Source organism: Triticum urartu, chromosome 7A, assembly GCF_056163025.1.
Source record: "Triticum urartu cultivar PI428250 chromosome 7A, HENAU_Tu73, whole genome shotgun sequence".
Classification (NCBI taxonomy): Eukaryota; Viridiplantae; Streptophyta; class Magnoliopsida; order Poales; family Poaceae; genus Triticum; species Triticum urartu.
In genome coordinates this window covers 410,878,229-410,950,317 of record NC_141879.1, presented here as the reverse complement: position 1 = coordinate 410,950,317, position 72,089 = coordinate 410,878,229, and the positions used below count along the sequence as shown (strand labels likewise).

The 72,089-nt window shown below is 47.5% G+C and overlaps 1 protein-coding gene and 2 pseudogenes across 3 annotated transcripts; 2 read left to right on the top strand and 1 right to left on the bottom strand.

Annotated features, from left to right (window-relative positions):
• Positions 1-30,578: 30,578 nt before the first annotated feature.
• LOC125519536 (diacylglycerol kinase 4-like) lies at positions 30,579-65,885 on the bottom strand. 3 transcript variants are annotated; one of them, XM_048684319.2, is made up of 12 exons: positions 65,263-65,882; positions 59,295-59,417; positions 58,858-58,995; positions 58,691-58,776; positions 52,787-52,883; positions 52,615-52,690; positions 49,567-49,649; positions 43,092-43,162; positions 34,020-34,097; positions 33,650-33,737; positions 33,402-33,518; positions 30,579-31,120 (listed from the first exon to the last, which is right to left on the bottom strand). In XM_048684319.2, the coding sequence occupies exons 1-12, from the start codon at positions 65,719-65,721 to the stop codon at positions 30,956-30,958; spliced, it is 1,581 nt and encodes a 526-aa protein (XP_048540276.2). In that variant the 5' UTR covers positions 65,722-65,882; the 3' UTR covers positions 30,579-30,955. The 3 variants fall into 3 exon arrangements, with proteins under 3 accessions (XP_048540276.2, XP_048540277.2, XP_087394273.1); XM_048684320.2 differs by lacking the exon at positions 33,402-33,518 and having other exon boundaries at positions 65,263-65,884; XM_087538147.1 differs by lacking the exons at positions 30,579-31,120; positions 33,402-33,518; positions 33,650-33,737 and adding an exon at positions 34,370-34,549 and having other exon boundaries at positions 43,092-43,149; positions 65,263-65,885.
• On the top strand, positions 34,560-36,506 carry LOC147959774 (uncharacterized; annotated as a pseudogene).
• On the top strand, positions 57,652-58,237 carry LOC147959773 (uncharacterized; annotated as a pseudogene).
• Positions 65,886-72,089: the final 6,204 nt, after the last annotated feature.

The window sequence follows — 72,089 nt, the reverse complement described above, 5'->3', positions numbered from 1 at the left end:
TGGCAAATGGTAAAACCAAGGTTGGGCATTGCTGGAAAAGCTTTAATCAAGGCGAACTATCAAGGGGTTCCCATTATAACCCAACCGCGTAAGGAACGCAAAAATCCGGGAACATAACACCGATATGACGGAAACTAGGGCGGCAAGAGTGGAACAAAACACTAGGCGAGAGGCCGAGCCTTCCACCCTTTACCAAGTATATAGATGCATTAAGATAACATGGCAATATAGTGATATCCCAACAAGTAAATAAATGTTCCAACAAGGAACGGCCTCCAATCTTCACCTGCAACTAGCAACGCTATAAGAGGGGCTGAGCAAAGCGGTAACATAGCCAATCAACGGTTTTCTAGGACACGGTGGGTTAGAGGTTTGACATGGCAATTTGGGAGGCTTGAAAGCAAGTGGTAGGCATCGTAGCATTGGCATAGCAAAATAGCGAGCATCTAGCAAAGCAAAGATAGTAGTGATTTCGAGGGTATGATCATCTTGCCTGCAAAGTTGTCAGAGTTGACTGGATCCTTGAAAGCAAGATCAAAGGGCTCCTCGTTAGCGAACTCGTCTCCCGCCTCTACCCAAACAAGACAAACAAGCAACAAGGACACAATCAACCACGTGCAAGGATCAAACAATATGATGCAAGGATGGTATGCTATGCGGGATGCGATGCGGGATGCATATGCAAGATTTGACAAGGGATGCATGAACCTGGCCTCAACTTGGGAATCCAAGTGTTCCAATGGAAAGATGAGATGAAATCGCTTGAAAACGATATAAAGAACGCCGGAATCGGAGTTACGGTTTGGAAATGGCAAGCAATTCAAATATGACACCGGTCTGCGATTTACAGCAAGTAGCCATCTAAATGCAAAGAGATGAACAAGCTACAGCACACAAACATGACAACAAAATACATGGCAGAGATGCATTCATGATTCTTAACAAAAGTCTAGCACTGAGCTACGGCCAATTCATCCATTAACAGGTTCAAACAAGCATGGCAAAAATGCATATGGCAAACAGATTTCAGACTTAGTGAAATTAACACTTGTCCGAAATTTCAGATCAGATAGCACTCTTCGGAGCAACAAAACTACATGCTACTGGACCTGAACATGGCAAAGTAAAGCATGGCATGGAGCTACTCAAAGAGCTTAACGAAATTCCCTTAGTGACCTTGAGCCAAAAGGGATCAGAAAATACAATTGCAAGCATGTGAACATGGCAAAAACATAATCAGATCACAGACTTAGTGAAACTGGAGCATGCTGAAACAGATATCAAGTAGGCATGTTTACGAGCTCAATGCACTCACTACGGAGCAAGTCATGACCAAATAATCATACACCCATCAAGAATACACAAAATGCAAGCTAGACATGGCAAGAACAATAGCATAGCATGCACGGATCAACTACAACATCCTCGGCAAAATCGCTAACAAGTAGACAATCTGCCCAGATTTACGAAGTAGCAAAAGTAGAGCTCGATTGACTCAAGCTAGGGTGCTCCATAATTGCAAACAAAGACATGGATGGATAGAGAACTACAAGATTAACAAAACATCCTTACTGATCATCCTCAAAAGAGGCACGGATCACTAGGAAACAACATGAACATATGGACATATGAGATAAACAGATCAAGGACTTGGTGGAAATGCTAAGTCCCTGAAATCAGCATTACCAAGTGCCTCACTTGGCAAGCTTGTGCTAGTCACCACACACATCACAAAAATACATGGGTTGCACCTCTGGAAAGATGGCAAAACCCTTAACAAAACATATGTAGAGCTCATTGGCATATCATGCACACAATAATCATGGCAAAAATGACAAATATCTAAATGAAGTAGCAGATCTGACAATTATCTCAAGTAGCACTCTTCTAACAGCATTTCGGGCATCAATATGAACTCAAATGAAAATGATGCAATGGAATGAAATGATGTACTCTCTGAGACGAACATTTTGATATGCTATATGCCCAAAACGGAGTTACGGATGAGGAGTTACGATGCGATGAACAGGAGCATATGAGCTAGGGTTTCGGGCAAAAAGTCAACCCTCGAGATTTTAGATCTCAGATCTGGCACGTTTTACGAGGATGGCCGGATTTCTTGGAGCTCGCCGGAGACGTCGCCAGACTTGCCAAGAAGAGGAGGGGGAGGCCGGCCGGACGGAGGCGGTTGGCGGTGGGGTGGCGCGCTCGCCAGCGCGGGACGGCGGCTCGAGCTCGCCGGCTCGGCCGGGGAAGGAGGCGGACGGCGGCGGAGCTCGCCGGGCAGCGGGGTCGAGCGAGCGCGGGCAGCACGCGGGAGGCGGGGCGCGGCCCGGTGGCGCGAGTGGAGAGGGCCCACCCTGGGCCGGGACGGGCCGGCGGCGGCGGTGGTGGCCGGGGCCACGTGGCGCACGCGGATTGGCGCGGGTGGCGACGGCAGTTTGTCCGGCCGGGGACGGACGTTGTCCGGCGTGGAGTTGGGAGTTTTAGGGTTTCGGGGAAGAGGAGACCCGAGATTTCGGAAGGGGATCTATTTATAGGCATAGAGGGAGCTAGGAGAGTCCAAATGAGGTGCGGTTTTCGGCCACACGATCGTGATCGAACGCTCTAGATGATGGAGCAGGTTTTGGTGGGTTTTGGGCCAAATTGGAGGGATGTTGGGCTGCAACACACACGAGGCCTTTTCGGTCCCTCGGTTAACCGTTGGAGTATCAAACGAAGTCCAAATGATACGAAACTTGACAGGCGGTCTACTGGTAGTAAGCCAAGGCCGCTTGGCAAGTCTCGGTACAATCCGGAAATGTTTAATACCCACACACGAAAGAAAGGTAGAAATGACCACCGGAGGAGAACGAAGTGCCGGAATGCAAAACGGACAACGGGGAAAATGCTCGAATGCATGAGATGAACACGTATGCAAATGCAATGCACATGATGACATGATATGAGATGCATGACAACAGCAACAACACACGGAGACAAAAACCCGAACCCGAGAAAATAAAATAACTTAACGCCGGAAACGGCAAGAGTTGGAGTACAAATTGGGAAAGTCATATCCGGGGTGTTACAATCTTCAAGACATCGGACCCAATTCCGTGTCGAACATTTGTAAATTTCAAGTGTTCTGTGAAGTATATATTCAAGAGGAGCCCAGCATTGATCTCTTTAGAGAGTATTTCTATTTGGACCGCCAAAATGAATTCACCAACGGACCCAGTTTGGAACTTGGCGGAATATTAATTCAACGTAGAAGAGATGCCATTTTCCCTTATGCACTCCTGCCGAGTCACCCGAAGGATTGGAATCAAACGTGGTTTTTCTGCAAAGATACCTCTCCGGCTAACGAGAATCCACTATTGGGTTACTATGTCGAGCGCCTGGACTCAAAGCGCAATCTTCCTGAGAAGCTTACCACCGCTGAACAGGCAAAAATTGCTCCTACCATCGCAAAGGTTACAGCTCTGCTAGGGAATGGTTTAACTGGTGTTGACCTAGTTAGGTGATGGGTTTCTTGGCGGATCATCCCTTTAAGTCGCCGCTCCGGCTTAATGTGCACTTACACTGGAGATGTAAAGGATCCACTGTGCCACAGCTCTGCACCATTAGCTGATGAGGCAGTAAATGAAATGGTTAAGTCCCTTCTGAATAAAGATCCAAAAGATTGCATAAAGATGGGTCTGGCCCCTTTTTGCAAGCTTAACCCGCCACCGGATGTGAGTCTTTAAACTTATTTACCTTTACCTCATTATTCAAGCATTTTACTCAACCTTTGATAACTTCTACAGGCTGAGTATGATTTGTGGAAAAAGGCATATGATCATGAAGCTGCCAAGAAGGCCAAGGCTGCCAAGAAAGCCGCCAAAAAAACCGTCAAGAAGACCACCAAGAAGAAGAAGAAACCAAGCGCCTCTGATCTGCTTAAGCTGGATGACACCTCTGACTCGGAGGTAGCCCTTGACTGTCTTGGCTTGTTTTTCAACCATCTTATTGACACTGACTATTATCAGGATGACATAGGGAGCCAGCCAAACAATTGAAGAAGAGGTAACTATTATTTCCTCCGACTCAGAACCTTTGCCAAGACAGAAACTTCAGCGAGTAACCCGGAAAGTAAGGTTTTCACACCCCTTGGCTTATTTAGATCCTCACTTTCTTTTGAAACGACAGAAACATGAGAATCAACGTCAGATCCGGACCAGCTGAGGTGAAGAATTATCCTCCGGCTTACCAAACACTCCCCCTCCTCGAAAACGCAAAAATGAGGTTCTTTTTAACCTTAACTCTTTTATTTACTAGCGGGTCTCTTTCGCCAGCCACTCAATTCCTTTGACTCAAACTTGCAGGAGGTTTCTCGTTCTTCCTCTGGCGATTCATCTCAAACTCAGCTGCCGGCTTTTAAGACTACAACCGGGTAAGAACAATTAGCTTTATTCTGTACTTTTATATCCTCACCATTATACTGATTTGTCCTAACTCTTTCAATGGGCAAGCAAAACCTAACAAGAGAGCAAAGGTGTCCAAGCCAGTTGAAGACCCTAAAGTTCCTGAGCCGGACTAGCAAGCTTCTGCACCAGAAGCCTCTAAAAAACAATCAGAAGATCCTGCTTCGAACACTCAAGCTGAAATGCCTGAACTTTCTGTTGATCAAACCAACATTGATCCTTTAAATACTGAACCGTCAAGCTCCCGTAAACCGCCAGAGACTTATGTTGATGACATTCTGATCACTGGCACTGGTTTTACTGAACTGGGGAATCCAATTGTGTTAGCCAGACATTCTGCCAAGCAAGAAGTCATGGAGAGACGGAAAGTGAGGTTTGATATCTCCCATTATGCTCAATTGAGCAGCAGTGAAATATTGTCTGGTAATCTCAATCAAGTACACTCCAGTCGTGATTTGGAAATTGAGATGGTGAAACAGATGCTAGCCCCCAAGTCATTCGGCTTACATAAGTTATGTCATCCGGCTTACATAAGTTATGTATACCCTGCTAGCCCCCTAGTCTTCTGATTATGATAAGAATGAATAATCTGTAGACTTGGAAGAATCATAAGCTTCTGTCCTAGACTCATTCCATGTCCGGTTTAAAACTAAACTGGATGCTGAAATAGCGTCATTTTACATTCGTAGTCCCCAAGGGCCGGTTTAATCAGTATGAATGAGTCGGTCCTATTTATCACTGTGTAAGAAAGTAGAGCTTAACTGCATAGCCCCCATGAGTCGGCTGAGACTGTTTACAGTACATTCGGCTCATTATTATGAAGATACAAGCAATACGCATTAGCCCCCAAGTGCCAAGTAGTGTTGCTTGCAAAGTGCTCGGGACTTTACTTATAAGAGCCGTTTCTTTGAAAAATTGTTTTGATAGACATTAGCCCCCAAGTGCCAAGTGTTGTCTCTTGCAAAGGACTTGGGACTTTATTTGTTGTAATCCTCCATGAAATGTGTTTGATAAATTTGTGCTGCATGCAGGCTACTACTGCTGAATTGGAATCTCAACTGAACGATGCCAAGACCGGGATGGCGGCTCAAGAAAATGAGACCCGGAAAGCTGAGTCGAAATTCCAGTTTAGTGTGGCTGAGTCAAAAAAGTTGAAGACCGGCTTTAAGGCGGAGAAAACGACTTGGGTTGAAGAAAAGACTGCTTTAACGCAGCGGGCCGAGAAAGCAAAAGCAACTCTTCAAGAGGTGACCACTGAGCTCTCCGGCTTAAAACACCGTGTGTCTCAGATGGTTTCTGCTATCTTCGGTGAGTCGCCTTGTTATTCATCCAAAGTGAGTATTTGTCGCCATAATGTAAGCCGCCATTTAACCAATCTATAACTTACTCAGGTCCTAGGAGCAGCAACCTTAGCCAAGACACACTTGTGAAGGTCAAGGCGGTCTATACTCTTGTCGAGCAATTATATACTGGAGCTCAATGAACATTGGCTAGCATCTCCCCGGCTAATCAAGGACCCAATCTGTTAAGCGATGTGCTGAAGAAATTATCAGTCTTGCCCACCAGGATTCAAGAGATAAAACGGTCGTGTGTGAGAGCCGGTGCTGTGAAGGCCTTGAGCCGTGCTAAGGCGTGGGTACCGGAGTTAGAACCGGCTGATGTAGCCAGTGGATATCAAAGCCTGAAGGAGGACGGTACTTCTTTTGATCAACAGGACTTCGCTGCTTGTGTTAAAGCAATCCATCCCCATGCGACAGTCATTGCCGAAGAAACAAACCTCTCCAAATATCAGTCGGCTTACGACAGAGAGAATCAAAAGATGCATACCCCCGCATACAAAGTGATGGACTTACTTCCACCGACTCATAAGCAAACTTTCGCTCCTGAAATTGACCCATCCAATCTGATTGACGACGAAGTTGAATTCTTCGCCTTGCGTGGCTTTGATTGGTCAAAACCAATCTTCCAGACGGCGGAGGAGGAAGAAAAATCGGCAAGGGATGAACCGGAGGCCTCCCATTAGCAAGGTCAAGAAGATTGAACCGCCAGGCGGTTTAAAGACATCATCTTTGAAAAACACTTGATCTCATTTTGGCTCATGGAGCCATGTAATAGGGTAGTTAAAACTTGACTTTGTCGTGCCATCGTGTATGTTTCTGTTTTGCATAATATTGCTGATTCAACGGTTTAAAAAACCATTATGGGTATGATAGTCTTTGATATATGCAGATTTGAATGACCATTATCCTGCATACAAAGAAAAAACACAAATGCCCTAGTGGCTTACCGCCAGGCAGGTCATGATACCAATTGAATCCGCTGGGGACAAACAGTCCATAACCAGAACTGGTATGATACTTGCTTAATAAAATGACATACCTGTGGTATATACTTAACTACCGGCTTATTAGCTTCGTGCAATTTAGAGGTGTTAGAGTTATAACTCCGACCATAGGATTCATTTCGCTCTGGCAACTTAAAGTCTGCCCTCCTAACGGGTTGTATAAACCCAAATTATGCTTCAAAGATGAGCCATAAACAGGGCAGCTGGACCCGACTTAAAAACCAGAAGACAATGAAAGAACCAAATACGAATAAAAAATCAAAAGAGATTCGAGGCTTTTGTAGGCCGCCAAGCCCAAGTGTCTTCTTCAATGAAACTAACCGGGGCCACTAGATTGTTCGTGTTGCCGTGAGCCTGACTCACAGTGTGCCCAATCGACATTTGAACCCTGGATAAAGTTTGGTCTTGCTCAAAGACTTATCAGGAGTATGAGGGGCCAGAGTAACAGCATACTCACAGGCCGATTTATCCAAGTTCCAAGGAAGGCGGCTTATGAAGCCTGGATCTATCCCGACTATCTGTAAACCGTGCTCTCGCATGACAAGCCGCCGTTTGAACCTTAATCGAGCTCAGATCTTGTTCGAATACACCGTAAAGACTGATCGTTAAGAGTTCGGCGGGTCAATCAGGATGACCTGATGGAGTTGAAGCAGCTGGTGTACAGGTAGGATGACCCGGTCAGAGTTTGTTCTCTTTGGTCGAATACGCCTATGTTTGAAAAAACCAGGTCAAGAGGGTAGTAACGCTATGTTCTCTTTGGTCGAAAATGCCTATGTTTGAACAGGAAGCCCCCAAGTGACATACTTACACGTGCGGCGTTGAGTCGATCAAGAGGGTACCGACAGCTATGTTCTCTTTGGTGAGTACACCTATGTTTGAATAGGAAGCCCCCAAGTGACCATATAATTTTTTGGCATTGCGCTGATCAAGAGGGTACCGACAGCTATGCTCGATGAGCAGGAAGCCCCCAAATGATCATATAATTTTTTTTGTTCATTGCGCCGATCAAGAGGGTGTCGACAGCTATGCTCGATGAGCAGGAAGCCCCCAAATGATCATCAGGGACCTATGTTTGAGTTGTGTTGTGCATCCAACTCTCTTTGGTCCCTGAGGTTGTGGGCGTTGAGCCTCTTAAATGATGATAAAGACTCGGCTTCAAAGAAGTGAAACGACAGAGGCCCTAAATTGTCAGGGATGCCGGCTTTATTGTACTGCTTATAATATATACATCAGATAACTATGTACATTATGAGAGCCGCAGGCTCAAGTATAGTAGGGTCGAAGATGAGCAATGTTCCACGGTCGATGGGTCTCCTCCTCTAATGTGCGTGAGTCCTTGTTTTCTCGAACGTCGATGAGGTAGTATGACCCATTATGTAAATTCTTGCTGACCACAAAAGGTCCTTCCCAAGGTGGTGATAACTTGTGCATATCTGTTTGATCTTGGATGAGCCGGAGTACTAAGTCGCCTTCTTGAAAGGTTCTGGTTTTGACCCGGCGGCTGTGATAATGATGTAGATCTTGTTGGTAAATCGCCGAATGAGCCACTGCAAGATCACGCTCTTCATCCAATAGGTCAAGTGCATCTTGAGGCGCCTTTTCATTGTCAGCTTCAACAGAAGCCGCCACCCGGGGTGAGTCATGACGGATGTCACTAGGGAGAACCGCCTCTGCCCCATAAACCATGAAGAAAGGTGTGACCCGTAGACCTGTTGGGGGTTGTGTTGATGCTCCATAACACTAAGGGTAATTCCTCTACCCAACAACCTGGCGTTCTATGCAAAGGAACCATAAGCCGGGGCTTGATACCTCGCAGAATCTCCTGATTTGCTTGTTCTACTTGACCATTGGACTGAGGGTGAGCTACGAAGGAGACATCAAGCCGGATGTGCTCACGTTGACAAAAATCTTCCATGGCGCCTTTAGATAAATTAGTGCCATCATCTGTGATAATGCTGTGTGGAAAACCAAAACAAAAGATCACCTTCTTCATGAATTGAACCGCCGTTGCCGCATCACATTTACTAATCGGCTCTACTTCAACCCATTTAGTAAACTTATCAACTACCACCAAGAGGTGGGTCTTCTTATCCTTGGACCTTCTAAAAGGCCCAACCATATCAAGCCCCCAAGTTGCAAACGGCCAAGTAATTGGAATCATTCTCAATTCCTGAGCCGGCACATGAGCTCGTCGTGAAAATTTCTGACAGCCGTCACATCTTCTTACCAAATCCTCAGCGTCAGCGCGAGCCATCAACCAATAGAACCCGTGATGGAAGGCCTTGGCTATAAAAGATTTAGAACCGGCATGATGACCACAATCTCCTTCGTGGATCTCTCGTAAAATCTCACAACCTTCTTCAGGAGAGACGCAACATTAAAATGCCCCTGTGATACTGCGATGGTTCAACTCCCCATTGACAATCGTTATCGACTTAGACCGTCGGGTTATCTGTCTGGCCAAGACTTCATCCTCTGACAACTCACTCTGGGTCATGTAAGCCAAATACGGAACCGTCCAATCAGGGATAACATGAAGAGCCGCCACCAATTGTGCCTCCGGATCAATAACAGCAAGATCCTCCTCTGTAGGTAATTTAACAGACGGGTTAAGCAAAATGTCCAGAAACGTGTTAGGTGGCACCGGCTTACGCTGAGACCCTAGCCTGCTTAAAGTATGAGCTGCCTCGTTCTTCCAGCGATCAATATGCTCAACTTGGTAACCCTTGAAGTGACATGAAATGGCATCAACCTCTCGTCGATAAGCCGCCATAAGCGGATCTTTGGAGTCCCAAGTACCAGAAACTTGCTGAGCCACCAGATCTAAATCCCCAAAGCACCTCACCCGGCTTAAGCTCATCTCCTTAGCCATCCGAAGACCATGGAGTAAGGCCTCATACTCAAACTCGTTGTTAGTACAGGGGAACATTAGCCGAAGAACATAAGAAAACTTGTCACCTCGTGGGGAAGTCGAAACAACTCCAGCCCTCCAGTTGTCTGGATTCATCAAAGTGAATAGTCCAATATGTGTTATCCGGCTTTTCCTCAGGTGCCTGCAACTCTGTCCAATCATTGATGAAATCCACAAGTTATTGGGACTTGATAGCTGTGCGTGGTACATACTTTAAACCGTGAGGACCAAGCTCAATGGCCCATTTAGCAACCCGGCCTGTGGCTTCCCTATTTTGGATGATATCTCCTAAAGGAGCAGAACTAACCATAGTGATGGGATGACCCTGAAAATATTGCTTAAGCTTTCGGCTTGCCATGAAAACCCCATACACAAGCTTCTGCCAGTGTGGGTATCTCTGTTTGGACTCGATAAGCACCTCACTGATGTAATAAACCGGCCGTTGGACCGGGTACTCCTTGCCTGCCTCCTTTCATTCCACCATGATGGCTACACTGACAGCCCGGCTATTAGTGGCCACATATAACCGAGGTGGGTTATGGTGGAGGGGGGCACCGCACACGGCTAAGGAATCAATGATCAACTTGTGTCTCTATGGGGTGCCCCCTGGCCACGTATATAAAGGATGGAGGGAGGAGGAGGCCGACCCTCATAGGGGCGTGCCCAAAGTGTGGAGTCCTACTAGGACTCCCTAGTCCTAGTAGGATTCCACCTCCCACATGAAATAGGAAAAAGGAAATGGAGAAGGAGAAGGAAGGAAGGGGGTGCCCCCTTTCCCTAGTCCAATTTGGACCAGTCCATGGGGAAGGGGCGCGACCACCCTTGAGGCCTTTCTCTCCTTTCCCGTATGGCCCATTAAGGCTCAATATGAATTCCCATAACTCTCCGGTACTCCGAAAAATACCTGAATCACTCGGAACCTTTCCGATGTCCGAATATAGCCTTCCAATATATCGATCTTTACGTCTCGACCATTTCGAGACTCCTCGTCGTGTCCCCGATCTCATCCGAGACTCCGAACAAACTTCGGTCATCAAATCACATAACTCATAATACAAATCATCACAAAACGTTAAGCGTGCGGGCCCTATGGGTTCGAGAACTATGTAGACATGACCGAGACTCATCTCCGGTCAATAACCAATAGCGGAACCTGGATGCTCATATTGGTTCCTACATATTCTACGAAGATCTTTATCGGTCAAACCGCATAACAACATACATTGTTCCTTTGTCATCGGTATGTTACTTGCCCAAGATTCGATCGTCGGTATCATCATACCTAGTTCAATCTCGTTACCGGCAAGTCTCTTTATTCGTTTTGTAATGCATCATCCTGCAACTAACTCATTAGTCACATTGCTTGCAAGGCTCATAGTGATGTACATTACCGAGAGGGCCCAGAGATACCTCTCTAATAGACGGAGTGAAAAATCCTAATCTCGATCTATGCCAACTCAACAAACACCATCGGAGACACCTGTAGAGCATCTTTATAATCACCCAGTTACGTTGTGATGTTTGTTAGCACACAAGGTGTTCCTCCGGTATTCGGGAGTTGCATAATCTCATAGTCAGAGGAACATGTATAAGTCATGAAGAAAGCGGTAGCAATAAAACTGAACGATCATTATGCTAAGCTAATGGATGTGTCTTGTCCATCACATCATTCTCTAATGATGTGATCCTGTTCATCAAATGACAACACATGTCCATGGCTAGGAAACTTAACCATCTTTGATTAATGAGCTAGTCAAGTAGAGGCATACTAGGGACACTCTGTTTGTCTATGTATTCATACATGTACTAAGTTTCCGGTTAATACAATTTTATCATGAATAATAAACATTTATCATGATATAAGGAAATATAAATAACAACTTTATTATTGCCTCTAGGGCATATTTCCTTCAGTAGCTAGATGGCTTCCTCTCTCTCTCCCTCTCTCTCTCTCTCTCTCTCTTGATTCTCAATACAATGGTCTCTTGGAGATCCATATGATGTAACTCTTTTGCGGTGTGTTTATTGGGATCGATGAACTTTGAGTTTATGATCAGATCTATCTTTTTATATCCATGAAAGTATTTGAGTTTCTTTGATCTCTTTTATGCATGATTGCTTATAGCCTCGTATTTCTTCTCTGATATTTGGGTTTTGTTTGGCCAACTTGATCTATTTATCTTGCAATGGGAAGAGGTGCTTTGTAGTGGGTTCGATCTTACGGTGCTTGATCCCAGTGACAGAAGGGGAACCGACACATATGTATCGTTGCTACTAAGGATAAAACGATGGGGTCTATCTCTACATAGATAGATCTTGTCTACATCATGTCATCGTTCTTATTGCATTACTCTGTTTCTCCATCAACTTAATACACTAGATGCATGCTGGATAGCTGTCGATGTGTGGAGTAATAGTAGTAGATGCAGGCGGGAGTCGGTATACTCATCTTGGACATGATGCCAATGTAATGATCATTGCCTGGATATCGTCATGAGTATTTGAAGTTCTATCAATTGCCCAACAGTAATTTGTTCACCCACCATTTGCTATTTTTCTCGAGAGAAGCCACTAGTGAAACCTACGCCCCCTGGGTCTCTTTCTCATATTATTTGCCTTTGCGATATACTTTTATTTGCTTTTATTTTCAGCTCTATTAATCCAAAAACCCAAAAAATACTTTGCTGCACTTTATTTTATTTGCGATGTATTTATTCAATCTATTATAACTTTCTCCTATCACGCACCAATTTCTCGCACCGTTACCCGAAAGGGATCGACAACACCTTTAACACGTCGGGTTGCGAGGATTTGTTATCTGTGTGCAGGGGCTGTTTACGTTGTGTTGCTTGGTTCTCCTACTGGTTCGATAATCTTGGTTTCATATCTGAGGGAAATACCTACCACCGATGTGCTGCATCATCCCTTCCTCTTTGGGGAAATATCAACTTAGCTTCAAGCGGCATCAATGAGTTGTGCTCCCCTCGGAGCACCCTCCAGGCGCTGCCTTGGCCCACTGGGTGTCTTCTGGTCCATAAAATATCTTCATAAAGTTTTGTTGCATTTGGACTCCGTTTGGTATTGATTTTCTGGTCCATAAAAAACATGCAGAAAACAGCAACTGGCACTTGGCACTATGTCAATAGGTTAGTATCAAAAAATGATATAAAATGACTATCAAATGATTGTAAATGTAACATCCCAAATTTTCAATTTGGAATAGTATACATCGATCATTCTTGCATATCATATTTTATTGCATTTCGTCTTGTGATCCTCGAAATCCTAAGCAACTCAAGGACCCTCGAAGAGACTTGGGGATTTCCCCAGTTTTCAAATTTGATTTTTTTTTCAAATTTTGAAAACGAGGGTTTTGGTTTTAATTATTTTTATCTCCGAAAATATTTCATATTAAAATATATGAGAGGAGATAATATGACTTCTCCAAAATAAATGAAATATTGGAGGAAAAATATGAAAATCAATTTTTGCTTTTATTTGGATTTTATTGCAATTTTGTTTGCATTAGAAAAATTGCACGTTTTTCAAAATTGCATTTCAGGGCCAAGAAAATGTTCATCTCGTTCTAAATATTTTATTTAGATGGGGAAATTTTGTTTTGGCATTTTAGAATTTTATTTTATTTTCTAGGATTTTCTGAGTTTCAGCGGAATTATTTTAAAAAAAACGCGCCAAGGCCTAGCTCGGCCGAAGCCCAGCCGCCGACCCACCTCCCCGCCGCCGTCACTCGCGCGGAGACCGCGCCGCCACCGCCGATGACTCGGACACGAGTCCGAGCCGGACTCCTCCGCCGCCGCCTTGCCCCTCCCCCAAGGCACCACCCCCCTCCTTATATACCCACCCCGCCCCCGCCACCACCACCACCACCACCCGCCGCCCGTAGCCCCGCCCGCTGCCGCGCCTCGCCGCTGCCTCGCCCGGCCATCGCCGCCGCGTCTCGCCGGACCGACGAGGTAGCCGTCGGGTTTTTTAATAAAAGAAAACCGATCCTGTTTTTTTAAGAAAACCCTAGTTTGTTTTTTTTCTTCGGTTTCCCGATTTTCTTTTTAGCGGACGTTCGTCCGTACGTTCGTTTTAACGAACAGTTTTCGCTCGTTAGTTACAGACAACGAACGCTCGTTCGTTAGCCTGTTCGTCAGTTTTCTTTTATCGGATTAATCCGCGATTATTTCTGATCACGATTTCTGATAGGATTTTCATTCTAGTTTATCTTTTCGCTCGTTAGTCGGAATCAGGCGATTCAAACGCCTAGATCTTCGTCTCGAGGCCCTCTTTCCGCTTAACCAACTTGCACAAGTTTTTGCTACTGTAAAATTTCACCTAGGTCCAGATTAGTAAACAGATGTTGTTTCTTTCGCCGTTTGAGTTTCGTTGCTCCGTTCGATTTGATTCTTTTTGCAAACCGGAGTTCTTAAGTTGAACTTTCTGGTTAAATCCTTTTATTTGAGTTTTACCCGTGTTTCTTAGCTTGATTTCTTATGTATGCTATTGTTTGTTTGCGATAGAATTCCCGGAGTGCGAAGTGTGTTATTTGGAGTCTCTAGGTTACGCGGATCGTCAGCAAGGCAAGTAACACTTTGATCATACCCCTTTATCACCCAGTTTTTATGCATTAGTTTCAATCCTCAAACATTGCATGGTTAGGATGTCATTAACATGTGGGTTGGGAAGTAGTTGATGAGATAGAACCTATTACCCTGTTATATTCAAACCCTTGGGAGTTACTTCTAGGCGTTGCTTATATTGCTATGCTATGCTCGTAGACGTGGTTTGGGTGAGTGAAATCCATGACAGATGTGAGATTGTTAATTAATGGTTCAACTTAAGGTGGCAACTTAAATACACATCTGGATGGATTGAGGCACCTGGAGTACCCAGTGTTGCTTGTATTTTTGGAAATCCCGGAGTACCCGTGTGATCTTCCTATGGACCGCCACCCAGGCTCAAAGGGACCTGAGATTATTCATGCTAGAAACTTCCGTGTGCAGCCACAAGCTATTATGGGCTCTAGCATAGTTGAGTAAGTTACGTGAAGCTCTTGAAGAGGTGGATCAACAGGTAGTGGGATTGTAGGTTTGGTATGGTCTGCTCGGAGTAGAGAGTTAATGTTTTTGAAAGACTGTGTCTCGGTCATTCGTTTCTCAAACACCATGTAGTGCGAGAAATTCAACGAAGGAGATCGAGTCTTGTGGGGAAAAGTGTGCAAACCTCTGCAGAGTGTAAAAACTAATCATGGTTAGCCGTGTCCCTGGTTATGGACAAATCTTGAGTATCTAGTACTTGGAGTATCTTATGTATCTCATCACTCTAAATTAATATTGTTGGGTTGATAATTACATTAATTGGGATTGAGTTGGAGGAACCTTCTCAATGATGTTTCAACTACCATGATAGTTAAAATAAATTATATTCCTTTGTTGTAGGGAAAAATTGGCTTTTCGCAAAAACTATAACCATAGAGCTTTCCACCAGCCAAATATGCATGTAGTGATAGCATTATTCTGTTCTTGCTCTACTGTGTTATTTTGCCAGCATATTCCATGTGCTGACCCGTTTCGGGCTGCAACGTATTATGTTGCAGACTTTTTAGACGAGGAGTAAGGTTCATTAGGTCGTTGTCGTGCAGCTCAGTTATGCCGTTGGAGTTGATGGACTCACTTTATCTTCCAAGCCTTCTGCTGTTATCGTATTAGATGGCCTTAAGCCATATTTATTGTAATAAGTTTTCTTTGGAGACATTTGATGTAATAAGTGTGTGATTGCTACTCTGTTATAAATCCTCGAGTACTGTGTGTGTCAGCATTACCGATCCAGGGATGACACTGAAGCAGAGAGACTTGAACGTTTGAGGTCGGGTCGCTACAAGATGGTATCAGAGCACACACTGAGTGTAGGACACGATCACTAAGCTACAGCCATAGATTACTATTCTCTTCTCATTTCTGACCCCTCTCCATTTTCTACTCTTTAGGATGGCGGATGCAAGGAACAAGTTTGCACAACCGAAGGAAGAATCACCTTTTGGACGACACCTGAAGGAAGTCACTAGGTACCTGAACATAGGAATACCAAGCTTCACCGGGACTTACAATGCCACTTTACCAGAAGAGGAGCGATGGATGATTCAAGTTCATGTTCCAGGAAGGACCTTCGCGCCAGTCACTAAACCCATAGAGTTTTCCTTCGATGCACCAACCTGGAGTCTAGGAAAGAGTATGGCAGCTCACATCACCATGGGACGCATTGGAGAAGTTTATCAAAAGGAGCTTGAAGACACTATCTACCAGATCTGTGGGCGCCGAGATGAGCAATGGGAGATGATCAGCACCAGGAAGGATAGATCAATTGCAGCTTTCATCCAGGAACTAAACCAGCACAGTCGATGCCAGGAGAATCAGATGTGCGCAGGCATGATAGATCTGAAGAAGACAATGACTAGGATCATGGAACTGGAGGAAGAACTCAAGGCTACACATGAAGATTATGAAGAGGAAATCACCGTACTAGTGGAGAAGAATGACGACCTGATTAAGAAGATCAGAATATTCATGGGAGACCCCACACCAGTAGAAGAAGACGAAGAACCCAGGGAGATTCGCCCGGAGAACTACATCATCATCGACGGCACCGACTCGGACCTAAGCAATGATGACTTTGAAGACGAAGCTAGAGCAGATATCATGGAGTCTGCATCCGAGGAATATTTTTAGTAGACCACCACATCAGTAGTAGCATTCCACCATGTAAATAGTATAGTCCGAGAACTTTTACGACAGTTAGACCGATTATATGCCTTGCTTGATTGATTGAGTGAAATGTTCGTGTTTGTCTCATGTGCATATGGGTAGTGCTTTCTCATTAGACCTTATTCTATTCTAATCTCTTCCCTCTAAACCCATCAGATGCCTATGAGACGTGACCCCGGATTTGCATTCCCACCAGAGCTCACTCGGTTGATCCAGCAGCAGAATACCCTGATGCAGTTGTTAGTTCAGAACCAAGGCAACAACAACAACAACAACAATCCACGACCACCACCACAAGTTGACAACTTAGCCTGTTTTCTGAGGTTGCAGCCGCCGGTGTTTTCCAGTAGCACCGAGCCTATAGTCGCAGATGATTGGCTCCGCAGGATTGGAAGGGAGTTAACCACTGCAGGATGTACTGATGCTGAGAAGGTGCATTTTTCCGCACATCAGTTGGATGGACCAGCAGCATCATGGTGGGAGAATTACACTGTCACCTACCCTATAGCCACAGTGACATGGGACCAATTTCAGCAAGCCTTCCGTACAACCCATGTCTCAACTGGAGCCATGAATTTGAAGAAGCGTGAGTTTCGCAACTTACGCCAGGGGAACCGTACTGTGGCTCAGTAAGCGAATGAGTTTAGCAAGTTATCCCGCTATGCCCCTGATGATGTGGCCATAGATGTCGCAAAGCAGGAGAAGTTTATGGAAGGGCTGAATGATGAGATGAGTATGCAATTGATGGTGGCAACATTCACCAACTACTAGGAGTTGGTAGATAAAGCTCTTATGATTGAAGGGAAGCAACAGCAGATTGAGAGCCGTAAGAGGATGTATGGACAAGGGAGGTATAACTCAGGAGCTCAGCAGAAGCTTCGCCTAACCCCGAACTCGGGAGGACTTGTTCATAACCATGGAGGCCACACCCATAATGGAGGGAGTAACCATAATCATACTGGCCCTAGGAATGGGAATGGATCAAGCAACAATCAGAACCGCCCAAATCCAGCCACACCCACCAAGAGGGACCTAAGCCACATTACATGTTTCAAGTGCGGGAAGACTGGACACTATGCCACGGAGTGCCCTGAAGGGAAGAATGGTAACGGAAACGGGAGCGCTGGGAAGAAGCCCAATCCATTCAACAAAGGACAAGTGAACCACGTTAACGTGGAGGAGGTTGAAGAGCAGCCAGACGCGGTTATAGGTAAGTTTTTGGTTAAGTCATTTACCGCTCTTGTTCTTTTGATATTGGTGCATCGCATTCATACATATCAAGGGAAGTCGTGGATAAGTTTAAACTACCGACCCAAACCCTTAGGACCCCTCTGTTAGTAAGTTCACCTGGAGCAGAGTATATGGCTAGTCGATGGTGCGACCAGATACCCTTAACCATTGGTAGCCATGTTTTTCCGTCCGACCTAATTATCTTGGAGTCACAAGGATTGGATGTGATATTAGGAATGGACTAGATGTCAAAGTACGGAGGAAACATTGACTGTGTTAGTAAGTCAATTTATCTCACCACCCCGGAGGGAAAAAGGATCAAGTATATATCTAGGCATGCGCCACGAAGTAGCCAAGTAAATACCCTCACGGGAGTTGTTCAGGAAGAAGTGCCTGTAGTAAAGGATTACCCGGATGTTTTCCCAGAGGAGTTACCAGGCATACCACCGGACCGAGATATTGAGTTTTTGATAGAGCTATTGCCAGGCATAGGGCCAATGTCCAAGAGACCCTATAGGATGCCCGCGAATGATCTGGAGGAGATTAAGACAAAGATCAAGGAGTTATTAGAGAAAGGTTACATTCGACGGAGTTCATCACCATGGGGAGCCCCAGTGCTATTGGTTGAAAAGAAGGATAAATTCCTAAGAATGGTTGTTGACTATCGGGCATCGAATGAAGTGACGATTAAGAACAAGTACCCATTGCCGATGATCAATGATCTGTTTGACCAGCTGCAAGGAGCTAAGGTGTTTTCGAAGATCGATCTGCGATCAGGATATCATCAGTTGAAGATACGAGAGAAGGATATACCAAAGACAGCCTTCACCACACGGTACGGGCTATACGAATATATAGTCATGTCATTTGGACTGACTAACGCCCCTGCCTATTTCATGAGCATGATGAACAAGCTGTTCATGGAATATTTGGATAAGTTTGTTGTGGTGTTTATTGATGATATAATGGTATACTCGAAGAATGAAGAAGAGCACAAGGAGCATTTGCGTTTAGTTCTCGAGAAACTCAGGGAACACCGGTTGTATGCCAAGTTCAGCAAATGCGAGTTTTGGTTGAAGGAAGTCGGATTCCTTGGACATGTTATATTAGGAGAAGGTATAACAGTAGACCCCACCAAGGTTCAGTCAGTCACTGAATGGTTGGCACCCACTTCAGTTAGCGAGATCCGCAGTTTTCTTGGACTCGCAGGATACTACTGTAGATTCATTGAGAATTTTTCAAAGACTGCAAAGCCCATGACAGAATTATTGAAGAAGGATACCAAGTTTAAATGGACGGAAGATTGCGAGGCAAGTTTCCAGGAGCTAAAGAAACGTTTGACTACAGCCCCAGTGCTGACACTGCCAGATATACGTAAGGATTTTCAAGTGTATTGCGACGCCTCTCGCCTAGGACTTGGAAGTGTGCTTATGTAGGACGGAAGAGTTGTTTCGTATGCCTCACGGCAACTAAAACCACACAAGTTGAATTATGCCACGCATGATCTGGAGTTAGCAGCCGTAGTGCATGCGTTGAAGACTTGGAGACATTGCCTTATTGGAAACCATTGCGATGTGTACACGGATCATAAGAGTTTGAAGTACATTTTCACCCAGAAGGAGCTGAACCTTAGGCAGAGGAGATGGTTGGAGCTTATAAAGGATTATGACATGAAGCTTCACTATCATCCAGGAAAGGCCAATGTCGTAGCCGACGCTTTGCGCCGAAAGAGCTATGCTAATACCCTAATAAGCACGGGATTGCCGAAGGAGTTAGAAGAGGATCTCCGGGAACTTCGATTGGAGATTGTTCCTAGAGGTTTTGTTGCAACAATGGAGGTGCAGTCTACATTGTTGGGAAAAATTCGAGAAGCTCAGAAGGATGACAAAGAGATTGTCGAGATAAAGGAGAAAATGAACGAAGGAAAGGCCAAAGGTTTTCGTGAGGATGAGCACGACACCCTGTGGTTTGAGGATCATGTTTATGTGCCCAATAACACAGAGATCAGGAAGTTAATACTTCAGGAGGCACATGACTCACCATACTCGATACACCCCGGAAACACCAAGATGTACTTGGATTTGAAGGAACATTTCTGGTGGACAGGGATGAAGAAGGATATCGCCGAGTATGTGGCCATATGTGATGTATGTCAGAGAGTGAAGGCAGAGCATCAAAAGCCAGCAGGATTGTTACAGCCTATGCCGATACCCGAATGGAAGTGGGATAAACTTGGCATGGATTTTATCACCGGATTGCCCAGGACCAAATCAGGATATGATTCTATATGGGTAGTAGTTGACCATTTGACCAAAGTGGCACACTTTATCCCAGTGAAAATAACTTATACTAGTGCAAAGTTGGCCAAGATATATATGACCAGGATCGTATGCCTGCATGGAGTTCCGAGGACCATCGTATCGGATAGAGGAACATAGTTTACTTCAAAGTTTTGGCATCAGCTGCACCAGACTTTGGGAACAAGATTGGAGTTCAGTACAATATTTCACCAGCAGACGGATGGACAGACCAAGAGAGTCAATCAGATTCTGGAGGACATGTTGAGAGCATGTGCGCTAGATTACGGATCTAGTTGGGATGACAATCTGCCATACGCAGAGTTCTCATACAATAATAGTTACCAAGCCAGTTTGAAGATGGCACCGTTCGAAGCCCTGTATGGACGAAGGTGCAGAACACCGTTGATGTGGGATGAAGTTGTAGACCGACAGTTGTTTGGACCAGACTTGATCAAAGAGTCCAAGGAGAAGGTTAAACTGATTCGTGATAGACTGAAGATAGCTCAGTCCAGGCAGAAGAGTTATGCAGATTCGAAACGCAAGGAGGTAACCTATGAAATTGGAGATCGAGCATATCTGTGAGTATCGCCTTTGCGAGGAGTGAAATGTTTTGGAGTTAAGGGAAAGTTAGCCCCGAGATTTGTAGGACAGTATCATGTTTTGGAACGGATGGGAGAAGTTGCCTACAAGTTGGAGTTACCTGAAGGACTGTCAGGAGTTCACGATGTGTTTCACATTTCCCAGTTGAAGAAGTGCCATGCTGAGATGGCCGACATACCAATAAGAGATACCATACCCTTGGAGGCGATTCAGTTGGACAATGACTTGACTTATGAGGAGAAGCCAGTCAAGATTTTGGAGTTTGCTAGTCGAGTCACCCGCAGCAAGGTCATCAAGTTTTGCAAGGTTCGGTGGAGCCACCATACCGATGACGAAGCCACATGGGAACGAGAGGATATCTTCGCAAAGACCACCCACACCTATTTTCTAGCCAACCCGAATCTCGAGGGCGAGATTCAATTTGGAATGTTATACATCGATCATTCTTGCATATCATATTTTATTGCATTTCGTCTCATGGTCCTCAAAATCCTAAGCAACTCAAGGACCCTCGGAGAGAGTTGGGGATTTCCCAGGTTTTCAAATTTGATTTTATCAAATTTTGAAATCGAGGATTTTGGTTTTAATTATTTTTCTCTCCAAAAATATTTCATATTAAAATATATGAGAGGAGATAATATGAATTCTCCAAAATAAATGAAATATTGGAGGAAAAATATGAAAATCAATTTTTGCTTTTATTTGGATTTTATTGCAATTTTGTTTGCATTAGAAAAATTGCACGTTTTTTCAAAATTGCATTTTAGGGCCAAGAAAATGCTCATCTCGTTCTAAATATTTTATTTAGACAGGGAAATTTTGTTTTGGCATTTTTAGAATTTTATTTTATTTTATAGGATTTTTCTGAGTTTCGGCGGAATTATTTAAAAAAACGCGCCAAGGCCTAGCTGGGCCGAAGCCCAGCCGCCGGCCCACTCCCCGCCGCCTTTTCCCGCACGGAGACCGCGCCGCCGCCGCCGCCGACTCGGACATGAGTCCGAGCCGGACTCCTCCGCCGCCGCCTTGCCCTTCCCCCAAGGCACCACCCCCCTCCTTATATACCCACCCCGCCCCCGCCACCACCGCCACCACCACCCGGCGCCCGCAGCCCCGCCCGCTGCCGCGCCTCGCTGCTGCCTCGCCCGGCCATCGCCGCCGCGTCTCGCCGGACCGATGAGGTAGCCGCCGGTTTTTTTAATAAAAGAAAACTGATCCTGTTTTTCTTTAAGAAAACCCTAGTTTGTTTTTTTTCTTCGGTTTGCCGGTTTTTCTTTTTAGCGGACGTTCGTCCGTATGTTCGTTTTAATGAACGGTTTTCGCTCGTTAGTTACAGACAACGAACGCTCGTTCGTTAGCCTGTTCGTCAGTTTTCTTTTATCGGATTAATCCGTGATTATTTCTGATCGCGATTTCTGATAGGATTTTCGTTCTAGTTTATTTTTTCGCTCGTTAGTCGGAACCAGGCGATTCAAACGCCTAGATCTTCGTCTCAATGCCCTCTTTCCGCTTCACCAACTTGCACAAGTTTTTGCTACTGTAAAAATTTCACCTAGGTCCAGATTAGTAAACGGATCTTGTTTCTTTCGCCGTTTGAGTTTCGTTGCTCCGTTCGATTTGATTCTTTTTGCAAACCGGAGTTCTTAAGTTGAACTTTCTGATTAAATCCTTTTATTTGAGTTTTACCCGTGTTTCTTAGCTTGATTTCTTATGTATGCTATTGTTTGTTTGCGATAGAATTCCCGGAGTGCGAAGCGTGTTATTTGGAGACTCTAGGTTACGCGGATCGTCAACAATGCAAGTAACACTTTGATCATACCCCTTTATCACCCAGTTTTTATGCATTAGTTCCAATCCTCAAACATTGCATGGTTAGGATGTCATTAACGTGTGGGTTGGGAAGTAGTTGATGAGATAGAACCTATTACCCTGTTATATTCAAACCCTTGGGAGTTACTTCTAGGCGTTGCTTATATTGCTATGCTATGCTCGTAGACGTGGTTTGGGTGAGTGAAATCCATGACAGATGTGAGATTGTTAATTAATGGTTCAACTTAAGGTGGCAACTTAAATAAACATCTGGATGGATTGAGGCACCTGGAGTACCCAGTGTTGCTTGTATTTTTGGAAATCCCAGAGTACCCGTGTGATCTTCCTATGGACCGCCACCCAGGCTCAAAGGGAACTGAGATTATTCATGCTAGAAACTTCCGTGTGCAGCCACAAGCTATTATGGGCTCTAGCATAGTTGAGTAAGTTACGTGAAGCTCTTGAAGAGGTGGATCAACAGGTAGTGGGATTGTAGGTTTGGTATGGTCTGCCCGGAGTAGAGAGTTAATGTTTCGGAAAGACTCTGTCTCGGTCATTCGTTTCTCAAACACCATGTAGTGCGAGAAATGCAATGAAGGAGATCGAGTCTTGTGGGGAAAAGTGTGCAAACCTCTGCAGAGTGTAAAAACTAATCATGGTTAGCCGTGTCCCCGGTTATGGACAAATCTTGAGTATCTAGTACTTGGAGTATCTTATGTATCTCATCACTCTAAATTAATAATGTTGGTTTGATAATTACATTAATTGGGATTGAGTTGGAGGAACCTTCTCAATGATGTTTCAACTACCATGATAGTTAAAATAAATTCTATTCCTTTGTTGTAGGGAAAAATTGGCTTTTCGCAAAAACTATAACCATAGAGCTTTCCGCCAGCCAAATATGCATGTAGTGATAGCATTATTCTGTTCTTGCTCTACTGTGTTATTTTGCCAGCATATTCCATGTGCTGACCCGTTTCGGGCTGCAACGTATTATGTTGCAGACTTTTCAGACGAGGAGTAAGGTTCGTTAGGTCGTTGCCGTGCAGCTTAGCTATGCCGTTGGAGTTGATGGACTCACTTTATCTTCCAAGCCTTCCGCTGTTATCGTATTAGATGGCCTTAAGCCATATTTATTGTAATAAGTTCTCTTTGGAGACATTCGATGTAATAAGTGTGTGATTGCTACTCTGTTATAAATCCTCGAGTACTGTGTGTGTCAGCATTACCGATCCAGGGATGACACTGAAGCACAGAGACTTGACCGTTTGAGGTCGGGTCGCTACAATAAAACATCCAAGATTGATAATTTAACATCATGGAACAATAAAAAACTATAGATACATTGGAGACGTATCAGGAGTGCGTCAACCAGTGCCTCGAGATGTACCTGAGGTGCGCGGTGCACGACACGCCGCTACAATGGCGCAAGTGGCTTCCCGCGGTAGAGTTCTGGTACAACTCCGCCCACCACTCTTCGCTCAACTGCTCCCTGTTCAAGGCGTTATACGGCAAGGAACCAAATCTGGGTGGCCTACCGCAGCTGAGCTCCTCCCTGCAAGACAACGCGACACCGCCAGTGTAACGCCCAGTATGTGACTTGCCATATTTGTACTCCAACTATTGCCATTTTCGGCTCTAAGTTATGATATTTCCTCGTGGTTGGGTTTTGTCTTCATTTTACATTTTTCCATGTCATACATCTCATATCATGTCATCATGTGCATCGCATTTTGCATACGTGTTCATCTCATGCATCCGAGCATTTTCTTCGTTGTCCGTTTTGCGATCCGACACTCCTATGTCCTCCGGCGCCCCTTTTGCCTCTTTTCGTGTGCAGGTGTTAAATGTTCTCAGATTGGACCAAGATTTGCCAAGCGGCCTTGGTACACCACCGGTAGACCGCCTGTCAAGTTTCGTGCCATTTGGAGTCTGTTTGATACTCCAACGATTAACCGGAGAACCGTAAAGGCCTCGTGTGTGTTGCAGCCCAACACTCCTCCAAAGTGGCCTAGAACCCATCCAAACCCCCTCCATCCTCTCGGTCGTTCGATCACGATCGCGTGGCTGAAAACCGCACCTCATTTGGACACTCCTAGCTCCCTCTACCTATAAATATATGCACCCCTCCGAAATTTTCGGGTGAAACCCTAGTCTTCTCCCCCTCTCGCCCGGCGGACATGTCCGCGCGCCGCTGGACGAAACCCGCCGCCGCACCGCACCAGTGAGACGACGCCACGTGGCACCGCGCCTGCTCCGCCACCGCGCGGCCCGCGAGCCCGCAGCCGGCCCCCGCGGGCCCAGCCGCCGTCGCCCCGCGCGCTCCTCCGCGCCACCCGAGCGGCGCCGCCGCGTCCCCGCCCACCGGCGGGCCACCGCCACCGCGCCCGACCGCCGCCTCGCCGCCAACCCCGTCTCCGGCCGGATCCGACGACTTCTCCGGCCGGATCCTCGCCGGATCCACTCCGGCGACCGCCGCCTTCTCCCAAAGCTCCGGCCACCGCAGAAGACCCCGGCCATCCTCGTTACATGCGCCAGATTTGGATCTGTGCAAACCCTAGGGTTGACTTCCTTTTTCCACTATGTCTTTTATGTTTACATCCTGGAGCACATTTCATCATGCCATAACTCCGCATCTGTTGCTCCGTTTTGAGCATGCAATATATCAAAATGTTCATTAGGATGTCCTCTTCATTTTGTTCCATTGCACCATGTTTGTTTGAGTCCATCTTGATGCCCAAATGTCTGTTGCAAAAGTGCTATAAAATGTTAGTTCCTGATTCTTATTAGATCTTGAGCATTTGTCATTTTTGCCATGATTATTGTGTGTTGTATATGAACTTGAGCTCTACATGTGTTTTGGGCTATGCCATGCCATCTTTACAGGGGTCTATTCCATGGATTTTTGTGATCAATGTGGTGACTAGCACATGCATGCAAAGTAGCTCTCGTGATGTTGCTGATTTCAGGGACTTAGAATTTCACTAAGTCATTTCCCTGTTGTCATTTTTATGTCATGTATTCATGTTGCTACAGAGTGATCCATGCTTCTTTTGAATATATTCAGTAAGGATGATTTTGACATATGGTTATGCTCTATCCATCCATGCCCTTGTTTGAATTTATGAAGTGCCCTAGCATGACTCAATCTTGCTCTACTTTTGCTATAAAATGTTCCTGACAGATTGTTTACGTGTTAATCAATTTTGCCAAGGTTGTTGTAGTTGATTCATGCATGCTATGAACTTGTTCTTGCTTTGCTTGGCTTCATGATCATGTCTTCTTGCTGGGAGTATGCTTAGCTTGTCATGAAATGCCTTGTGTTGAGTGCATCGAGCTCGCAAACATGCCTACGTAACTTTGTTTTTGCCATGTCCAGTTTTCTGCCAAGTCTGAATCTGTTAGCGAAACTTGCTATGTTTACATGGGTGCTATCATATCTTCTGATCCTTTTTGGCTTATGGTCAGTAAGGGACTTTTGTTATATGCTTTGAGTAGATTCATGCCATGCCTTGCTTTGCTATGTCCTGTTCCTGTAGCATGTTGTTATCTTGCTCTAAACTTTGCTTCCTGATATTAATTCCTGACATGTTAGTCTTTTCACTAAGTCTGTGAAGCTGATATCTTTTGCACTTTTGCCATGCTTGTTTGAACCTGCTATTGTGTGATTTAGCCATAGCTCAGTGTTCATATTTTGTCAAGCATCTTGAGTAGATCACTGCCATGTGCTTTGTTGCTATGTTAGAGTGCAGTATCTTAGTTTCTTGTGGCATTTTAGATGGCATCGTGCTGTTAATCGCAGAATAGTGTCATATTGTTTTGCTTGCCATTTGCAAACCGTGCATCCGGTTCCGGTGATCTTTATATCGATTTCGACCGAAATCAACTCATCTTTCCAGTGGCGCACTTGGTTTTCCAAGTTGAGGCCCGGTTCAATCTTTTCCTTCCGGAGCACGCATTTGCATTGCATAGCACATCCCGCATATCATGCCATGTTTTGCATCATGTTGCTTGCGCATTGCACCGTGGTTGATTGTGGTTTCTTTTGCTTGTGATCTTGCCTTGGGTAGAGCCGGGAGACGAGTACGTGATCAAGGAACCCATTGAGTACGCTTACGAGGATCAAGCTTACGTCAACTTGGAGAACTTTGCAGGCAAGATGACCATACCCCCGAAATCACTTCTATCTTTGCTTGCTAGTTGCTCGCTCTATTGTTATGCCGCGATACCTACCACTTGATATATCATGCCTCCCATGTTGCCATGTCAAGCCTCTAACCCACCTTGTCCTAGCAAACCGTTGTTTGGCTATGTTACCGCTTTGCTCAGCCCCTCTTATAGCATTGCTAGTTGCAGGTGAAGATGGAATTTGTTCCTTGTTGGAACATGTTTATTGTTGGGATATCATTATTATATCTTGTTTACCTTAATGCATCTAGGCTCAGCCTTATGCCTGGTGTTTTGTTCCACTCTTGCCGCCCTAGTTTCCGTCATACCGGTGTTATGTTCCTTGATTTTGCGTTCCTTACGCGGTTGGGTTATAATGGGAACCCCTTGACAGTTCGCCTTGAATAAAACTCATCTAGCAAGGCCCAACCTTGGTTTTACATTTGCCTAACAACCTATAACCTTCCCTTGGGTTTTCGCGAGCCCGAGGGTCATCTTTATTTTAAACCCCCCTCCCCCCCTGGGCGAGTGCTCCTCTGAGTGTTGGTCCGAAACGGGCAGCCTGTGGGGCCACCTCGGAGCAACTAGAGGGTTGGTTTGACTCATAGCTTGACCTATCCGGTGTGCCCTGAGAACGAGATACGTGCAACTCCTATCGGGATTTGTCGGCACATCGGGCGGCTTTGCTGGTCTTGTTTTACCTTTGTCGAAATGTCTTGTAACCGGGATTCTGAGTCTGATCGGGTCGTCCTGGGAGAAGGAATATCCTTCGTTGACCGTGAGAGCTTGTGATGGGCTAAGTTGGGACACCTCTGCAGGGTTTTGAACTTTTGAAAGCCGTGACCGCGGTTATGGGCAGATGGGAATTTGTTAATATCCGGTTGTAGAAAACCTGACACTTAACTTAATTAAAATGAATCAACAGCATGTGTAGCCATGACGGTCTCTTTCCGGCGGAGTCCAGGAAGTGAACACGGTTTTGGTGTTATGCATGAACGTTAGTAGTTCAGGATCACTTCTTGATCATGATAGCTTATCGACCGTGCCTTGCTTCTCTTCTCGCTCTCATTTGCGTAAGATAGCCACCATATATGCTAGTGCTTGCTGCAGCTCCACCTCACTACCTCTTCCTACCTATAGATTAAATAGTCTTGATCGCGAGGGTGTTAGATTGCTGAGTCCCCGTGACTCACAGATTACTTCCAAAACCAGATGCAGGTGCCGATGATGCCAGTCCAGGGGATGCAATCGAACTCAAGTGGGAGTTCGACGAGGATTCAGGACGTTACTATGTTTCCTTTCCAGACGATCAGTACTGGAGCCCAGTTGGGGCGACCGGGGATCTTATGCATTTGGGGTTGTCTTTATTTTGGTTCCGTAGTCGGACCTTAATTGTATTCTGGATGATGTAATGCTATCTTTATGTATTGTGTGAAGTGGCGATTGTAAGCCAACTTTTTATCTCTATCTTATTCAGTACATGGGATGTGTAAAGATTACCCCTCTTGCGACATGCCTACTATGCGGTTATGCCTCTAAGTCGTGCTCCGACACGTGGGAGATATAGCCGCATCGTGGGTGTTACAGCCAGAGCTAGACTAGACCGCGCACACAGAGATGTTGCGCGCCCAGCTCATGCGCGCCCAAGCCCGCTTCAAGAAGCAAGCCGACCGTCACCGCGCCGAACGTGCCTTCGACATCGGCAAACAAGTTCTCCTCAAGCTACAGCCGTACGCGCAATCGTCCGTCGCCAATCGCCCGTGCCGCAAGCTCTCCTACAAGTTCTTCGGCCCTTTCGAAGTGACGGAGCGGATCGGATCACTGTCTTATCGCCTATAGGTGCCTCCAGATAGCCGCATCCACCCGGTATTCCATGTCTCCCAGCTCAAGCCTTTCACCCAGGATTACACTCCAGTCTTCGCAGAGTTGCCTCGAGTGCCTGACCTCACTGGTAGAGAAACGGAACCCATGGCCATCCTGGAGCGGAGGATGATGAAGAAAGGAGATGCACCTGTCGTGCAACTGCGTGTTCAATGGGCCAACATGCCGCCATTAGCCACCACTTGGGAAGACTACGACGTCCTTCGCCAGCGCTACCCATCAGCCTGCATCTAGGAAGGAGCTCCATCTCAAGGGAAGGGCAATGTCGCGCCTGCTGATGCTGATACAACACCAGCATCGGATTGAAAAAGTGCAGTTCAATTATTCAGCTAACTAAACTGCAACGGAGTGTGATTCGGCCTTGGGCCAGTGTGTGCGTGTGTGGGTCGGAGGCCATGTAAGGGTAGCCCATGAGGGGTCAACTACTTATGTACAAGACACCGATCAGATCAGGGCAGCGAGTGATGAATGATTATTTCCTTTCCCTTCCTCCAAGTCTCTCCTCCTCACCTACTCTGGTTCTCTCTTCCTCACCCAATTCCCCGATCGAGATCCAGGGCATTACATGTTTTTGGTATTAATTTTGGCAGTACATTGGTATGCTTTTCTGCAAAATAAAAAAATTGTGTTGGTTGCTTTTTTATGAATAGAAAAATACAAGGGCGAAATTTTGGAAGTACATTGATTTGCTTTTCTGTAAAATAAAAAAATTGCGTTGGTTGAGTTTTTCATGAATAGAAAAATACAAGGGCGTTTTCCGCAAAGATATCTTCGGTTGGGTACCATTACTCACTAACAAATGGGGTCATACACATGAATGCGTCTACATATACATTTTGTGACCATATGCGCACCTTGAGTCAAAGTTAGGTGACTGAAAATCCTTATTTTCAAAGTCTAGCATCAAACTGAATATCGAGCGCAAGTTTTGTGACTTCCGGTGATATTACCTAAAAAACACACATGGCATTTTGAGTAAAACAAAATAAAACTCGGTCATAGTATGTACATTTCTATGTCATGGATGCGTCGCTGAATTACTTCTATGACTGTATATTATGATAGAAAATCAAAAAATTGTCCTTGGCAGGCCGGCGGCGCACTTGGTTGACGTTCTTTTGGCCTTCAATGAAAAAAGTCATGATACAAGTGACAGCCAGATTTTTTCACCAATTCCTCACGTGACTACCGCCTCACTTGCAACAAAATCTGCTTTTTAATGGACTACCCACAGGAGTAGTCCGACAATCCACATGATGTTACAGACAACATATGAACAACGTGGGTAACTCTTATGGTATCAAATGATAACTTTCGACCCAAAAAAAAATACTGAAACGTTTTCAACCAAGTTTTCATGTCGTGTAACTAATGACTCACATATATAGTTTAGTACTACCTCTATAACTAACTATTTAGTTACAAACGTAGTAACTTTTAGTAACTCCACAAAAATAGTGAACAAAACGTACCAACATGAGATCTCTAGTCTAGTGCATGAGTATGCACGAGGATATGAGCTTCCTCGTAGCTGCTGAGATCGTGGAAAGTGATGGCGGCAACATGATGACTTCGATTTGATGGTGCTTCTCGAGTACCCGGTCTCGAATTCCGGAGTGAAAACCCTAGGTCTGGCTTGAATTGGTTATACCTGACGATGGCGATGTTTTTGATGAAGCATTGCTCGGATGTGCTCGGACTTGTTCTTCAGGGTGAAAACCTAAAGTCTGTCCTTTGTTGATCGGGTCCAGTGACGGCGACGTTTAAGCGTTGTTTCCTTCCTGAAGGAAGGCGTTGCTGTTGAAGAAACTTTCTCGATGCGCTTGTTCTGTCAAGAGATGGTTGGTGCGGATATGGTCGTTGATGTAGTTTATCGACCGTTGTTTTGATCGTTTCAGAGTTTTTTTTCTTTCTTTTCCCTCACTTAGGCATAGCTTGAGTATGACTTTATTCTTTGTTGGCGTTTTTTGTGTGTATGACTTTATTCTTTGTTGGTGTTTTTTGTGTGTATGTTGATGTTGACTGTGTGCATCCTGGTTATGCAGAGGCTAGGTGTATGCTCAATGTGTTTGTATCCCGGATGCTTCATTTTGAGTGAATAAAATCCACCCTTTGTCGAAAATGAGCTTCCTCGTAGTAATGTTGGTTATATATATCACATCGCCTAATAGTTTCCATAAAGTTTCCTACTTAGCAAAAAAATTAGTTTGTCTCAAGCCTCACTTTTACTACAACAAAATTGTCGGTATCACCCTCGAATTACTAAACAATTTGCAAGAGCAACTTCATCCAGTACGCATGATATTAAGTTCATAACTCAGATCAAAGCGGTGGCATGACTACATTCTGTCGTTGCTATACAAATTCTATGTATCCACAGCTTCATATATTGTTACGGCTTTGCACAAGGATGATCAGGATTGAGCTTGTAATTCATCGGGCTGGAAGCTGAAAACTGCTCTTTGCAGGTCCAGCTAGGCGAGCGCATAAAATCGTCGGCTCTCTTAGCGATCTGCACCGCTGATGATCATTGATGGGTAAGGCACCCTCTTGATATCAACGAATGTCGAATACTCGGTGCTCAGTGGTTGCTTCCATGGCTCCCCATCCATTTGCATATATGCATCCCTCCATTGGCCACCTTTGATCTCTAGCCGGATTGCTGCTGCCTGAAACAACTGGAACAGTTATAACATGACGTGGACACTACAATGTTGACATTGACACCTTACGTTTCTTGCTTCAGTTTTACAGAATATTTATTTAATCTTTTCTTCCCTTTCTTTTTATTTTCCTCATTTGCTTACCAGAGTAGCACACCAACGTGATCTCATATTTCCAGTTAATGGACTTGGAATTGATTTGTCCTTCAAAGTTAACCATTTTATATTATCTGTTTTGTGGTCAGTCCCATTGGTCGTCTCTTATAAGTATGCCATCTCACTTAGATACCCACCAATCCAATTGGTTGTATCTTAAATATACCAAGTATTTAATGCAATGGTCCACACTCTTATTAAGACAATGTAAGTCAAATTGGATGTTTTTTTTCAAAAAGGAGGATAACCCCCGGCCTCTGCATCGAGCGATGCGCACAACCATTTTTATTATATTATTCAATAGAATCTGACAAAATCAAATACATGGATCAACCCAAAGCCTCCTTCCTGGCGATCTATGTCGCTACACCTACTAGGTCGATGAAGTGCCCTGACCACGCATCAACGCACACCATCTAATCCGGTGGCCTCACTAAGCCGCCCGCCGGCGAGCCGAGATCCCCGGCCGGTCTAGCAGATCCTCAACACGAATCGCATGTGCACGCTCCAGAATCCGCCACCGCCATCTTCCGCTGTTCCAACTTCAGGAGAGATCCATGCATTGACCTTGCCAGGCCCAACTACCGTCGACGCCCCCAACTGCCGTCGACGCCCCCATGAGCCAGACAATGCCACCACCCTGCGCACGTCCATCGCTGAGACCCCGCTGCGCCATGCCGCCGAGACCCGCCATCGCCGACGCGGTAAATGCCACACCGCCACCACCTCCGACACCAGGAACCATCCGCGCTCGCCGCACACACCCTCCATCTAAATGCCCAAGACAACGCCACCAAGGAGGTGACGACGCCATGGCGCCGCCGCCGCCCATTCACGAGGAACTAGGGTTTTCACCCGACATAGAGGGAGAAGGGAGCAGGGGAGTTGACCTTGCTATCGCCACCAAGGAGGCGAATGACACATGAGCGCCATCGACGACGTGGCCGCCGCCGTCGGCCAGAGGTTTCCCCCGGAGAAGCTCCCATCCCGGCACCCACCAAGCCCGCCACCAACACCTCCGAGCACAAATGCCGGAGATCTGGACCAGCTGATAGGGAGAGCCGCTCGCTAGGATGGTCTGCCCCAGATCTGACGAGAGGGGCACGGGGAACCACCTCACGCCAGGACGTCCACCGGGACCCCGCTACCCAAGCAGTCAAGGAAGTCCGGCCAACTGCGCTGACGAACGCCCACCGCCGGCGGACGGACACCACCCACACCAGTCGAAGCCACCGCCTCATATCCAGGCCCTCGCCCGAGGCAGGGGAGCAGCCGAAGGCCTTGCCGCCCCCTTCACCGGCGGCTGCACGATGAGCCGGCGGCCCCCTCCAGAGGCAACGAGGGAGAGAAAGAGGGAAGAGAGAGCCGCCGGACGGCAAGGTTTCAGTACCGCCCGAGTCACCCGTGTGGAGCGACGCGGGGGCGATCCGTCAAATTAGATGATGAGTTCAAGTTTTAACGATTTCTTTGTTGGATTGCGTTAAAGATGGTATCTAGAATATAAGACGGTTTCCTACTCTTACCTCATTAATTCTATGCCATAGAGACAAAAATATGATATGGAGTACTGAGAGGCGACACCACATTGGAGCATAGGGAGAGGCATGAGGGTTCTATGTTGCAATGAATTACTTCCTCCATTCCAAACTAATTGAAGTTTAAGGTTTGTCCTAGATCAAACTCCTTTTAGTTTGATGACCAAGTCTATAGAAAAATATACCTTACTCACTCCATTCCAAATTAATTGAAGTTCGAGGTTTATCTTTGTCAAACTTGTTGAAGTTTGACCAAGTCAAGAAATATATACATTGACCAAGTTTATAAGAAAATATTTCAACACACATATTTTTCTATAGAGTTGGTCAAACTTCTTTGACTAGGGAAAAACCTCTAATTTGGACTGGAGAGAGTATGAAAGGTCGGTGCGCAAGTTTTATAGTTATGTTCCATGCATTAACCTGTCACCAATACACCTAAAGGTTATTTTTTCCTCAACTGTCCCACTAAGTAATATACATGCCATAAAACTGTATTCTTCTATGGCGATTAACAAAAGGTAGTAAACAGCTACCACAATAGATATTCTTCATTTCATATGACTACCCAACCTAATTATTGTGTACACAAATACCTGTGCTATGTGTTTGGCAGATATAAGTTCAACCATCACAAGGGATGCATGCCACCCTTGCTTCAACCCAAATATTTCAAGAAGGCCATCATCTGATTGGGCTTCGACAAATCCTTTCTAGACATAAACAAATATATAAAGAGTAATTATATTATTCTCAATGAATAGACAGTGCTCCAGCTTCCTTGGGATGAAATGTTTGTAAACAGGAAAAACAATAAATAATCACATCAATGTATTCATAGCACCTTTTCCAAGTATTCAGGCTTCAAATTTCCCCATGGGTTCCTTCCACTCGCATAGTTGTGAAGGTTTAACGCAACAATAGCCCTTACACTGCATCACAGCATTTTTCTGTTTAGTAATTACATGATGTATATTTGTGCGGAGAGTGATATCTAGCTACCCTGACACTGCATTATTTAGTATGTGTCCATAGTAGTCTCAGATATCCCACATCAATTCATGACACAATCATGTTTAAAAAAAAAAGGAGAAGAGGAACTTATGTTATCTTTTGATGTGATGGACCCAATGCTTCCAATAACTAAATGCTACGTCAATTTCAAATGTGCAGATCAGAACTATTCCACTAATACCAAGAATTTGCCAACTTGCCTTGATGGTACAGGGATGTGCTCCCACTCAGAACTGTCCATCTTCTTTATTGATAAACGGATAATGTTTGTCAGTCCCCTGATATAACAAAGAACATACAGAATGAGAGGCCTCCCGCACAGTATTTCTCTAGTCTGAGCATTAATTATATGGACCCCTATTTACTTCTATATTCTAGCTTAGAGAAAATTTCGTAGTTAAGAATGAGTAACATAGACATATCAAACTCAATAATAACAGTACACAAAATCAGAGCAGTGGGAACTGATAAACCTATGGTTCTGGGCATCTAAACTCTAAACTCAACCGATCAGTTACTGCTGGTTTGGGCGCGACATCGAAGCCTCAACCTTTGAGCTTGTCCTATTTCAAGCCTCCACTTCAACAGAACTTGGCCCAGTCGTGCCGGTTTTGGTCTAACTGTTGGCTCAGCGGTTGTGATGTGGCTGAGATCACATCTGACATCCTCGCCAGGTCCCTAAGCATCGATGCAAAGTCCGCACTGTGGTCCAGGGGCTTGAGAACGGAGCCTGGATCGACAAAATCCTCGTTGGCTTTTTGAAATTGCATCCTTTGCCCAGACCTGTTTAAACCCGCTCCCAGTGAGAGTGGATTTAAACAGGTCTGGGCAAAAATTTCTGGAATAAAAGAATGTAGGGCTGTTGATCTACAGTAAATAGTAAAAAAAATGATATATGACAACTTGATTAAAGGGCCTATTGTTTACACCTGTTTTTCATGATAGTCTCAAAAGATGCAAGTTGGAAGATAGTTGTTGACCCCAAAAAATTTCAAGATCAAGTGTTGGCAAGGTTAAGGATGTTAAACTTCACGCACTAGCCAATGCAAACAAAAGTCCGAACTGATGGAAAGGGCTAGGCAATCCACATATACACTTCAGCACCCCCTCTCACCTGCACGACATGTGGATAGACTCAAAGCCAGGATCTGAACTCAAGACCTTGGGCTCTGAGAGCATCTCCAGCCGCGGCCCCAACAGGCCCTCCCCAGGCGTTTTTGCCACGCCGGCGCCCATAATTCGGCCCAGTCGCGCCCCCAATAGCCCGTTCTTCGCCGGCTCGGGCCGAAACTGGTGCCGGCGGACCCAGGCCGAACCCGGCGCGCTGGGGCACACCTGGGGGCGCCGGCACAAGCGAAAAGGGGCGTGGGGCCGCTCCGTCGGCGAGACGAGAGCCTCTTCCCGCCGTTTCTTCCCGCCCTCGCCCCCCACTTCCCTCCTTTCCTCCCGCCAATCTCCCTCCCGCTCGCCTCCCAGCCGCCGCCATGCCGCCGAAGAAGTACGTGATCCCCCGCTCTGCGACCACTGCGACCGCCTCCATCGCCCAGCCGAAGCAGAGGAAGCCGAGGGCGCCGCTGTCCAAGCCACCGGGCATGACAAGCGCCGAGTGGAGGGCGGAAGTTCAGCGACGGGAGGCCGTCACCGCCGACAGGCGGAACAGGGCGATCGCCAAGAAGGCCCGTGACAACGCGGCGCGTGCCGCGGCGGCTGCGGCGGACCAAGCCAAGGCCGAGGCGACTCGCTTGGGGATGATGAATCCACCAGGCGGCCACACCCAGTATGTACCCTGGAGCCAGCAAAGCGTCGGCTCTCCGTCCGGCTTCTCGTCGTCACCGCAACCATGGGGATGCACGCCGTCGCCGGGCTACGCCGACGGGGATGCGCACGGTGGGTTCAACCCCAACGTCACCTTCCCCCATGGACACCCAACCCAGCGTACGCCCTCGCCCGCCTTCGCCGGCGTGCAGTACCCTCCATACAACTACTTGCCGCCGGCTTACGCGTGCTCCCCGACGCCCCCTCTCCGCCGTGGTGCGCTGCCCTTCTCACAAGCTTCCACGTCGCACCTCGGCGACACCGACGAGACCGACGCCGACATGGACGACATCATCGCGGCAGGCTCGGCCGCGGCCGCCGCGTCCTCCGGGTTCACTACCTAGGACGACACGGTGGACCTCAGCGGCGGCATGGACGGCGAGCTCGAGTACGGCGAGGAGGAGCACGAGGAGGAGGAGCCAGCGACTGTCCCGGCGAGGAGGCACAAGAAGAAGGGGGCGACCAGGACCGGCGAGCCGCGCATTAAGTGGACGTCCAAGGAACAGGAATGCCTCGCCGAAGCATGGAAAGTCGTCTGCCTCAACCCGACCACCGGCACGAACCAGAGCATCGAGACGTACTGGGAGCGCATCAAGGCCGAGTTCGACGAGCGCAAGCTCGTCGACCCCTACTTTAAAGGTGTCTACATGCAGCGAGGGGCGAAGGCAATGGCGAACCATTGGGGGCTCATCCAGGCGGCGTGCAACAAATGGCATGGGATCGTCGAGGAGATCACGGCTCACCCGGAGAGCGGCGCCAACGTCGAGGATCAGGTACGGCACGCCGGTCTCCCGCTTCTATTCGCCGTTCGCGCCCGCCAACTGTTTGTTCCTCCGCGCAGCTGGTGCACATGTTCGCCTTGTATCGCCTAGGCAACCGCGACCAAGAGTTCAAGTACCTCCACGTTTACAAGCGCATTGATAAGTGCAAGAAGTGGACGGAAGTCTGGCGTACCCTCGATAAGGCCAAGGAGACCTACAAGCCGAACGCGCCGACCCCGGACGCATCAGAGGGCCGACCGGATGGTAACAAAGGGGCCAAGAAGGCGGAACACGTCGACGCGGCTACCGCGCGTATGTAGGAGTCCATCGAGCATTGCCTCGCCGACGCACAGGCCCGGGCCGTCCTGCGTGAAGAGAAGACCAAGGCGCGGTGGTCGGCGTTGATGACGAGCAGCGCCGTCAAGCTCGACCTACTCCGGACCAACGTCGCCGCGAAGAAGAGGAACACCGACCTGGCTTTCCTGTTGGGCGGGGTGGACATGCTCCAGAGCAACGACGAGGCGGTCAAGACGTGGTACTTGGCGGAGCATGGTCTCATCCTGAACCAGCTGCCGTCGACGGCGCCGCCAGCTCCAACGCCGACGCCGACGCGGCCAAGCCCGAGCGATGATGCCTCCACGACTCCCCGCGGCACAGAAGCCACGCCGATGCCGTCCAGCACAGAAGCCACGCCGACGCCGCCCAGCGCAGAAGAAGCTCCGATCCCGCCAAGCCCGTGCACGCCGACTCCGCCTACGCCGGAGACCGACCTCGTCGTCTGATGCGTTGCACACGCCTCCTTTCTTTTTGAACGCCAAACTTTTTATTCGATTGCCGAACTGTGGCCGCATGATCGGCTGATTTGTGGCGTCTATTTTGTGAGCGGGAATACTACGTTTGAATTTGCTGTGGGTTGGGGGCGCCTGGGGGCGTGGCTGGGAGCTAGGTCGCCCCCAGGGGCCGATCTAGCGCCGGTTCGCCCCCAGGGCGCTCTTTTTCAGCGGCCTGGGGGGCTGAACGGCTGGAGATGCTCTGATACCATGTTAAGCTTCATTCGCTAGCCAACGCAACCAAAAGCCTAAACTGATGAAAAGGGCTAGGCAATCCACATATACACTTCAACAAAGGACATCCTTTATACTCCCTCTGTAAACAAATATAAGACGATTTAGGTCACTAGTGATCTAAAACGTCATATATTTGTTTAGAGGGAGTAGCTTTTAGTGATACAAGATCACATTGACTCCATAGGTACGTTGATACTATCGAAAGGGGACCATGTTTGTGTGCTGATACTTTTTCTTGCTAAGTGCTTAGAGATCAAACTCCAGAACCAGTCAAACACCTCAACTACTTCCCTACTATCTCTCACATTTTGACATTGTTCACAGCATCCATTCGAAGCCTCCAACTCCTTCGAGAGAGATAGCCATCGTAACCAAGTGCCATCCGGAGCCTCCAACACATTGGTGTTGTCAACCTCTAACTGCTGGGAGGACCTCCGACCCCCCCCCCCCTGGTCAAATATTCCTAACGGTATCCAAAAGTGAGTGCACCAGTGCCGGTGCTGATTGGAGCCTTCTGGTGAATTTAGGTTGAACCCTCCGAGCTATTCAAAAGAAACCACTCTGTAGTTCACTCTGTGCGTCTGAGCTGATCATTCAGTGGGTTCAGCCTATATATACCACCACCAATCCTACAATTCCACTCCACCTCCATAGTCTGTGCTGAGTTCAAAGGGCAATCTTCAAACATTCATGCCATACCTTTGATATCTTCTCCCCTCACGTGATTTCAAGTCTACCATTCAAACACCCGACCTCTCCAAATCCAAAGATCTGTCCTATGAGAGTTTGAGTGTGGAGGAAATTATCTTTCAAAGCACAAGCAAAGGTATTCATCACCAAGCAACCTTATCTTGTTACTTTTGGAGGGTGTGTGCCGCCTAGATCAGCTAGGTGTGCTTGGAAGCCTTCAAGGTGTGAAAGAGCCAAGAAGTCTATGAGGCCTTGGAGATCACCTACCTCGTGAAGATCTACCGCGAGTGAGGCTTGACCTTTGTGGTCGACTAGCCATGGTGGTATAGGTGGGGCATGCGTTTTGTTGGCCTTTTGTGGGCGACACTACCAAGACCTTTGTGCTTCGCACCTCCACCAACAAGGAGTAGGATAGCGCCAACTATCTCAACCTCAGGAGAAATCAATGCTTGTGACCTCTCTCCCAAACTTTTTACCTTCGTTGCGAATTTTGCTTCCACGCTTGTTTTTGCATAGACCCCTTGTTTCAATAGTATATTCACCCCCCCTCCCCCTCTAGCCTCCAATGGATCCTGCACGTGCTCTGGCTTGGCTAAACTGAACGAATTGAAGTGGGTCATCCTTGCCTCAGTGACGATCTTCGGCGTAAGACTACATCTCATATTGTTAAGCAACTCATAGCTTCTCAATACACACCATATGTGTCGACTTAGTAGACTTCTTATGGTTCAAACTATGCATCTGCATCCTTATCCATTGTGATTGCACCTATTGCTACACCCTTTCATGTCACGTCCTCAAATGTGCATGTTTCTATTGATTCTCCTAACTCTCCTCGTAGCCAAGTTACACTTGAGCAAGAAAATGCTTTACCGAAGTAAATCTTGGAAAAAAGTATTTTCAAAAGCATCCCAGAAGCAAGAAGTTCAATGAAATATGGAGTAAGCAAGGGTAAAATTGTCAAAATGAAGGTGTTAGATTTGTATGCCGATACAATTCCAATTGTACCCATTCCGAACTTGAGCAATACCCCGAGACATAATTCATTCCTCAAAAGGTAGTTGGTTACGAGATATGCCTTAGTTGTAACTAAGCGGAGATAACTTGGTTACGGTGGTTATTTTAGGACTTTGGTGTTTACAACTATAGCAATATCCACCCTTAGTTGTAACCAAGTGTCGTTAGGAGCCTCTAGCGCATTTCGAGTCGGAGCCACCAATCATTTTGTGCAAGCCTCTAACTATAGGTCAAAACCTTCAAACTCCCCTTGGTCAGATATTTTGAACGATATCCAGAAGCGAGTGCGCCAGTGACAATGCTGATCAGAGCCTCTGAATGAATTCAGGCCGAACTGTTTGAGCTATTCAAAAGCGACAGTTCAGTCGGTGCCTCTGCGATGTTTCCGAGGTGTGTGCATAAGTGTGCAACGGTCACATTTCCGGTCCAACCTATATATACCTCCACTCATCCCACCATTCTACTCAAACCTCCATAGTTTTCTGATGAGTTCAAAGGGCATTCTTCACCAACATTCACGCCATACCTTTGATTCAGTCTGTCCTCCCTTGATTTCAAGCTGATCATTCAAACACCCAATCTCCCCCAATACAAAGATCGACCCTATGACAGTTTGAGTGTAGAGGAGATTATCTTATCTTGTTACTTTTTGAGGGTGCGTGCCTCCTTTCATTCATGGTATGAAGGAGCCAAGATGTTTGTGAGGGCTTGGAGATCGCTTAATTCGTGAAGATCTACCCCAAGTGAGGCTTGGCCTTTCCAGTCGATAAGCCATCGTGGCATTGGTTGATATGCATTTTGCGGGCTATTTGTGGGCGATCTTGCTGAGTCATTTGTGGTCTTCGAATCTTTGTGGTTCGAACCTTCACCAATGAGTAGGATATGAACTACTCAAACCTCAGGAAAAATCAGCATTTGTGATCTCTCTCTCTCTCTCTCTCTCTAACTCTTGAACTCTTTACTTTGCAAATTTTGCTTCCGAGCTTTACTCTTTCGCATACTTGCATGTGTCCTCTAGCTAAGCAGCCAACCTTTCGAATAAGCTAGATTGCCTTGTTTGGAGATGGACGAAGTCCGGGGTATACGTTGTCTATTCAATGCTATAAGGCGACCTTCCATAGTTATATCAAATGCAACGCATGGAAACTTGGAAGGCATGGGCTCCGCGAAAGTTCAAGTTTCTCTTCTGCCAGTCTAGATCGGTGTTTCGCAGGTGCAGTGCCTAGCTCACAGAGAGCTGCCACACAATCCCTCTTGCATGTCTAGTGGCCAAACCTCGGAGACCATGCAACACCTTCTTGTTGACTGCCCATTTACCAGGGACATTTGGCGCGAGGTGCTCTCTTGGCTACTTGCACTTTGTGTAAACTAGCAAACTTTTCGAAGCCATGAACCCAAATCACATATGTAACTATTTCAACATGTTGCTCTTTGGACAACTCATTGTTTAATTTTCTAGAAGGACAGTAGAAGTACGAAAATAATCACTTAATCAACGGTGACTCCAAATTTCTAGATTTTGTTTTTTTCAATGACCTCCTGGACATATTCCATTATCATTCCAATAACGGAATAACAAAGTACCAAGCGTTGGCACAAAAGTGAAAGGAACTATGGTAGGAGTTTGGCCGCAAAATGGTAGCCACAAAGGTAAACAAACTATACAACCATTCCAATAGGATCAGAAGGATCTACAGACAGTATTTAGGATGAAAGAAGTGCATATCCCCCCTGTGAAAGGAACTATGGTAGGAGTTCGGCCGCAAAATGGTAGCCACAGAGGTAAACGAACTATACAACCAGTCCCAATAGGATCAAAAGGATCTACACACAGTATTTAGGACGAAAGAAGTGCATCCCCCCCCCCCCCCCCCCAAAAAAAAAACTTTCACGTTTCGACCACATCACTCAACTCTAAAAAGGGTACATAACCCCCTCAACCTTTCAAAACCAGACAAAACACCCCCAACGCTGGTTTTGAAGGTGGCTTCACCCATGTGGCATGTTGACCATGTTCAGTGCTCGACTTATATTGGCAGCTCATCCTGGGACCCATATGTCGGTGTAACGTAACCAACTATTTTCTCTCCCGACCATCTCTCCCTCGCTCGCATCGGCCTCGTACGAGCAGCAACATCAGTCGCTGTTCGACTGCGGTAGCGTCTTGCTTGTAGATGACAGATGAGGCATGCGTGTAGGTCGTCCACGGTGAGCGTCATCGTCCCGTGAATCAGCAGCTGGCGGAATTACTCCTCAAGGCGCACCATCACGACTTGCGACACCGCTTGCACGCTTGGGTAGGCCTCATCCAAGTGGTAGGTGGCTGCGGCATCCTCTGACGAATCGAACACCAGCCTGTGGCATGATACTGCTCTGCCACACACATCACATCCTCTACCGCCATGTCCCTCTCGTCCTCCAGGTCGTCGTTCACGCAAGGACCTGGCAGCCCCTCCCGCTCGTAGTAGAAGCCGATGTCGAGTGCGATGCCACAACACACACAACCCATGTTCTGCTCCAGGCTCCCCGGGCTCGTTCCGCATCACCCACGATCGCAACACCTTCCTAGAAGCCGACGTTGGTGCCGCCCCGTAGTCATCGCACTTGTCCGCGGCGTTGACAAACTACCGATGCACACAGCGGTACTCGAGGCGCTATTTCTTTGTGGTGTTCGTGTTGCACAACACGAAGGTGGTCAGCTCGAAGAGGTTGTCAACGTTGATGTCGATGCGCAGCACCGTGGGGTCACCGAGGAGGCTCCTCGTGGCGTCTCTGTTGGGTGTCGGCCAGGGAATTGCTAGCCGACAACAAAGAAGGTGGACAAGGGCAGCGATGACCTCAGGCTTCTCAAGTTTAGTTGTTTCCACGGAGCACGTCCGTGGCAGAGGACCCGCGATGTCCTCTGACAAGATGAGTGTCGGGCATGGCGTCTACCCCTGCTAGTGGGTCGGCGTCTCGTGTGCGCTGGCGCTCGACGGCCGGTCGTTGCTACCAACCTTAGAAATGTGGACCTCGCCGACGAGCTTCGGCTCTGTAAGAGGATTAGAGGGGAGAGAATTGGCATGATGCGGTGCACATTGTATTAGGCCTCTCGGGTAGTTTATATAGAGTGCAAGGCTTGTTGGGCAAGAAGCTCTCCTAGAGATAAGGCAGGAGATGAATTACAAATCCTATTCTACCAAATACAGAGAGATGCCTATATACTCTAACAGGCTTGGCGCGCTCCACGCATTCCACGGCGTGCTGCGATTTCTAAACCTGTCGAGGCATGTCCTCGCAAAAGAAGGGCGATGTCAGCATCTCAGCCGGTGCTGTGTGACGCGGTCCTAACCAGAGCTGGGCATGCCAACATCCGTACCAAGATGCGAAGCACCTCCGCGTAGCACGACAATGGCTTTAGCTGCCGTGGCTCCGTCTCATGGATCCAACAAATGAGGACACACATTCCACTGGCCTAGCTCATGACCATCATGTGACTGATTGATATGTACGCGGGTGTCGGCCTCCTATGGGCGCACAGTGCATGGCACACTTGAAGTGTTCAATAAAATGGCAGAGCTGGTGATGGATGGGTATGTCAGCTTGTCGAGGGTGACGTGGCGGGGCTTCAACACCTGGCCTCGCTGCCACGTTGGCAAAACCATTGTCTAAAACCACTTACCAGAGTGTCAGGGAGTGTTCCGTCAGGTTTTGGAAAGCTGAGAGGATTATGTAGCCGGTTCTAGAGTTGAGGGGGTGATGTAGCCGAAACGTGAAAGTCTAGGGGTTATATACACTTCTTTCTATTCAGGACTGACATCACATGATCAAACATGATTCTATAACAGGCGCTTCGGTAAGCAAGTTCAGCCTTCCAAAGGAAAGCAATCACTATCCTATTGTAAAAGTACTCATGTTAATCTTTAAAAAGGAAATATCATACCGTAGTTCAGGGTCACTAATACACTGTGTAAAGAACCACCCTTGCTTGCAGGTGTATCCTGCGTAAATTAACTGTCATAAAATCAGCCAATCAGTAATTTAATTATCAGATGTCACTCCAAAAGCTTATTATAGGAACTATAGGTAAGATTATTTGTTGAAAGCCACAAATGCTATAATTAAAATTTACAAAGTTGAAACTACACAAAAGGAGAACTATACGCTAGTAGAAAGTATCCATCAACCTATTCAACCAAAATAAAATTACGGTGTACCCTTTGTATTTCCCCGTTGTATAAGAGACTTTGTGCACATGCACGCGCATATATACTAGTCTATGATCATTTTGAAATACGAGTTGTTATTTCCTAACATGGTATTAGAGCTCAAGGTTTACCTCTTATTCCTAGACGTCGCAACTTGTCATTGATATTTTTTTTCTCTCGATCTCCCCGATGTCGCCTCACCATCTCCTCATCCCAGGACATCACTGCCTGCCAAAAGGATCCAGCCCCGTCTCCGCCGTCCACCTCTGTCAGCCGCCGCTGCAGCTCTCCTCAGTCTGCACGCCCGCACACCCTCCAGCCTCCAGCCACTGCTTCCTAGCCGCTTGGATCAGGCCGCCCAAGTTACCGCTGCAGTTTTGACATGTTTTTCTAACTAGAGGTCAGGGCACAAGTCACCGAGATCAATCGATCCGATCTGTAGCCGGCCAAAGCATGGTTCACAGACGTACTTCTAGGCGGCTACACCCGCACGTACTGCTCTCATGAAACCAAGAATACACATGTTGCCAAAATATCATGACCTTTTGGTTCATGCCTACAACCCACGCTTTGTGGCCAACAACGCATCCTGAAATGTAGTTTTATTAACGTTTCCTCATCGACTGCAAGAGTTTATGGTGTCACCGAGTACCCCACTATCGTGCTTGCTTCATGTTAAGAAGGTCAAAAATATTCTCACTGACATTAGGCCGAACACGTGCCGAGCATGGTGTCTGCCATGGATGGCACGGCAGAGGCAGACGATACCTAGGTTACAGACAGATCCGACAGTGCAACGGAAACAAAGTAGAGGGCGCCTCGGTGGAGCAGCAGTGGTCTGGCAAGAACTCAGCGGCTGCCAGAGGGGTGTAAAGGCGGCGGCGGTCTTGGTGGGTACAGATATAAAGCAAGAGGGCAAGGACGGAGTGGGGAAAAAGGGCTCTGAGGGGGGGGGGGGCCGGGTGTGTCGGAGTCTGGTGTGGAGGGCGTCCGGACTCCCCCAAATCTCCCCCAACTTTGGTTGCGGTTTGGCGGAATTCGGACGTGTAGACCGATCCGCGGACATTGGATGGCACAAATTGTCTAGACCGTGTTGTCCGAATGTTTCACGGCATTTTGATGCACGGAGTTGGAGATGCCCTTACGCTGTGGCTCTCCTGCTGCTACTTTTGTTTTCCAGCTAAGTGCATTTTCGGGCAGCCACAGGCTAATTCAATCTGTTGTAAAAAAAATGTGCAATGTCCATGTCCTCGGGTACGCCTCATCCTCGCTGTCCACTACCTTTTTGCCGGTGTTTCTACACTAATGCCGTCACGTGCATGCATCTTTCTTCGGTACTTGGAGCTCATCCACATGTGACGTTGCCTGCTCTATAGCAACACCTCTAGCGATCTCCACGGACAATGATGGTTGCTCTACATCCGCAGATCGTGGTGGCCGCTCTACAACAACTCCTCTCGCGACTTTCATCGGTAGTCCATCGACTACGTTTGTGTCTGTGACCTTGTCTTCTCCATCAACTTCTAGAGACAGGATCAACCTTCCTTTGCTCTGCATGGTGGCATTTTTCTCTTAAGCACCTTTTGGGTCTTTCTCCTGAGTACTCATCGCTTCATTTGTTTGGTTGCATTTGTTACATTCTCCTCCCCCCCTCCCATTACATTCTTCTCCCCCCCCCCCATTAACACACCAAACTGGCTGCTAAATAAGTTGTGTGTGTTTTCTTAGGTTACAGTGATGAGCACAAGGGCTATCGGTGTTGCTTCCTGTCTGCTATAGGATGAGCATTTCTCGGAATGTGAATTTTGATGAGTCTCGTCTTTTCTATCCACGTCTATCCTCTTCTTCGGCCTCCTCCATTGAGGACATTTGTTTTATCACTTTTACCACACACCTATCACCCATGTACTACTGCTGTAGACTCATGTAACAGTCCAGGAGCAACACTTTCTTTAGAAATTGGTTTTGCATCATGATCATCTCATTAGCATCTCATGAGTATCATTTTAATTTAATTTAACTTCAGATGAGGATTAATTCAACCCTCAAGGTTTTTCCTAAAAGGCTAAAACCTTAAATTTTGTCAAATGTCAAAAATGCCTTCTCAAACCCTAGACAATTTGGATAGAGTCCCATTTTATAATGTTGTCCCTCACAAAAATTTAAGGTTTAAAAATATTTAATTTGGATACTGAATTAAAACCTAAACCCTAGATTATTTTTCCATTTTATTAAATGGCAGATAACTAAACCCATTCCCCTTTGCATGTTTTACCCCAAGACTCACTCTGAAACTTTGCACCTAGGCTTCATATATTATTTGGGAGCTACCCTAATTATTACATGATTTTACCCCAAGTCTATCACCTAACTATAGTTCAAACCTCCAAATGTATTATTCTGCCTTCTATTTTCAAAACAAAAATTAGACCTTGCCTAAATACCCTGGTTATTTTTGTGTGGCCTTGATAAATACTCTCTCCGTCCCGAATTACTTGTCACATAAATGGATAAGAATGGATGTATCTAGAACTATAAATACATCTAGATACATCCATTTCTGCGACAAGTAATTTAGGACGAAGGGAGTACCAAAGAGACCACATTTGAATTTTTAGACCATTTAGAATTCATTTGAGACCCCCTAACTATTTTCCAAAGAACAACTTTCTTATTTTCTGTATTAAACCCAACCATTTTCACTCTGGCACAACCCAACTGGGCACTGCGGAGCTAGCCATCGCCCATGTGCGCAGCTAACCAATAGTCACGACACAACCTTTTCCCTCTTCCTCAGCCCAAGGCGTAGCCCTGCCCACCCCACCAAACTTGTTAATTGGACCCTGTTCGCATGAGCCCCCTCGAGGACGTAAGCCACCAGCCACCCCGCTGCACCTCCTCAACCCATAAAGCCACTCCGCGCTCCCAAACCCTAACCCTTCTTCCTCCCTTTTGCCACTGCCAGGTAACTCTCCTCCCTCCAACCTCTTCCCCATGCCCATGGCCCCACCCGTCAGTCACTGCGGCTAACCATGTGAATAAAACTTCAATTAATAATGAATAAAACTTGTCAACCGTGTGAGTGCCTTGGGATTGCTTCCTCGTGTGTGATTGCGCTCTCTTTCCTTATCTTTGGTAGATGCAAGTTGTAGCGTACCTCTACAGAATGCTAGTGCTTTTTGCCACTCAAACCACATATACCCCTTTCCTTGAGAATGTTGCATACTTAGTATAGATCTGATGTAAGTCTTGCGGGTACAGTTTAGTACTCACCTTGCTATATTAATTCTTTTGATTCGGATGCTACAAATCAGATGGCAACATTAGGAGCAAGCAGTCCCTTTGGTGAAGGACAGCGTTAGATATGGTTACTCCTCAGACAGTGGGATGACAGGATATGGACGCCATTAGCTTTTCTTTAGCCTTCTTAAGGCATTTGCTAAAATCACAAAATTGGGATATCTTTGGTGAAGGATGGTTTCATTTGCATTCCCATGCTGCAAATCAGATATGGACGCCCATGTGAGTGCCATGGGATCTCTTTGGTGAAGAACGACTCCATTTGCATTTGTTAATTTTGCCTCATTGTAGCTGTTGTATACTGTTGCAGACCTGTTGAACAATTGTGTTGTGATACTGACCGTTCCACCCACATAGTGTGCACGTTGGCACGTGTACATTGTGTTTCGTGGCTATCTTGGGGTTGATACTATGCGGATACTAGCGGAGGTGCTCTGGATAGGGCCGTTCCCGGGGCGTCACACCCCACGCCGTATTCACTTGCAACTTCCCCACCTCGTTTGTTACCTGAGGCTACCTCGTCTCACTCGCCCCTTAAGGCTTCCCCAGTGATCCTCGTCCTCTTCTTTACTACTCCCTCCGTTCCGAATTACTCGTCGCAGAAATGGATGTATCTAGAGTTCTAGATACATCCATTTCTGCGACGAGTAATTCAGAACGGAGGGAGTATGCTCGTCGTCCACGTCTTGTGGATTCTTCTAATGTGCCATCCTCTTCTGATGAGCCATCTCCCTCAACTACACTGTCTCTTTCTGCTGGCGACGCACCACCTCCAGCTCAACCTACTTATGTTTTCTACACTCGCCCGCTTTCACCTATTGATTGTTGTGGTTTTTCTGGCACAACTCTTCTTGAGCATATCGTGACGTTGTTGTTCATCCCGAATGGTAGCATGCGATAGCAGAGGATATTGCTGCTCTTGGGGATCTCATCTCCCATCCTGTGTTCGTGCCATCACATGTAAGTGGGTCTATAGGGATAAGACTCATTCTGATGGTTCTCTTGAGCTCTAGAAAGCTCGCATTGTGGTCTGTGAGAAAAGGCATGGTCATGAATACGATGAGACATCTGCTCACATGGCCTGCATGACCACTGTTCGCACACTTCTCGTTACGGCTTATGTTTGTCACTGGTCTTGTCTCTTAGCTTGATGGCAAGAATGCATTTCTTAATGGTGAGTTACGTAAGGAGGTATACATGCAGCCGCCACCTAGGTATTATGTTCCTAGTGGTATGACATGTCATCTTCGTTGCTCTCTATATGGTTCTAAGCAAGTCCCTCATGCCTGGTTTGAGCATTTCTACTCAGTGGTGACTGCGGCTGGTTTTTCAGCGAGTGCTCATGATCCTGCGCTTTTTGTCCACCTTTCAACTCATGGCCGAACTCTTTTTCTGTATGTTGATGGCATGATCATCACTGGCGACGACTCTGAGTGCATTGCCTTTGTGAAGGCATGTCTTAGTGAGCATTTTCTTCTGTATGATCTTGGTCCTCTTTGCTATTTTCTTGGGATTGAGGTTTCTTCTATCTCTGATGACTTCTTTATTTCCCAAAAGAATTATATCCATGATCTTCTTGCTCGTGTTGCCCTTACTGATGAGCACACAACACACTGTTGAGACTCAGATGGAGCACAATGTCCACCTTTGGGCTTCTGACGGTCAGTCTTTGTATGATCCGACACGCTACTGTCAACTTGTTGGGAGTCCTGTCTATCTAGTTGTCACTCGTCTAAACCTTTCCTATCTCGTTTACATTCTGAGTCGGTTCATTTATGCTCCCACTTCAGCCAACTACTGTCACCTCCTTCGTCTTCTATGATATCATCATGGGACTATCTCTCGCCATCTCTTCTTCCCATGCTTCAGTTCGTTCCAGTTTCAGGCCTATTCACATGCCACTTGGGCTAGCAATCATTCAGATCGTCGGTCCCTTTCTGCTAACTGTGTTTTTCTTAGTGGTTCTCTCATTGCCTTGAAGACAGAAGAAACATACTGCAGTTTCTCGTTCGATTTCAAATCCCGAGTTGTGAGCTATGGCTCTTTTAACAGCAGAGATGACTGTTATTATGTCTGCTTGTGGATTTTGGTGTTTCTGTCACTACAACTACTCTCTTGTCAGACAGTGGATGTGCTATCAGTATTGCGTGTGACCATATGAAGCATGAGCTCACCAAATCATATTGGTGTTGATGCTTCCTTCGAGCACTCCAGTGTGCAGGATCAGACTATTGCTTTTCAGCATATGCCTTCCGAGTTACAGTTGTTATATTTCTTCCTGAAGACCTAGACTAGACTCTTTGGTTCGCACTGGAAAACTACACTGCCAATACTGGATATCACATGAAACAAACACTATCATGGATGGGAAAGTATCCAGTGCTCCCAGCCTTGGGGTACTCCCAGTGCTCCAATGTCAAAAAGCATTTTTAAATGTTTCAAAAAATTCCGGAAAAAAATGAGAATGTTCACAAGGAATGTCACTACATCCCATAAAATATTTAGGTCCAACATCGAAATGCACATTGAGAAACAAAAAAGAAAAATACAGATCTGAATAGTATCAATGTTGCTTTTGTCTCTTCTTTACACTATTCATCCTAGATTTCACATTTTTGTTTCTCAATGTGTGATCCGAGTTTGGACCTGAAACTTTTAGGGCTTGTAGTCACATTCATTATGAACATTCATAATTTTTTTCGGAATTTTTTGAAATATTAAAAAAAATGTTTATTGACATTGGAGTACCGGGAGTACTCCAAGGCTGGGAGCACCGGATACTTTCCCGTATATATAGAACCTAAAAGGACATAAAACTTGAACATGCAATGTTATATCAGAAAGTTTAGGCCGAGGAGCTGTGGAATTCCCATTATTTAGTGAAGGCAGGGGCTTCACTAAGTTGCATACCTTATTAGATAAAGGACCACTGGCAAGGAATGGCTTTTCATCACGTAGTTGGTGAAATCCGTAAGCCACTTGAGCATCCATCCCTGCGTTTTCAAATAAAGTGCACAGTGAATGCATGTTTTCGTTCTGAAAGATTCCTACGCCATAGACAAATTAGATACAACAAACATCATATGGTAACAACAAAACAAGCTCCACGTATGTATAACACAAGAAGATTATTCATCTCATTATTTCGAGGATAGTACTAAAAATTGTGTTATTACTTTCACTTATTATGAAACAGCATAAACATGTACAAACGTATCACGCAAGAACAATATAAATATATATGATCGACTATTTTAGAAGATAATGAGCCAAGGGCAAAGCCCCAAGGCGGACGGACGCGGCGAGGACGCTCGCGGCTCGGGTCCGTGCTCTTTTTCTCCCTCTCTCAGCTCCAATCAGCCAGATCCAGATCCACAGCCCCAACCTCGACGCGTCCCCGTGCGGCGCTCCACTTCATGCTCGCCCCTCTCCCTCCGGTCTCGAAGCGCCCCCGTGCGCGTCCAGCGTCGTCCACCTCCGCTTCTTCCGCTCCAGCTCTGCTCGCTGCTCTCCACCTCCCGCTCGCCCACTCACTACGCCTCCATCGCGCGCCCGTGTGCGTCCAGTCTCGACCACCTCCGCTTCCTGGCGCCCCCGTGCGGCGCTCGCGCTGGTGGTTGCGCCCCCGGGCCTGCTCATTGGAGCTGGCCGCCCTCTTCGCGTAGCCTGCACTTTATGCGCCTCTCGGCGCCTGATGCTTTGCGGGTTGGCTGCGCCCCCACCTCTCCATCGTGCAGCCTCGAGCACCCATCCACCTCTCCTCTTCATTACCACGGTGCCGCCCAGCATGCCCACGTCGACCCCCACCGCCCTCTCTGGATGGCTCGTGTCCACCAACGGCATCATCCCTCGGATCCAAATTTGCCAAATGCTCTGCTCCTGATCCGTCCACTGGTGCTGCTTCTCTGCGCGTTGCTCGGTGGGGTTGAGTCGTTTGGTTGATGTGGAGGCTGGAGCAATCCTTGCCGGCGGACAACGACGACGTCTGCAGACGCCGCGTCCACCTTGGTGGCGTTCTCCTGCCTTCTACATCTCGGTGGTCAGCTTGCTGACTCAGCAATTCCATGCCGACTCACCTCCAGCTCTCCTCAGTTGATGTTTTTCATTCTCGGCAACCCGGTAATCTCCTCTTTCTCGCATGGGGGGAATTGACGATAACCCCCTTTGTTTGCGGATCCTGGCTAAGAGGCCCCTTTTCGCTGCCACTGACATGTGGGGTTTAAGTGAGCTGGGGGCTGTATGTTTTTTGGGTCCGGTTTTCCTTATAAACTGGATCAAGGTTTTCGATCCGGTCTTCCTCGTAAACCGGATCACGGTTTTTGACCTGGTTTCCCTCATAAAATGGATCATTTTCTTTGAATAGAGATCATATTCAGGTGGGGATCCCCACCACCACCCGCCGTGACATGTTAAAAAAAAGTTTCCTCAACCTTAGAATGATTTGCAACAGATTTGTTGATACATATGAATAAATATATGAAGGTGGATATCAAACGCGTTTCTTTTAGCAAACAAGATTATTTCACTTAGAAGAAGACACTAAAAGATATATAACCCACGAGTGAATTGTCATCATCTTGTCCTTGAGTAGCATGAGGGTGATGCTCAACGGCAAGCCGGTTCTGGTGGTTTGGCACAACAAGGGTCTGAGACAGGGTGACTCGCTTTCCTTGATGTTGCTTGTGTTGATGATTGAGACTCTCAACAGGTTGCTGGCCAAGGCCAAGGAATTCGAGTAGCTCCGTCGCCTAGCACCTCCAGATCTGACAGCGAGGGCCCCAACAACGCCCTAGAGGCAGCATCGGTTATGGAGTGCCACCTTGATCAAGCACCTCAGGATACCTCTCGTGTTGAGGAGGTTGTCGAGCGAGGCACTCCAACACTTGGTTGACAGGATTGCGGACCGCCTTCCCACGTGAAAGGCCTCCATGATGGCCAAGGGGAGACGTCTCACCTTGGTCAAGTCAGTTCTGGCTACCATGCCTTTGCACCAGATGGTGGTCCTCGGCTTGAACAAGAAGACCAAGAAACAGATTGACAAAATCCTGAGAGGCTTCCTTTGGCTGGGCAGGGTGGCTACACAGTGCGACCATTGCCACGTCAACTGGTTCAAGGTATGCAGGCCCCTTCGCTTGGGAGATTTGGGTGTTACCTTGGCAGAACGGCGATAAGCCTAAGGGTCCGTTGGTTGTGGTGGACGTGCACCGATCCCCTCCATCCTTGGAGGGGCCTCGACCTGCAATTCTCCTGTGATGAGCGTGAGGTGTTCACCGCATCCAATAAAATGGTGGCTGGCAAGAAAACTACTGCCTTATTCTAGAAGAATCGCTTGCTTGATGGTCGCACCATATCAGAGATTGCGCGGCGCCTGAGCTTCTTTTTTTTGGTCTCAGGGTAGCGGACCGTCAGTGAGGCCAAGCCGGCCGCTGATGGATCTCGGAGACAGAGGGCTTTGAGTCGTGATAACCCTTTAGCAGTACATCCAGACTGGACGGTTGGTGCGCAGGGTCCATCTTTCAGCCTCTCCGGACCCAACACTCTCAGTGTCGAAGAGTCACTGCTGGAGAGCAGAGCGCATGCTGGGGCCTGCAACATGCGGCGTGCTGCATACTCTGTGATCACTCGAAGGAGACGATGGCTCATCTCCTCACACTGCTCCTTATCGTGTGCGTGTGGCACGAGGTGCTCTCTGGGTTGCGCTCAACGGCGTGCCACCCCGATGGGGGGACGCCTTCGTGGACTAGTTTCATCAAACGTGTCACTCCGTCTAGACAACCGCATGGAAACTCAAGGCTTTTGCATTTTCTTGAGAAAAAAATAGATATATAACCAAGATTATTCCAAATAAGAGCATAACCTAAAAATAATATTTAGGGGATACTAGGAAATACATTCTTAAATAATGAAGACAAATACAAGCAATGCAGCTAGAAGTTATCAAGTCAAGAAAGAAAGTACCTATGCTGAAGTAATTGTAGAAGACGCCGTCAAAGCAACAAACTGTCTCAGCCAACTCTCCCTCAGCAGTGCCATCCTGCAGGACATATTATTGCATTCATGTGGATCGGAGTGTGCGAAAATAAACTGCATTGGATTGATGAATTGCTAGAAGATAGTCTATAAGCAGTACATCATAAAATGTACACTCTCCGAGGTGCCTAAGGGAGTGGGGAAGATCCAGTTCTTGTTCTTCTCCTTCTTCTGGCATAGAAACGACGATGTGCCAACTGCACAAGGAAACTATGCTACTGAGAAACTGGAAGTGAACAATTCTGGAAGTACAGACCATACCTACTAAAGAAGGAAACATCATGTAGCGAGTTCTGCGATAAGCTTTCATATAAAGAAAACCATTAAGGCATTAATACGTACTCCCTCTGTAACTTAATATAAGACGTTTTTTGACACTGTCATAGACTCAAAAAACGTCTTATAAGAAGTTACAGAGGTAGTACATGGAATCTTTCATGATAGCTATGACTATCTGGCATTTCAATCACAGCATGCTATGTTAAACTAGAGTAACACCCCCTCTCCCCCAAAAAACAGCCAATGTGTATTATCAGCAGCTGCAGTTGGCATCATAAAACAGGACCATCGAATACAGACTTGACAAATCACCAGGATCTTACTAACAACAACAACAACAAAGCCTTTAGTCCCAAACAAGTTGGGGTAGGCTTGAGGTGAAACCCATAAGATCTTGACCAACTGATGGTTCTCGCACCTGGATAGCAAGTTTCCACACACCCCTGTCCATGGCTAGTTCTTTGGTGATACTCCAGTCCTTCAGATCTCTCTTTACGGACTCCTCCCATGTCAGGTTCGGTCTACCCCAACCTCTCTTGACATTATCAGCACGCTTTAGCCGTCCGCTATGCACTGGAGCTTTTGGAGGCCTGCGCTGAATATACCCAAACCACCTCAGACGATGTTGGACAAGCTTCTATTCAATCAGTGCTACCCCAACTCTATCTCGTATATAATCATTCCGGACTCGGTCCTTCCTCGTGTGGCCACACATCCATCTCAACATGCTCATCTCCGCCACACTTAATTGTTGAAAATGCCGCCTTTTAGTTGGCCCACACTGCAATCCGAATCACCATCCTATAGAACTTGCCTTTTAGCTTGTGTGGCACTCTCGTCACAGATAATGCCAGAAGCTTCGCGTCACTTCATCCATCCGGTTTTGATTCGATGATTCACATCTTCATCAATATCCCCATCCTTCTGCAGCATTGACCCCAAATATCAAAAGGTGTCCTTCCGAGGCACCACCTGCCCATCAAGGCTAACCTCCTCCTCCTGGTGCCTAGTAGTACTGAAACCGCACCTCATGTACTCGGTTTTAGTTCTACTAAGTCTAAAACCTTTCGATTCCAAGGTTTGTCTTCAAAGCTCAGACTTCCTATTGACCCCTGTCTAACTATCATCGACTAGCACCACATCATCCGCAAAGAGCATACACCACGGGATATCTCCTTGTATATCCCTTGTGACCTCATCCGTCGCCAAAGCAAAAAGATAAGGGCTCAAAGCTAACCCCTGGTGCAGTCCTATTTTAATTGGAAACTCAGCAGTGTCGCCATCACTTGTTCGAACACTTGTCACAACATTATCACGCATGTCCTTGATGAGGGTAATGAACTTTGTTGGGACTTTGTGTTTCTCCAAGGCCCACCACATGACCTTCCGCGGTATCTTATCATAGGCCTTCTCTAAGTCAATGAACACATATGCAGGTCCTTCTTTTGCTCCCTGTATCTCTCCATAAGTTGTCGTACCAAAAAAATGGCTTCCATGGTCGACCTCCCAGGCATGAAACCAAAACTGATTTTTGGTCACACTTGTCATTCTTCTTAAGCGTTAGTGACTCTCCCATAGCTTCATTGTATGGCTCATCAGCTTAATTCCATGGTAATTAGTACAACTCTGAACGTCCCCTTGTCCTTGAAGATTGGTACTAATATTCTCCGTCTCCATTATTCCAGCATCTTGTCTGCCCGAAAAATGAGGTTGAAAAGCTTGGTTAGCCATACTATCGCTATGTCCCTAAGGCCTCTCCACACCTCAATGGGGATACAATCAGGACCCATCGCCTTGCCTCCTTTCATCCTTTTTAAAGCCTACTTGACCTCAAGACTCCTGGATTCGCCGCACAAAACGCCTGCTGGTATCATCAAAGGAGTCGTCCAGTTCAATGATAGAGCTGGTATCATCAAAGGAATCGTCCAGTTCAATGGTAGAGTTGGTATTATCAAAGGAGTCGTCCAGTTCAATGGTAGAGCTTTCATTTTTTCCCCATTGAACAACTTGTCGAAGTACTCCCGCCATCTATGCTTAATCTCCTCGTCCTTCACCAGGCGCTGGTCTGCTCCGTCCTTGATGCATTTGACTTGGTCAACATCCCTCGTCTTCCTCTCTCGGATCTTGGCCATCTTATAGATGTCCCTTTCGCCTTCCTTCATGCCTAAGCGCTAGTAGAGGTCCTCATATGTCCGACTCCTTGCTTCACTCACAGCTCGCATAGCGGCCTTCTTTGCCATCTTGTAGTTCTCTATGTTGTCTGCACTCCTATCTAGGTATAGGCGTCTGAAACAATATTTCTTCTCCTTAATAGCCTTCTGGACATCATGATTCCACCACCAAGTATCTTTAGCTTCGCTTCTACCTCCCCTGGACACTCCAAACTACTCTGAGGCCACCTTAGAATGCAAGTTGCCATCTTCATCCACATATTGTTCGCATCCCCTCCTTCCTCCCAAGGGCCCTCCTTAATGGCCCTCTCCTTGAACGTCTGAGCTACCTCCCCCTTGAGCTTCCACTACGTTCTAGTGACTCTGGCACGCCTATCCCGCTGGAGACGAATCCGGAAGCGGAAGTCAGCAACCACAAGCTTATGCTGAGGGACAACACTCTCTCCATGTATCACCTTACAGTCTAAACACGCACGCCTGTCTTTTCTTCTCGAGAGGATGAAATCAATCTGGCTAGAGTGTTCACCACTACTAAAAGTCACTAGATGTGATTCTCTCTTTTTAAAGAGGGTGTTAGCTATGATCATGTCGTAGGATAAATCACTAGGATCTTACTAACATGGGAAATTCCATGAAGACTGTTTGGATTAACTGTGGACTAAACCCTGTCTCCTGCACAGCTAGTGTGAACAAAGAGCAACAAAGTCAAAAATAGGCTGCATAGGATAACCTGCAGCACGTCAGGATAGGATACAACTCAGGATAGTAGTCAGGGCAGTGCGGCTAGGATTTTTGATTCCATGTTCACACAAGTACTACTAGCAAACTTTTGTGCTAACCAGTACGTAACTAGTCCTATAAAAGGACATGTATCTTCTTCATTAGCAAGAAAATGGCATTCAAGCTTCACTCACCAAGATCCAGTGTCTCTCTCGTGCTAGTCCACACGACGATCCTTTCCTAGTCCCGAGCACTCGCAGCTCAACCCTGAGCACTCGCAGTTTAGGCTAACATTAATCACTTACAATGTATCACAATTGGTACTCCCTCCGTAAATAAATATAAGTGTTTAGATCACTAAAGTAGTGATCTAAACACTCTTATATTTCTTTACAGAGGGAGTATAATCCAAGGACTAGTAGTGGGCACCCCACATGACAGTAACTACCTCATTTCCCAAATAGATGTCATTCAGGAATGGATGCAATCACAATTTTGTAACTTCGTTTTTCATGTGAAATTAGTAGATTTATCGTCAAAAGTACTTCAAGCAGTTATATATTTTTATAACTTCTGCTAATATACAAGTATCAAAATGTGATGGTCAACTGTGTACCGGAGATCGTATTCATGTCTGAAACCCACACATTTGGAAAGAGAAGTGTACATTTCAAGGACAATGTTAGTCCTTATTTGTTATGGGTAGTGGCCCCCGTCTGGCGGCCCCCGTCCTTATTTGTTATGGGTCAACCGCGCTGGCGGCCCCCGTCTCCACCGCAACCCTGGCCACGCCGTCCTCCACGATTCCTCCTGCGCCACCGCCGTCTGCCGTCTTCACCCCGGAGCAAGTCACGGCCACCCTGCGGGACCTCGTCACCGCCGTCCAGAGCCTCCACCTGCAGCAACAGCAGTACGCGGCCGGGCCCTACATGCCCCTGCCGACGGCGGCCGCTGCCGCCTACGGCCACACGCCGTGGCCGGCCCAGGGCGTCTCCCCGTACGGCGCCCCTCTGATGCTGCCGCTCCAAGCGGCTCCACCGGGCGGCCCTCCGGCTGCCACGGCGCCCCTCTGGCCCCTGGCGCCGACGCCGTCTTCGGGCCCTTGGCCGCTCCAGCAGATGCCGCAGGCGGCGGCCACCGGACAGCTGCAACCGTTCTCCGCGCCGACTTGCACCGGGCAGCCCCTGCTGCCGTTCCTGGTGGGACACCCCAGCGGGACCACGCCGGCCGCGGCCCCTCTGTGGTGCTTGCCGCCACCCCCCCCCCCCCCCCCCCCGCGGCCACCGACGCCCCAGCCCATCCCCCGCCACCGACGCTACAACCACCGGGACCGCCCCTGCCTAGCTCAGGGGCACCCTTGCCGACCGGCCTCCCGATTCATCAGGTCCGGTTACCGTCCTCCCCGTCGCCACTTCCAGCGTGGGTGGCTGGGCCTTCGTCTTTGCCAGTCTACACCACGGCCCCCGAACAGCAGACTCCGTTCCCGCAGTTCGGGGGGGCATCTGGTTCTGCCGGTCCCTACCCGGAGTACTCCGACTAGGCGCCACCCGCCTCGCTGCTCCGCACCTCCGAGCCAGCTCGACACGGCGCTCCGACCCAGACACCGCCGCGGTTCGCCAAGATCGACTTCGCCACCTATGATGGCACGGAGGACCCCCTCAACTGGCTCAACCAATGCGACCAGTTCTTTCGCGGGCAGCGCATCCTCGCATCGGAGCGTACCTGGCTCGCCTCGTACCACCTCCGCGGCGCGGCACAGACCTGGTATTACGCCCTCGAGCAGGACGAGGGCGCCATGCCCCCTTGGGAGCGCTTCCGCGAGCTTTGCCTCCTTCGCTTTGGGCCTCCGGTTCGTGGGAGCCGCCAGGCAGAGCTCGGCCGCCTTCCCTTCACCTCCACGGTGCAGGACTACGCCGACCGTTTTCAGGCCCTGGCATGCCATGCGTCGGGTGTAACAGCGCAGCAGCGGGCCGACCTCTTTGTCGGTGGACTTTCGGATCACATCCGCGTGGACGTGGAGCTTCGGGGACCCCAGGATCTCCAGTCGGCCATGTACTACGCCCGCGGTGGCCATCTAGCAGGAATCACCGTCCCGGACCGCTGGGTTGCTACCTGGGCCGGATTCCGCACAGGGTCGGCCTGCGCAGGCTTCTGCGGCACCCCTCGTCGCGACCGCAGCGCGGCCGTTCCGCCGGCTCACATCAGCCGAGCTACTCGAGCGTCGCCGCCAAGGGTTGTGCTTCAACTGCGACGAGCCCTACACGCCCGGCCATGCCTGCCCGCGACTCTTCTACCTGGAGGTTGCAGACTACATTCCGGAGGACACCGTCGCCGCCGACCTGGCCGCCCCAGCTGTCGAGAAGGTGTTTGACGCTGGTTGATCACCTCCAGGAGTTCCGCAAGCGCTTCCCCACCTTACAGCTCGAGGACGAGCTGTTTGTGCAGGCGGGGAGAAGTGTTATGGCCGGTTTAGCTAGGCCCACCGGGCAATCTTAGCCCACAAGTTATCTTAGGTTAATTCTTATGCAAGTTATCTTAGGTTAATTCTTCTGCAAGTTATCTAGGTTATAAATATAGGCTGTAAGACTCTTTTTGGAATTAAGCAATAAGAAGATTATTATCTCTATTGCCCGGCTCCCAGAGGAGCCGGAACCCTAGCCGCCGCCGCCATCTCCCTCCTCTTCCGCGACGGTGCCCAACCGCCGGCGCGGCCGCTCATTACCTCACCCAGCTCCCTCCTTCCCTTACTGCTTACGCCCCAGGCCTGGTAGGGTACAAGTTCCTACCAATGTAGAAGATCTTAAAAACTTCACTATTAAATAAACAAGAGTGACCTGTCTAAACATGAAACTGTGCCCAAAATAGCCTTGTAGAGAGATCGTTTAGCAGCTGCTTTCCATGAGAAAGGAAATGAAGCACCCTGAAAATAACAGTTAAGTGATGAAAATTCCGAGTAAGTATCACAGGAAGACTGTAAGAACAAAAGAAAGACATCTTTTACCCAACCAAAACTCCTGGAAAGATCATTTCCTGTTCCAAGGGGTATGACAGCAACTGGAGGAACCGGTCCCCGGTTCTGCACATATAGTTCTCCTAAGCATCCCAGCACCCAACCTACTGTACCATCACCTCCTGCTACCTAGGTACGTTAAGCACAGTAAGTATTCAGAAATCATTGGGGAAAATGAGAAGGGTATTGCTGACTACTGTGTACGGCATTGCATGGAACAGTGAAACAATATACTTCCCGTCATAATTTTAGTCAGATTATTTCTTCTTTTCAACTCAAAATACTTAAGAATCGAATAGTATAATACTCCTTCCTTCCTAAAAGGTAAGGCCCCATTGAATCAAGGCTAATTTGACCTTAAATCTGACAAAAAAACTACGAGTTATATGCCACACAACTGATGTAATGGTGTTTAGTTGTTAAGTTACCATGACTCTCAGGTTATTGCGAACTGATCTTGCACTATGATCCCCAGAATCAGCAAGTTGCTCCAAACAACCCAATCCATATTCCACAAATGCAGATGGCTTAACGACCGTAATATCGAAAACCTGGAGTCATAAAAGCTGGCGTCAGTAACAAAACTGCTTAGTATTTCTGTCTTTTTGGAAAGGTATATTTCTGCCTTTCAAGATGCAGCAGTTCAAAAAAATTGAAGATATGGCATGTTGATCAATATTCCCAGACTCAACCAGAATATAAGTACAAAGAGTGCTGATCCAAGTTCCAGCAACAGAGCAGAACATATACAGGAAGCAGAAAGGTGAGAGTTTTCTAATTTAGGTTATATCCTGCCACTATACTGAGATACTTGCACCCACCGGTGGAGCTACAGCAAGGCCAGATAGGCCATGGCCCGCCCAGGACTGAAGGGAAAAAACATTTTATAGGAAGCCCAGCCCATAACATTGCAGTTTGGTAGCACACTTTGCAGTGTCTGGCCCGCCCAACCTTTTTATGGTAGCTCCGCCACTGCTTCCCCCCCCCCCCCCCCCCCCCCCCCAATAGAAAACAATAGATTCTTAAGGATGGAGGTCAAGCCACAGTAAATAAAACTCTACTGTGCACAATAAAGCCAATTCAGATTCATACAAAATGAAAAGGCTTTTATGCAATTCAGAGCGTAAAGTGAAAGGCTATTGCAGTGTTCTGTATCTGTCATCAGAATCATCAATGCAGTTGTGTCAGTCGTGAGAACTAACATTTCCCATTTTCCTCGGCAGAGAAAAACCTTGGACATATTTTAGTAACCCATGCGCAAACACTGTGTGTGTGCGTGCGTGCATGGGGTACATATATATATGGGGTACTCTATGTACCTATTGTGCACGCGTGTGTGTACACTGTTTCTCTTACCCAACGAAAACGATAAATTTGTGCCAGAATAAGCATATTAAGTTTCCGATTTCTCTTATGTTTCAACTATTCAGTTGTTTCCTCTACATACTTGTTCACCATCTTCTTGCGCCAGCAGCTCCCTGAACAATGGTTCAACATCTACCGAACTTCCGCAGTTCATTACTTGCTAGCAGTGCCATAATCGTGTAAGCATGGTATCACTGTAACAATGGACAAGGATCTTTTCCAGCTAAGTCCATCAACAAGGTTCATATTTGTACACTGGATCACCCTAATGCAGATTAATATTGTTATATCCGCAAGGTTAATATACCTCTGTAGTATATATTATTTTTTATCAGAAATGAACATGAACATCTATTGACGATAATAACAGCATGGCTGCATATATGGAAGAATCTACTACTGACCTAAGCCTAATTACTGAAAAGTAGATAAAAGTAAACGACAATATTCTTCTCTGCTTTATTGAGGGGCCGGTCCCTTTAGATAATAGACAAGACTTGGCAAACAAGCCCGTAAATCTATTCAAACTCTAATACAATCTCTAAACTGACTGGACTCTTTCCTAACAAAGATGCTTAATCAACTAGGACTCTAATTAAGTGATATAAGACTCCACTGGACACTTCACTAACAAAGATGCTTTATCAACTAGGACTCTAATTAAGGGATAAGACTCCATGTTTGATGGGCTGGTCCACATAACACCTCTCTCTTCCTTGAAAAACAGCTTGTCCGCAAGTTGTAGGTTGTAGAAGAGCCGCGCGCACCGGTGACCCCAAACATAAATCTCGTCGCAGATAAAGCAAAGGCCTTGGGGACTACGTTCTGCTAAACTCTGCTGGATTGAGGCGCCGAACCTGCCGTGGCGGGGTTGGCTCCGGAGTGGTTGACGACAAAACATGTGCTAGTGGCGCTGGTGGGGAAGGTATTGTAGATGTATAGACCGCAGGAAGATCGGAGGGGCAAAAGTGCCCTGTAGGACCAGAAGGCTGGTGCGGTGACGTTGTTGGAGGGAACGCTGCTGCTCATAGGCCTTGGCGAGGGAGAAGGCGGTGTGGAGGTCAGATGGAAGCTGAAGCTTGATGTCAATGCGAAGACCATAGGGCAGACCTACTGTGCACAGAAACAGTTGTTGGGACGGTGTTAATGGCTCATTGTTGTGGCACATGAGCACTAGTCGAGGAAGTGAATGGCAGTTGTGCCTACTCGCCCAAGGGATTGGTGTGGAGTGACGGCCCAAACTGAACGCGGCAAGCTTCCTTGAACTGCTCCCATTTTGGCATGCCAAAATCCCGCTCGAGCTGTAAGTACCAGAATTAAAGGCATGTACAATGCATAGCCTCAAGGTGATGCCTCGCATGCCATGTAGGATCGGATATGACGTAAAGTAGGTTCGGATAGGGAAGCGGGATCCTCTCCAGGAGGCGGGTGCTTGAAGAGAAAAAATGTGGTCCGGTGACAAAAGCTAAAAAGGTTGAGTGAAAAGTAGAGATGCATGTGTACTAGAGTTTTTATTTTCTATTTCTTAATGAGGCCCACTAGTGATAGCTTGCATTGGAGAGAAAAAAATTAATGTAGATGCCTCAAATTACTTCTTGTCATGGGGCATATGTATCCATATGCCACCATTGTACATGCCCTAAGTGTCACTGGAGAGGTGGTAGGCTGCAGGCTAGACTTTGTCAGCCTCGTCCGTGCAATGTCCACGAAAAAACTGCTCATACCTATTGAGCCAACCAAGAGAATCGAGCGAACCATCATGCGTTGGGAAGTCGAGCTTGTGGAAGTAAGGCATGCCTGAACCAGAACCTGATCCGAGGTGATTGTTAGGTAGGGGCGGAAGGGAGGTGATGGGCGGGGTGGATCCTAGATGGGTTGTGGAGGGGGAGCGGTCAAATCGGCATATGAAATCGTTTGGCAGGTGGAGGCGCGAAGGCGGTAGAGGTGGCTGCGAAAATCTACGGTTGCTGCTGCTGCTGATGGTAGGGCTGTTGCTGGTAGGTGGGCAGCAAAATTGCGGCGGATTTTTTTTTTTTTGAACAGATTGGGACGGGATTTGGGGTGTAGGGTGAGGGTGCCAAGTGGCCCAGATTGATGTTAGGGGTTGACTGTGGCGAGCAAGGAGATGGCTGGAGTTGCTAAAAGGTGTTGGCCGCTGATGGTGGTTGGCAGCTGTCTGCACAGGGTTGTGTTGCGAGGGGAAGTAGACGGTGAAGGCAGGAAAGTGAGGGGATGATGGGGGTGGGCAATCTGCCCGGCGGGTGGAGCTCCGCCGGCGGCGATGGTGGCGATTCCCTCGCTGGATAAGGGGACACCAGAGGTGCTTTTGGCGAGGGGAATCACCAGGGGCGAGTCGCCGCTGGGGAGGAGGGCTTGGGACACGGAGGTGGAGTCATGGCTGGCAGCTGCAGCCGTGGTGGAATCTGGCAGTGGGGGCAGGGTCAGCTGCCGTTGCTCAAGCGCCGTCAAGCACTGCACCAGACCGTCGCACAATGAAAAGACCTCTGTTATAAACTCCTTTTACCGATATCTGATACGGACCACCATAGTTCATGGCTGGAACTTCTCCTTGTCAGATCTCTACTCCAAACCCCTGAGGCCCTGGCCCAGCTCCGAGCACTTGATGACCCCTTCTCTGATTAGGAAATCTACGATGCTTTTCTCCAAATGAATCCAAATGCCAGCCCTGGACCTGACAGTTTCGGCCCTTGCTTCTACCGAAAAATATTGGCACTCCACGAAACAGACCATCATTCCTTTCTTCCGCGCTTTCCATAATCTAGACCCAGGTGTTGATCGTTTCAATACCGCCTTCATGGTCCTCCATCTGAAAGATAGTGTAGCCAGATCAGCAAAATGATTTCCGGCCCATCCCCCCTTAGAATTGCCCTCCAAAAGCCATTGCCAAGCTCCTCACAAATAGACTGGAACCCCTGATACCGCTCCTTATTCAGGACGACCAAACAGGGTTCATAAATGGCCGCTTCATTGCGGAAAACTTTATCTATGCGGCTGACCTGCTCAATTGTTGCCATTCTCGTATAGCCACGACGATGATCTTCAAACTTGATTTCCGCAAAGCTTTCAATTCCATCGCTTGGGAAACCCCTCCTACAACTCTTAATCCACATGGGCTTCCCACCCAAATGGGTTGCTAGGATTAACTCGCTACTATCCTCAGGAAAAACAGCTATCATGCCCAATGGGGTGCCGGGCAATTGGATCAGCTGCAAAAATGGGCTCCGCCAGGGAGACCCCCTCTGCCCCTATGTTTTTATCCTGGTAGCGGACATCCTCCAACGCCTAATCCTGCAAGCTCATCAAGATGGGCTACTTCACCACCCCTCGACCCAAATATTCCCCTTGCTGTCCTGCAATATGATGTTGATGATACGCCCATGCATCAACTTCCGGGGCAACTCATCTAAAATTGCTGCTGGATAAAGACAAACTCTCTAAAATTGATGATACGCTCAGAAGCCGGGGGTGATCCTCCTTCTCCAAAAAAAAAAAAATCAACTTCCGGGGCAACTCATCTAAAATTGCTCCAGGCCAAAGATTTATCTCTATGGACCTTTGGCCTGCATTTGAGAGAACACCCCAGCGCCTCCCTCCCGTCACCCGCCTGCACGTACCCATTCACCAGGGCACACAACATTCCTTGCAGGCATTCCGTCGAACAGTGACTGAGCACCGGCGACTCGCCCCGCCCTCGCGTGCGAGGTAATGAGCGTGATCCCCAGTACCCGAGGAGTGCAGAAGAAGGTGCACGTCGGATAGGCGGCCGAGCAGACCCGCGTGGACGCGGATGAGCGAGTTGTTCACGAGGAGGAATTCCGTGAGTCCGAGCCTGACAGTGTGGGCGTGGGCGTGGACGGCAAGCGCGAGGCGACGCGCACCGGGGGAGAAGGGAACGAGTTGAGGAGAGAGTTGTTCGGGGTGGGAGACTGGGGAGGAGAAGAGATGGGCGTAGAGCGGGATCCCGAACCCAAGAGCAGCCTCCCAAGCCCCGGACTGGAGCACCCGGATGTACATTGGTTCAGTCGGCCAGCGTCTGTACCGTCTGTCCATGTCACCTAATACACCACATTGTAGACAGCACGTACAACAGGGCGACTGACGGCCTGTAAATCAAAGCTAATCAACTGAGATGATCTCCTTGTGGGCTGCCATGTGTTTGCATCAGACCTGATCAGACTTGCCTAATTAAACATATTCGGAGGCAGCAGCCGCATAGTTCCATGGCTTCTTGTGCGTCAGGAGATCTTGAGTCAATGAAACGACCGCGTGGTGTGGGGAACGGCGGCCGCGTGCTCGGCCGTGGTAATTGCTGAGGCTCCGGCGACTGACGGCGTAGAGACTCGCGTCAATTGGCGCCCCAATCTCAAGAGCTGAAAAAGGACACACTATGGCACCAGGAGACAGGCCGAACACATCCTGGTTCGATTGAGAGGCGTGATGGAGAAAGAGAATTGGAGGACTGACAAGTCATGGAGAAGAAAGCGTGCTCAATCTGCTCGTTCGAGGAAGAAGGAAAATCACGGGAAGGGGGAAAAGTTGTATTCCTAGAGCAGGAGATCTATCCGGGCGCACGATATGCGACGGCCTCGGTACAATGGGAAATATGCCGTCTATAAGCAGCGATTAGCATGAGAAAAGACCGTCGTTATTTTTGCAGACAGACCTTATCAGTTTTGTGTTTCTCTCTTCCCCACGTCATCTATTTTTCTACGTGGTCAGAGTTACAGACGGCTGACTGTACATAATTGTACATGCCCTGAGTACGTTACGTTGTGGTCGTGGAGTTCCACGCTACGCCGAAGCAGACCTGACGTGACCATGCCTGCCTGGATTCGCGGCACCGCGACCGCAGCTCCACGTAGCACCGGACGACCAACATCTCAACACGTAGTGGTGCGCATGTTTCCATATCCCTAAAATAAAATAAAATGGCCCTCTCACAGGCAGCGCCACGCAACACGAAACAGTCATACACTACTGCAGCATCTGAGAGAGGGACAGAGGTTTGACCTGGTCTTCGCCAATGAGCTCCTGGAGGCGAGACTTGAGGACGGGGCCGAGGCGACCGCCGCTACGCGGGTTGACGAACGCGACCAGGGGGTTCTCGGGAGCGTCCTCGGGCGCAAGGGCGAACCAGGGGTTGGCCGCGGTGCCGACCCCCGGGGCTTCCTCCAACGCGAAGGCGCCTGCCGACGGGTCCCTCGCCTTCAGCGCGGCGTGCAGAGCGTCGCGGAGGCGCTGCGGAAGCGCGACCCGGAGGCGGAGGTCCTCCTTCTCGAACGCCGAGGACGCGGCGCGGCCGAACCCACAGCTCCGGAATGACAGCGACTCAATAAGAGCCCCAACCAGCGGCGGCGGCGCGGCCGCCGGCGGTGAACGCGGCAAGCGCAGCGCCTCCCGCTCCGCCGGCGACGGTGATGCCGATAGCGATATGGACATCTCCGAGCACGACCGCGACCGCGATCGCATAGCGATCGAGGGTTAGGATCTAGAAAATGCGTTTTCCGGTGATGGGCGGTTTGAACGGAGAAGGCTGAAGGAGGCGGAGTTTTGTATGGTCGTTTTTTCCTGCGATGGGAAGGAGGGCCGAGGAGAAGAGCTGCCTGCACCGCTCCTCAACGGGCAAGGCAACTCAGGAAATAGCTAAAGAGTAATCCTATATTTACGGAGAAAAGAGATTCTCCGTGCATCTCTCAGCCGTCCATTCCATTGAAAATCCACATGCCTACATGCTTTTTTTCTTTGGTTGTTTAGCCGTTAGTTAATTTTAAATGGCTTCATGTATTTTTTTTCGCGCAACAAAGAAATGGCTCCATACATGCATGCTTTTGCCATTGAGTTCGATGCGACATCTATTCCATCTCTCATGTCTTTTTCATTTTATTTCCTAATTTTAATTTACTACTCCCTCCGTCCCAAATGTAGTTACATTTTGGGACGGATGGAGTATATCTTTTAAACCTAAAATTCAAATTAAGTTCCATTTGCATATTTATGTTCGTCGTGATGAGTTTTGAATACATTTTGAGAACTTTTTAAAAAACTAAGTTTGAAATATTGAAACTTGATAGTTGTATCATTAATTTTTACCAATTTTTATATGCTTTTAGAGTTTTATTGTTTTGGGCTTGGAGCTTACGGGTTTAGTGTTTAGTATTTAGGGTTTAAGTTTTACTTTTGAAACTTGTTAACTTATAATTGTTTCTATCAAATTTTAGTAGTTGAAATTTGCTCGACCATCTGATTTACCTCGGGATCCGCAAAGTCGCTGAATTTCGCACAAGGGCACACCAAGTTTTATGTTTCAATTTGTGAAACTTGCGATTTTGTCGATTTCGCATACCAAGTTTCAGCAGTTGAAACTTAATGGGTTTAAGAACTTGTCAGACATATTCAAAATAGATCTTATTTGAAAGCCCTCGTCACAAGCAACATGAACCTGAAAAGAGAAAATAATTTGAACTTGTTGTTCAAAATATATAGAAGATTGAAAATTGAATGCCAGAGGAAAAGGGGTGGGAGATGGGATGGGTAGGGCGGCCAAAAGCTGCAAATAGCTACATGCAAGGGGCCATCCAAAGTGATCTATACAGGGGACCTCCCGGGAGAAAATCCACTCTATTTACGGATGAGTTATAAAAATTTTATGTGTTGTCCGCCAGGATACCACGTTGAATTTAGGGGGTGCGTAATTAGGACGGGTTGGTAAAAAGAGACAAGTCAGAACATAACTCATATGATGTAGACATATAGATAATTGAATTTTACTTCACTTGGGCCAAAAAACGGTGTTCCAACACATGATATAGATATAAAAAAATACTCATGTTTGATATAGATGTAAAATAGGACACTTGGTTATGCAAATTCGCATCCCAGACGCTTTCGAGTAAAACCGCAGCCGGCTGCGCAAACAACCAACTGCCTCCTGAAACTTCATTCTCCCACCCCCGACGACTGTCGGGCTACACCTCGCACGCCGCCGCTGTCGAAAGTCACCCAGCATACTCCGCCGCCGCCGGATCCGTCCATCCCATCCCCGTCGCGGATCTGCCAATTTCTCGTCGTTGCACGACCTCAAATCGGCCGAATCGACCTCCTCAACGTTGCTCCTCCATTGCCACCGCCGCTGTGTCGCCCTATTCGGAAGCAGCACCGCCCGACTCCGCTATCGCACGGCCTCCGCAACACCCTATTGCACCTCTTCCGGTCATCTCTCGCCGACACCGTTGCCCATGTCGATGCCGCACCCATGCAACTGTCGTGTCGTCGAAGAGCAAGTCAAAGGGGAGTGGGCGCGACCCTCCGACAACTTCATTGTCGAGTTCTAGTGCGACGGTCATCGCTACTGGCTCGACACCTTCGAGACCGCCGACGAGGCCGCACGTGCAAATGACGTCGCAGTGTGGCGTTTTGGCCGGCTGAGGCACGAGATGAACTTCCCAGAGATCGAAACGGGAGCAGGCGGAGTTCGTCGGGCCGAGAATCTCGCCATATGACTGATCCAAGAGAAAAGGAAGAAGCCAGGGATTCTCATTGTTCCCGGCAATAGTGATGAAGCGACGATGGTGAGGTTCACGTGGGAGAATCTACAGTGTGCCCAGAACGAGCTGAAGTACTACTAGAAGCGTGAGGCTGAGCTGAAGAAGGAGACGGTAAAGCAGGAGGACGAGGCCAGACCCTCGATGTTGATCCCTGTTGTCGGGGTTGAATCCAATGGATATTGGGTAGGGGGTCTCGTGTTGTGGATCTTGGCTTCATGGTAACAGGACCAACAAGAGACACGGTGTTTACCGAGGTTCGGGTTGTCGTGCGTACGACAATCTATGTGGCCGGCAAAGACCCCTTTGCGGTTCGACTGGGGAGATCAACAAGCACAAAGAGCAGAACTAGCAGAACGCACGAGGTTTTACCCAGGTTTAGGCCGCTATGAAGCGTAAAACACTACTCCTGCTTTGATTGTATTGTATGTGTTGAGCTCAAATACAGGGAGCGCGGCTTTGCCGGCAAGGTGCGTGATGTCTACTACGCAACTTTATTCTTATTGACTCGTGTTGGGCCTCCAAGCGCAGAGTTTTGTAGGACAGTAGCAATTTTCCCTCAAGTGGATGACCTAAGGTTTATCAATCTGTGGGAGGCGTAGGATGAAGATGGTCTCTCTCAAACAACCCTGCAACCAAATACAAGAAATTTCTTGTGTCCCCAACACACCCAATATAATGGCAAATTGGATAGGTACACTAGTTTGGTGAAGAGATGGTGATACAAGTGTAGTATGGATAGTAGATATAGGCTTTTGTAATATGAAAATAAAAAATAGCAAGGTAGCAAGTGATAAAACGGAGCACAAACGATATTGCAATACTTGAAGACAAGGCCTAGGGTTCATACTCTCACTAGTGCAATCTCTCAATAGTGCTAACATAGTTGAATCATATAACAATCCCCCAACATGCGACAAAAAATCACTCCAAAGTTCTTATCTAGCGGAGAACATAAGATGAAATTGTTGTAGGGTACGAAACCACCTCAAAGTTATCTTTTTCGATCAATCTATTGAGTCATCCCTATAAGTGCCACAAACAACCCTAGTTCATACTAAAATAACACCATATGACACACATCAACCAACTCTAATGTCACCCAAATACTCCAATGTCACCACAGGTATCTGTGAGTTGATTAATCGATATGCATCAAACAACTTCAGATTCATAATATTCAATCCAACACAAAGAACTTCAAATAGTGCCCCAATTTTTCCACCGGAGAAAGAAGGACAAAACCCGCATCAACCCCTATGCATAGATTACCCCAATGTAACCTCGGGAATCCACAAGTTGAGTGCCAAAACATACATCAAGTGAAGCAATATAATACCCCATTGTCACCACAGGTATTCATATGCAAGACATACATCTAGTGTTCACAAATCCAACAAGTATTCAATCCGATAATAGCGAAACCTCAAAGGTAAAAACTAGGGTTTAAGCTTATATCACTCCACAATGCATTCCCTTACGCCCAAAGATGGTGAAGTGACATGTAGTCTACGTTCACATAACACAACTAAGGGAATCACAACATACACATCGTCAAAATATCGAACGAATACCAAATTCACATGATTACTTATGACAAGACTTCTCCCATGTCCTCAAGAACAAAAGCAACAACTCACAAATCATATTCATGTTCAAGATCAGAGGGGTATTGAATAGCATAATGGATCTGAACATATAATCTTCCACCAAATAAACCAACTAGCATCAACTACAAGATGTAATCAACACTACTAGCAACCCAGAGGTACCAATCTATGGTTTTGATACAAAGATTGAATACAAGAGATGAACTAGGGTTTGAGATGAGATGGTGTTGGTGAAGATGTTGATGAAGATTGATCCTCCCATGATGAGAGGGTGGTTGGTGATGACGATGGCTTCGATTTCCCCCTCCCGGAGGGAAGTATCCTGTAACGCCCCGAGGCCGATGCTCCAGATGCCTTCCATATCTTGCGTGTCAGTTGTGTTATTTATTTTTTTGTTTGCATTCATCATGTCATCATTTGCATTGCATCGGCACTCATTGCCGTCATTGTTTTTAAAACTTGCATCCGCTCGTAGCTGCCGCGTCCCCCCTTGCTTTTGCTGACCGTTCGGAGACCAACCTTGTTCTTCATTTTTCCTCTTGCCTAAACTGGAGTCTCTTTGCACAGTGCATCAACCCCTGCATTGTCTATTTCTCAACTTCATCTTCTTCTACACCCACAACCGTGCTTGATCATCTTCTTCTCCTTCTTCGTTAATCCATTTAAATTGTGGTATTCTATTTCCTGCACCAATTTAATGTTCATTCTTTTCCTATAATTTTTGGACCATGCCACTTACCTCTCAGCCTAATCTCATCTTTTCTTAGTTGATTTGGTTGGGTTCAAAAATGGTTCAAGTTTGAATTAAATCCAAACTTGAATTATTATTTTTCTATCGATTAAAATTGCCAAGTCAATTTATTAAAGTCCTGCATAATTCCAGGGTCATGGTGATATTTTCATATCTCTCATACTCCTCTCATATCTCCCTGGGCTTTTCTTGCTATTTTTTTCTCCTTGGAGAATATATTAAAGAAAATTTAGTAGAGAACGGAGGGGGAAACCCATTTAAGCCCAACTACAGCCACTGGACCGGGCCTCCCGCGCTGGCCCATAGGCCCAGCCGACCCCCACCAGCTCTAACCCTAGCGACGCCCGATCCCTCGTTCTCCTCGATCCCCATCTCCCTCCCGATAGGCGCCACCACCAACGCACGCAAGAGAGAGCCGCGTCCGTTCCCCATCTCTCTCCCTCTCCTCGCTTGCGCACAGGAGAGGAGCTCCCCGCGCCAGTTCCTCCCGCGGCGCCTCTCCTCCTGCTTCTCCTCGTCGAGGACCCCTGCGCCTCGACCCGACCTCTCCTCCTCCGCTTGGAGCCTGCGCAGCCGCGTGCCCTGGAGGCCGCCGCCCGCTCCTCCCTCGATCCCGTCGGAATCGAGCGCCGCCGAGCAGCTCCCTCACATGCGCGCCTCGCTGCCGGCTCCTCCGCCGTTGCGCCAGCTCGCCACCGCGCCGACGCCGCTGGCGACCACCCCGGCTAACCTTCGTCACCGGTCGTCCTCCAGCAAGGCCCCGTCTATGAGCCCCTGCCTCCTTGACCTTCCCGGAGCACCGGTCGACGCCGATGACCCCTGGATTCCCTCTGCCTCGCCTGTGCTCTCCATGAAGCGCAGCACCACGACGCCCGATCTGCTCCCGCCGTCGCCGGCTTCTTCGTTGTTGCTGCTGTTTTGCTTCTGCTGCTGCATCTTCGACCGTCCCCGTCGTCCGTAGGCGACCGCGCCCGTTGGCTCCTGCGATGCCTGCTGCTGCCGCTATTTTCCTCTGTTAAATGAACAAACACCTCCACCGGAGAATGCCAAGGCCGATGATACCAGTGCAGGTGACGCAGCCGAGCTCAAGTGGGAGCTCGATGAAGATCTTGATCGTTGTTTTGTGTCTTTTCTGAATGATCAGTAGTGGAGCCCAGTTGGGACAATCGGGGATCTAGCATTTGGGGTTGTCTTCTTTTATTTTGGTTCCGTAGTCGGACCTTTGAGTGTATTTGGATGATGTATGGATTTTTTATGTGTTGTGTGAAGTGGCGATTGTAAGCCAACTCTTTATCCCTTTCTTATTCAGTACATGCGATTGTGTGAAGATTACCCCTCTTGCGACAAAACCACAATGCGGTTATGCCTCTAAGTCATGCCTCGACACGTGGGAGATATAGCCGCATAGTGGGTGTTACATATCCCCAGCGGAATCGCTCCACCAGAGAGCAAAAGTGCTCCTGCCCAAGTTCCGCCTCGAGACGGTGGCGCTCTGCCCCGAAAGTTCTCTCTTTATTTTTCTAGGGTAAATGGGCTTATATACTAGAAGATGGGCACCTGAGGCTGGCTAGGGGTCCCACAAGCCACCAGGGCACGCTTGGGGGGCGGGTGGGCGTGCCCTGGTGCCTTGTGGGCACCTGGGTGGCCCCTTTGGTACTTCTTTGCTCCGGTATTTTTATTTCCAAAATAAATCTCCAGAAAATTTCAACTCATTTGGAGTTTGCATAATAGGTATCTCTGACGCAGCTTTTCCAGGTCCAGAATTCTAGCTACCGGCAATCTCCCTCTTCATGTGAATCTTGCATATTAAGAGAGAAAAGGAATTAGAATTGCTCCACAAAGTGTCATATTGATTAAAAACACTATAAATAATAGTAGGAAATCATGATGCAAAATGGGCATATCAATCTTTCCCACCACATGATGCTTGCCAAC

What these genes read in the sequence shown, in the direction of transcription:
- LOC125519536 (XM_048684319.2), bottom strand. Translation starts at nt 65,721, where the DNA reads ATGCGATCGCGGTCGCGGTCGTGCTCGGAGATGTCCATATCGCTATCG. An exon ending in GTGGTCCTTTATCTAATAAG is followed by an intron (nt 43,163 to 49,566) that starts GTATGCAACTTA and finishes ATTTTATGACAG; the next exon opens with TTAATTTACGCAGGATACAC. An exon ending in ATTAGTGACCCTGAACTACG is followed by an intron (nt 34,098 to 43,091) that starts GTATGATATTTC and finishes TTGTTATATCAG; the next exon opens with GGGACTGACAAACATTATCC.